General features: G+C 46.4%; 1 protein-coding gene across 1 annotated transcript; it reads right to left on the bottom strand.

The window, feature by feature from the left end:
• Positions 1–23,379: 23,379 nt before the first annotated feature.
• Positions 23,380–59,477, bottom strand: TMEM64 (transmembrane protein 64). The gene is made up of 3 exons (XM_083187087.1): positions 58,604–59,477; positions 26,963–27,118; positions 23,380–24,939 (listed from the first exon to the last, which is right to left on the bottom strand). The coding sequence occupies exons 1-3, from the start codon at positions 59,237–59,239 to the stop codon at positions 24,754–24,756; spliced, it is 978 nt and encodes a 325-aa protein (XP_083043213.1). The 5' UTR covers positions 59,240–59,477; the 3' UTR covers positions 23,380–24,753.
• Between the last annotated feature and the right edge of the window lie 12,612 nt (positions 59,478–72,089).

Genomic DNA, 72,089 nt, shown 5'->3' with positions numbered 1-72,089 from the left:
TGATGTAAATGTTCAAGTATTCTCTGTAAAGCACTGTGAAATACACTTGAGCTATATAAATATCATGTCATAAATAATAAAATCCAAAAATTAATCACAGATCGAGTGTTTATTATTTATTTATTTATTAACAGTTTCTTATATAGCGCAGCATATTCCGTTGCGCTTTACAATAGCAGACAACAAAACAGGGTATTTACAGACAGTCAAAATGTAGGAGGGCCCTGCTCGCAAGCTTACAATCTATAGGGAAATAGGTATTGATACATAAGGATAGATACTGTATTCTTTATTGCATCGATTCCACCAGAATGCAAGGTTCTATGACTGGTTCTGGAATTTGATAAGCTTGCCTGAAGAGATGAGTCTTCAGGGAACGCTTATAGGTTTGGAGACTGGAGGAGAGTCTTATTGTGCTTGGGAGGGCATTCCACAGAGTGTTATGGGTGTTATGGGTTCAGGGATGGATAAGGGAGGGGGAAGGGGATCAGGTCCCCTGTGGTTGGCATGTATGCGTGTATATATATATATATATATATATATATATATATATATATATTTTTTTTTTTGCCAAAGGTTTTGTGCATGGGAGTGGGGTAGTGCTGCAGCTTCACCTATCTGCCAATGTGACAATGATTAATGGTGCTGAGCATCAGGAGCCAAGGCACACTGACTGCACGAGTGTGCAGTGCATTACTGGGAGTTGACTAAGTCCCATTAAACTTTGCACAAGAGGGCAGAGGCTGAGAGGTTTGTGCTGAGCTCTGATTGGTGGAGATCATCACATGCTTCTCAGGCCCATGGAGGACAGCAGCAGCAGCGGCTTCTCATTGGAGGGCTTTTAATCAGAGGCATCGCTGAGCCTGTGAGGTCTCCTACAGAGTAAGGTACAGAGGGAAACACAGGATATTCATGTGGTATATACTGTATGCAGTTACCCATTGACCAAGTTTATACTGCATTTACTTTGTGTTTTGTCAGTGTAATATTCTCCTGTGCAGTTTGCGGCCAGTAATGAATAGCGGGAGGGTGCCCCCCTGTCTAAAGTACCCCGGGCCCCCCGAAGGCTTAATCCAGCACTGTATGGTTAGGGCAACGGAATGACTGCATAGGCATGCAGTGTATTAAACATGCTGAGGCAGGGGTGGACTTAGGAAAGCATGTGACTCGGAGGTAGCCAATGGGGCCTTAGGGATTGGCAGGCTAGCTGGGTCATTAGGAGTTGAAAGGGGAGGAGTCGGCCTCTCTTCCCAGGAAAATTGAGGTGAGTGGATGTGCGTTTGCTGTTCGCTTACCTGTTTGAATCCTGTGTGATTTGTGTGAGGCTTTTCTGAGGTAAAGTTGGTAGGAGTGTGTGTTGTTTTTTCTGCTGCCATGCCCAGGCCCGCTCCCCAGCGTCCCAGGCGTGCTGCAAGGCGGCCAGCCCGCTTTGTAAGTGAGGAAACTGTGGGCCCTGCTGTCGGTGAAGCTCCGGTAGGGCAGGGGCTGGTGGGCTCTGCTGATACCGCCTCTGGTCCTTTTCGTGGCCGGGCGGCGGTCGCTGGTCCTGGAGGGAGGGCAGCGGTTGTTCGCTCGGCTGCGGGTGGTCAGGGGAGAGGTCGCGGCACAGCCGCGTCACGCAGCGGGCGCGCTGATAGAGGAGGCGCCCGTCGCGGTGCTCCAGCGTTTGCCTCAGCTGAGGCTGGCACAGGTTCTGCTGCAAGCGCGCGGCGGCCATTAGCTTCAGCCCAGCGGCGTGGTGCTGGACGCACGGTAATGGCGGCTAGGCCAGCGGGCGCACGGGGGCGGGGAGGCGCTGGTAGCAGGGCTGCTGTGGTAGGGAGAGAGGCTGCAAGGCAGGGACAGGAGCGGTTTGAGTCGGGTATGGCTGCTGGGCCTGCTCCTGACCCTGAAACCCCTGGTTATGGTTATAGGCCTTCCTGGGAGAGGCAAGTGCCTGATTCTGTGAGGGGGGGCAGGGCTCCTGGAGCAGCGGTTCGGGGTCAGGGCAGGGGGAGGGCATCAAACCGCGGTGGTCGCCATGGGGCTGATTCAGCTGCTGAGGTGACTGGCGGTGGTGCTCCTTCTGCTTCCTTCGACCCTGCCTTGCTGTCGGCTGCTCTGTCCTCTATGGCGGGTGCACTTGCTCCCTTACTGGAGGGCAGGCCTGAAAGGGGAAGGGGATCCGGTAGCAGCGGGCAGGGGGCGTTTGAGCCCGTACCTGGCTGCGCGGAGTTTGTGAGAGCGTTTGGGGGTGTGAATGCTCCTGTAGTTGATGAGGGTGAGTGTGGGCTTGAAGATGCCATGCCTGGTCCGTCACGCAGTCAGCCCAAGCGCAATAGGCGCTCGCGGTCCCCGAGGCCCCCTCCTTCTTCTGTGCCCACAGGTGGCGCTGCAGCTGGTCAGAGGCAAAAGAAGAGAGTGGAGACTGTCGACTTGGTGGACACAGATGTCGACGACAATGATGATGATGATGACACTTGGGAGGAGCAGCCCGGGACTTCAGGTGAAGATTCCTCTGATGTAGAACGGGGGTCACACGTGGGCTCTTCATCCGGGGGTTCCCATTCTTCGCGCTACTCCTCCTCTTCCTCTTCTTCCTCCCCGGGGGGCTCTGATGAGGGTAGTACATCAAAAGCCCGTAAGAGGGCTGCTAAATATGCAAAGAAGGAGGCTGGGAAGCGAGATAAGGGTGACAAGCGCAAGCGTCTGGCCTCAGTTTCCAGGAGGGAGAGGAAGCGTAGGAACCTACCTAGTGTGGTTCATTGTGACTATACTAAGGTTCTCCGGGGCCTTCGTGAAAGCTGCAGGAAGAAAATTCAGAAGGGCGACTTTGTGGATTTATTTAGCTTAACGGATGAAGCCAAAAAAGCCCATAAGGCTGCTAAAGCAAAAGGGGGAATAGGTTCTGACACTTTTAGATCATATGATAATTGGTTGTCTGGGTTTTGTGTATTCGCCGCATGCTATTTGGAAGATAGACCTGACGAGCATATGAATATCATTCGCTATATTCATATGGTCCATGATATGTACAGAAGGTACGGGGGGGTAGCATGGAGGAAGTACGACGAGCAGTTTAGGCGCAAGCAGGACTGCTTACACATAATAGATTTTGGCTGCAAGGATGTCGAGGTCTGGATGGAGGTGACCAGGGTCCAAACAGAGGCTAAAGAGAGTGTGCGCCCTCCGGAGGCTGCGCCCCCTCCGAGCCATGCACCTCAGAGGGCTATCGCAGAGGGCCCGGCGGCTAGGCGTGTCCCACCCGGGGGTAGATCATTTGCGCCTGGGGCAGCTAGAGGGAAGTGTTTTGCTTTCAATAACTCCTTCTGCAACATGGGGCAGCGCTGCCGTTACAAGCATATCTGTATAACTTGCTCTGGTAATCACCCTTCATCCAGCTGCTTTCGAGGGGGCCGCCCCGCCAGAGGGGCGGGCACAGCAGCTACCAATAGGCCCCCCTCCACAGGGTCTACTCGGTAGGGCTTTAACACCAGTTTGTGCCGAGGCTATGGCTCCATGGCTTCGTAGTTACCCAGACAGAGAAGCCGCAATGTTTTTGTTTAAAGGTTTTTCTGAGGGTTTTAGTTTACCAGTTAAAGGTGATGTAAAAGGGGGGACTTTTAGGAACTTGCAATCTGCAAGATCCATGGCGTCAGTATTAAGAGAGAAGGTCCTTAAAGAGGTGCATCTAGGTCGCATGGCTGGCCCCTTTTTGGCCCCGCCTATAGCTGACATGATCATTTCACCTGTCGGGGTGGTGCCAAAGAAAGATCCGGGGAAGTTCAGACTGATCCAGCACTTGTCCTATCCAGTGGGGTCGTCAGTTAACGACGCCATTCCTTTTGAATGCTGTTCGGTAACTTACCAGTCCTTTGAGGATGCACTCGCTATGGTCCGTTCCTTTGGGCCGGAAGCCCTTATGGCAAAGATCGACATAGAATCGGCATTCCGCCTTTTGCCGTTGCATCCCAATGCTTTTAGGTACATGGGCTTCCGCATGGGGGACGAGTACTTCGTTGACAAATGTTTGCCGATGGGGTGCTCCGTTTCCTGTGCATTCTTTGAGAGGTTCAGTACCTTTTTGCATTGGTGCGTGGAGAGGTCCTCGGGATTGAGCGGGATCGCTCACTATCTCGACGATTTTCTCTGCATGGGGCCTGCAGGCTCTGATCAGTGCGAGTGCATCCTGTACAGCATAAGGGACATTTTTGCTAAGTGTGGGGTACCCATTGCAGAAGAAAAGACCGAAGGGCCCACGACCTGCTTGTCTTTCCTGGGGATCCAGATTGACACTAAGGCAGGTTGTTGTTGTTTACCTCGGGACAAGGTGGAGAAGCTGAGTCAGGCCATTGACCTGTGCAGGGGGGCTCGCAAGGTTACATTGCGTCAGGCACAATCCCTGCTAGGACAGCTTAACTTTGCTTGCAGAGTTATTCCGATGGGGCGGTTGTTTTGTCGCAAGCTGGAGCGTTCCACTGCTGGGGTTAAAAGAGCGCACCATTTTGTGCGCCTGTCAATGGAAATCAGGCGTGACCTTGTCATTTGGTCCTCGTTTTTAGAGGATTTCAATGGCATTCGCATTTGGTTGGCTCCGGTTGTGGATAGCTCCAGATTGCAACTTTTCACTGATGCTGCGGGTTCCACTGGCTTCGGGTGCTATCTAGGTGGGAGCTGGTGCGCAGAAGCCTGGCCCGAGGATTGGAGGAGGGAGGGCCTGACCAGGGATATGCTCCTTCTTGAGCTTTTTCCGATCATGGTAGCAGTTGAGATCTGGGGTTCTCGCTTGGCGAATCGCAGTGTACTTTTCTGGTGTGACAATTTCAGCGTTGTCCACGCAATTAATAACCAGAAGGCTAAATCTATCCTGGTTTTGCGGGTGCTGGGACAGCTGTCATTGCAGTGTTTGCGGTTTAACATCTTATTTAAAGCAAAACATGTGCCCGGCACACAGAATGAGGTTGCTGATGCGCTTTCCAGATTTCAGTGGGAGCGTTTCAGGAAGATTGCTCCTGGCTCTGATGCTGTTGGTGTTTCGTGCCCTCTTTATGTTTGGCAGGTCATCAGGCCGGACTGGAGGGGCTAGCCGAGCTGTCGGTAGCGCCAGCTACGCTTGGGAAGTACCGCCAGGCTTGGTCGGAATGGGAAGCTTTCTCTGGAGGGTCTGCGCAGCCAGGTAGGCGAGGGCAGAAACTTCTGCTATCTTTTCTCTGGAAACTTTACAACTCAGGCAAATCCAGGGCGGTAGCAGTTAGTTACTTGGCAGGTATAGCGTTCTTTGCGCAGCTAAAAGGGTTCCCTGACTTCACCAAAGGATTTCTAATACGAAAAGCTATGAAAGGCTGGCTGCGTAAATCCCCAGTGGCCCCTGATAGCAGGCGTCCCATTGACGCTTCAGTCCTCCCTTCTGTTTTAGATAAGGTAGTCTGCTACGCTGAGTCCGCGTATGAGACTTTGTTGTTTCGTTTGGCGTTTTCAGTAGCATTTCACGGGGCGTTTAGAGTCCTTGAGTTGGTGGCCCCTTCTAAACATAGGGATTCTTGTTTAATGGTATCAGACGTGCGGTTAGACGAGCAGGCGCTTTGGTGCAGGATCCGTCGCTCAAAAACAGATCAGTTAGGAAAAGGAACGTGGGTGTCAATGCCTTCGGTGTTGCCAGTATCTATCTGCCCAGTGGCCTTGGCAGGGCAGTATGCGCTGGTGAGGCCAGATTCTGATGGGTCGTGGCTGTTGCACTATGATGGTCTACCTTTGACCAGGTACCAATTTTGCTGGATGATGAGGCGTTGTTTGGAAGGCCTGGGTTTGGCACCAGGGGACTTTGGCACCCACTCCTTTAGAATAGGCGCAGCGACGTCAACGGCTAGGGCTGGGTGGCCGGATAGGGATATTAAAGCCTTGGGTAGATGGCGCTCAGCAAGCTTTAGAAAGTACATTCGTCCGCATTTATTGCCCTGCTAGTCTGTGTGTGTTTGGTTTCCAGTTGTTTGGTTGTATTCCTATGTTACCCCAGCCCGCCTGTTTCCTACTCGGGGATTAGCTACGCTCTGTTGTTGGGCCAGCGTCCGGAGTTTTCACGCTTTTTTGCCTGACCTGACGGACTGAATTCGGCTTATTAATTCGGCTAATCTGGCTTTTAATTAAGAGTCCCTCAGCAGGTTCAGACGTTTTTTCCTCCGGCCGAGTAATCCCTTTCTTTCCGATACCCTTCCACTACCTTTCCCTCCCTTTGTGAGTTTTCTTACCTACTGTGTCTAGGAGTGGCTTCAATTGTGATTGAAGCAGTGCTACCGCACCAAATTTGTGCACAAAAATTTTTCTTTTTGGCAGATCCTCCCGTAAAATGTACATTCCTGTCATCATTAAGAAATCATACTAATCCCTCATATTTAATTCTTCCTTAGGTGTGGGCCTCGATTGCATCAAGGTGTGGGTTGTGGGCCACTCATTTGTCTATTGGGCGGGTAGGCTGGTAGCCTCAGGTGAAGGTCCAGTTGTGGCAGGTTGCCAGCGTGTGCGTTGGCTTGGAGTGAGGGGAATGTCCTGGCGCGAGCTAAGGGCTTTTCTCATGGTGAAGGTAAAGAGCTATGGGCTGCCAGAAGTTTTAGTACTTCATTTGGGCGGCAATGATATGGGAAAAATGGCGCAACTGGAGTTACGGGCCCTGATCCTGGGTGATCTGGCCGCTATTAAGGCTGCATGGCCTGCTTGCACATTGGTATGGTCATTCATAGTTCCCCGCCTGTGTTGGAGAGGTGCCAGGGACTGTCGGGCAATTGACGAGGCCAGGAAAAAGCTGAACTCGGCTGTGGCTCGTTGGGTTCTGCAAGCTGGGGGTGCGGTGGTACCTCATGAGAGGATTAGGTTCAGGTACCACCAACTATATCGTCCTGATGGGATACATCTTGTCAGGGCTGGTTTGTGGATTTTTGTGGAGGATCTGCTGACCGTGATAGCTTCGGTGTTATAATATGGTGGCGGGGCGGGGTCTCCGGGACCGGAGCCCCGCTTTGGCGGGAAAGAACGGCAAGTTCATAGATTTTAGATTATTTCTTAAGTTTTGTTAGTTGCGGAGTTAGCTGGTTTTCGGTGCGCTCGCCTCTCATTGGCTTAGGCCTTTCGCTGGATTACCCGCCCGGGGACTGCGAACCCACCCGGATGGGTGGGTAGTCAATGTTGTGGGTTGAGTGGATACCGTTTTTCTGGGTTAGGCTGATTTCCGCTAGTTAGTTTGGGGGGTGGAGCTTAACAATTTTAGCCGTTCTTTCTGGCCACCATAAAATAACCAATAAAATTAAACAAACTTCAAATTAGCTTAAAGATTAAATAAACTCAGCTAACATTCATCTGCCAATCTATGTCTCCGAGTCTTTATTTTTAGATAAGTTTATGTAGAAGTGTAACGAATATGTACATGCTAGAGGTCACACATCTGCTGATAGCATGTTTAGGGCAACGGAATGACTGCATAGGCATGCAGTGTATTAAACATGCTGAGGCAGGGGTGGACTTAGGAAAGCATGTGACTCGGAGGTAGCCAATGGGGCCTTAGGGATTGGCAGGCTAGCTGGGTCATTAGGAGTTGAAAGGGGAGGAGTCGGCCTCTCTTCCCAGGAAAATTCCTGCCCTCCCTCCCTATTTAGCTTGGTTTCTGGGGGGTGGGTGTTGGGTGTTAATCGCGTTAGCTGAGCTGCGGGAAAGAACGGCAAGTTCATAGATTTTAGATTATTTCTTAAGTTTTGTTAGTTGCGGAGTTAGCTGGTTTTCGGTGCGCTCGCCTCTCATTGGCTTAGGCCTTTCGCTGGATTACCCGCCCGGGGACTGCGAACCCACCCGGATGGGTGGGTAGTCAATGTTGTGGGTTGAGTGGATACCGTTTTTCTGGGTTAGGCTGATTTCCGCTAGTTAGTTTGGGGGGTGGAGCTTAACAATTTTAGCCGTTCTTTCTGGCCACCATAAAATAACCAATAAAATTAAACAAACTTCAAATTAGCTTAAAGATTAAATAAACTCAGCTAACATTCATCTGCCAATCTATGTCTCCGAGTCTTTATTTATAGATAAGTTTATGTAGAAGTGTAACGAATATGTACATGCTAGAGGTCACACATCTGCTGATAGCATGTTTACTGTATTGTACTCCCCAGAGTAATTACACCCAATAGAAATATAGGCTTTAATGGTAAACAGCATGTAAATACTGCACATCATGCATAGTACAGGCTTAACAGCAAATGGCAGGAATTCAATTGTGGGCAGGTTATTTAAAAAACCTAGTGGTGCTTGGTTTTTCCCGAAGCTGGAGGCAGTGGCGGAACCCCGGGAGGCAATGGAGTCATTTGCCGCCGGGCTCCTGGCTAGAAGGGGGCGCTGACTCCATTGCCTCCCGGCTGATGGGTGGCTTAGGGAATGGACATGCCCGACACGCTCACCGCTGTAGTAGCTAGCCAGGCATCTGCTGCACTGCATGTGATGCTAGCACCGTGCACCGCTCCTCCTCTCCTCTCTCTGCTACAGATGCCTGGCGGGTCCAGCGCTGCGTGCTCAGAGAGGGAATGACGTCACACACATTGACATGCGAACATCCAGCCAGGCAGGAGCCTGGTGGCTGCGCTGTGGCTGGCTACTGTAGGTAGCTGCAGCAGGCGGACTGGGTTAGGAGCAGTGTTCCCTCTAAGCTGCACACAACTCGGCGAGCGTGCGCACAGACATTACAACAGAGCGCACAAAGCAGCAGTGGTCCTTTTTTGCAGTTGTGGACTCAATTAATGTGTGTTTCACCCATTAACTACATTGTTTGCTGTGTTTTGAATGTTTAAATGTTTAATATCAGTTTGAAGTAAAGTTAACACAAATGCTGAATGTCATTTTCTAGTTATATATAAGTGACGCACAAAAATTTGGACAGCCAAAATCTTTTGCTGCACACAGACTGGTTAGGAGATCATGCTCCTTTTGGTCAGACCCACTTCACATGGACAGAAGATGGGGGGCTCTGAAGCTAAGCACTCCAGAGAAAATAGTTTTAAACTGATCCAGCATGAAGGAACTGAGGCACAACACTAGCAGCCTTCCCCTGATTGGAGACTCAGCTCACAGCCAAGCTAGGGTGCACTGGACCGGGGGACACAACAGCAGTGTGAGTATGTTATATAGTAAAGTGTGGGGGGGGGGGGGGGGGGGGCAAAACATTCATCTTGCCTCCGGGCACCTTGGGCAATCTTTCTCTCTCTCTTCTCTCCTCCCCCCCCCCCCTTCCCCCGCGGGCAGTGCAATTTTATAGAGTGCGATGCCTTTTACTTTACTATACACTTCTATGCGCTGCAATGAGATTTAGGCACCAGCCCCCCCCCCCCACTATCCACGCCACCCCGAAGCGGAACGTGTCCTCCCGAACTTTTCATACCCCCACTATCCACATCGGCGTGGAGTTCATATTATATATGTGGCGAGCGCAGTGAGCCACCGAGCCTGAAGCGTGGCGAGCGCAGCGAGCCCTGCAAGGGGACGCGGAATACATGTCACGTAATCCGCGTCCCCTCGTGGGGCTCACTGCGCTTGCCACGCTTCGGGCTCGGCGGCTCACTGCGCTCACCACACTATATATATTCAACTCCATGCCAACGTGGATAGTGGGGGTATGAAAAGGTCGGGAGGACGCGTTCCGCCGCCCTGCGCAGGCCTTGTTGTGCTCGCCAACTTCAGGGTGGCGTGGATAGAGGGTGGGGGTGCCTAGAATCTCATAGAAGTGTATAGTAAAGTAAATGGCATCGCACCCTATAAAATCGCATGCGATCGCATCGCACCACCCGCGGGCAGAGAGCAGTGAATAAATTACATTGGAAAATCACATCGCATGCAAAAAACGGACATGCGATGTGATTTCCCTACGGTGCCGTACGTATGCAAATAGGGCGCCGTGATAATACACAAGTACCAACATTTCTAATATGCATATTATAAAATTATATGGAGCAGCTGATTGGTTGCCATGGGCAACTTCTCCACTGCTTTATGAAGAGTGCACAGTGACTTTCCGAACACCCTGTATTTCTATATATTCTATTTCTATATATTCACTGCTATATTTTATTTTATGTGATGACCTTAGGGGTTTTGGCTGGACATCTGGCGTGCCCTGCGTTTCCCCACACTATATGATCGGATGCATATCACAGGTGCTAAAAAGCACATGCGATGTGCGGCTGATGGGTCTGAGCCGATAGATCATATGTGCTGCATGTATGATCTACAGGACCCAATTTGATGCGCACGGGAACGCGCATCAGATCTGACCTGCTGTCAAACACCTCCGATCTGGCCAGTTTGTATCCGAAATATCTGGCCAATCTTTCCAAATCGGATAAAAACAGGCCAAATCAGACCTGTGTATGGGTACCTTTACTCTGCATGAAAAAAAAAAAAAACATATATGTGCAGGCCTTGTATTGCAACTTCCTTTGTCCAAATGAAAACAGCAATGCGATGTCCGCAGGACGGTTTAACAGGGGCAGAATAAATTGTGTGTATTTCTGTGAAGTGGTGGTAACTTTACTGTTTGCATTTGAGTAATGATTAACTTCTTTTATCGACTAAATAAAATTCTCATTAATGGTTTGCAACAAAAAGTATAAGCCCCTGTATATACTAGAAAGTGAAAAACCTTTAAAATACAATAAGGAATAACATACAGTAAATCTAATATAAGAAACAGTAAACGTGTCAGCTGGAGGTGGATTAGGGGCAGCGAGGAATGTGAATTATGTGCGCCCTGTGGTTTGTATGTAAATACAGCACTTGGAATATTTTGAACATGAAGCCAAACTGAGAGAAGGAAGCAATTGACACACAGACGGATTACGCAGAAATTACACACGTAGACGGACTGTGCAGAAGTCACACGTAGACGGACTACGCAAAAGTCACACACATAGACGGATTACGCAGCAGTCACACATATAGACGGACTATGCAGAAGTCACACGCGTAGGCGAAGTCACAAGCGTAGACGAACTACGCAGAAGTCACACGCGTAAACGGACTATTCAGAAGTCACACGCGTAGACGGACTATTCAGAAGTCACACACATAGACGGACTACGCAGAAGTCACACACGTAGACGGACTACTCAGAAGTCACACGCGTGGACGGACTACGCAGAAGTCACACGCGTAGACGAAATACGCAAAAGTCACACGCGTAGACGGACTACGCAGAAGTCACACACGTAGACAGACTACGCATAAGTCACACGCGTAGACGGACTACGCAGAAGTCACACACGTAGACGGACTATGCAGAAGTGACACACGTAGATGGGCTACGCAGAAGTCACACACATAGACGGACTACGCAAAGTCTCACACATAGACGGACTACACAGAAGTGACACACGTAGACGGACTACGCAGAAGTGACACACGTAGACGGACTACGCAGAAGTCACACACGTAGACGGACTACTCAGAAGTCACACGCGTGGACGGACTACGCAGAAGTCACACGCGTAGACGAAATACGCAAAAGTCACACGCGTAGACGGACTACGCAGAAGTCACACACGTAGACGGACTACGCAAATGTCACACACATAGACGGATTAAGCATCAGTCACAGACATAGACGGAGTATGCAGAAGTGACACACATAGACGGACTACGCAAAAGTCACACGCGTAGACGAACTATGCAGAAGTCACACTCGTAGATGGACTACGCAGAAGTCACACGCGTAGACGGACTACGCAAAAGTCACACGCGTAGACGCACTACGCAGAAGTCACACACGTAGACGGACTACGCAGAAGTCACACACGTAGACGGACTACGCAGAAGTCACACACGTAGACGGACTACGCAGAAGTCACACACGTAGACGGACTACGCAGAAGTCACACACATAGACGGACTACGCTGAAGTCACACACGTAGACGGACTACGCAGAAGTGACACACGTAGACGGACTACGCAAAAGTCACACACGTAGACGGACTATGCAGAAGTGACACACGTAGACGGACTACGCAGCAGTCACACACATAGACGGACTACGCAAAAGTCACACACATAGACAGACTACGCAGCAGTCACACACATAGACGGACTATGCAGAAGTCACACGCCATCCCCTGCCAGCCGCCGTAAGGGGACGCACGCGCACGAGATGAATGCTAAAACTATGGCAAACCATGCTGGGATGTGTAGTTCACAACAGCAGGGCCGTCTTAACAGCAGTGCGGGCCCCTGGGAAAAGCAATACACTGGGGCCCTTACCCATTCTCCCCTCCTAGGGGTGGGGGGTGCTATCAGCAGCAGCTTTGATGTCCCACGGGTGGCGGGGGGTGCTCTATCTTCCATTCAACATGTAGGACCTGGAGCAGTAACTTCTGCTAATTACTCCTTTACTGCACAGGTGGTGGGAGGGAGAACACGAACGTGTGGAAGGGGGCACTGAGTTGAATGAAGGCTCCCTTGTAAATGACTTCCAGGGAGGTAAAGGGTGTTTTATATGCAGGGGAGGGTTGGATAATGGAGTGGACTTAATTTTTGTCATTTTCCGGTGGAAGTGAAGCTTGTTTGACTGCAGATATCACCATTATCTGGAAATAGATTTGTTAGCCTTCAATGGTATAAAAACCTAGAGTCCCAGCTTTCAGGAGGTGCTGGGAACTTGGGAATCGGAGATCAGGAGCCAGAGCAATCCATTGACAAAAATATAAAACTGTACACCAGATGTTTGGAGCTGGAGCAGGGACCAGCTGCTGGAAGGCTGATATCTCTGGTTCTGGGCATGATAGAGACAAGCCGCTAGTGTCGACAAAAAGGGGAGAGTCCCAGCTTTTGGAATATACTCAGAGAGAACCTGAGAAATATGACTGGGAATTGCAATTAACAGGTCGGATGTGGACTGCTGCTTTGAAGTTGGATATCTCCAATTCCCCAGGGCTGATTTTCTAAATTCTGGTATCCCTGGAAAAAGGGTATCCTCAGCTATCAGCATAGGGCCCTTATATACCTGGGGCCCTGGGCAAGTGCCCATTAAGCCCATATGGAAAGATGGCCCTGCACAACAGCTGGAGGGCCTCAGTTTGGACATGAATGCCCTAAGTAGCTCTTAGTTTGGATATATCAAGTAAGGTGCCATTATCATGTGGCTCCTTGCTGGTTAATCGTAGACCCAATTTAGGGTACTGGTGGTGTGGGGTGCGGTGCCCCTAGACTGGTTGGGCTGGGTGGCTTTAGTGCGGCACGCCCTTACATTCTATTAACACTTTCCCCCCCTCTATCTCTCTCTTATTTTAATTACATTTCATTTTTTCTCTCTCTTTATATATAGCTTTGTCTTCCTATCACTAATTATTAACACTATAGTATCTCACTGGCATGCCGCACTTGGCTTTCTAGCTCATGATAGTTTTTGGGGTGCCACACTCTGCACCTAGATATAGCGCTAGGGACCCCCAATATACAGATAAGCCTTGAAGTGGCTTGGGGGCATTGCATACCCCTGCGCAGGTATATGTAACCAATATCTCTGAATTCTATTATCATGTAATGTTCAAGATTGGTTACTAATACTATTCAGTGAGCTGGGGGGAAAAATGTCTTGTTTTACTTACCCAGTATTAACCCCTCCCTCATGCACCTGAATAATATTACTGAACTAATTGAGCATCTACCACGATCTGTATGTATGCCTGCCCTAAGTGTTTGTTCAAATCTGAACAGCCAACAATGCCATTGCCATGTCACACAATACTTACCATGAGCTGCGATTAGGTAGCCATATACACAGTGTGAAAGACCCACAAATTTATCAGGAGCCTTTACCTCATGACTACTGGAGATAAAGGAAGTCTGTGACGCCATTGGTTCCTCAGCAACACGTAGGCCGGATGACTGTTGAACCATATTCTTAAACTTTCCAGTTTATGGAATGGAGGTAAATGTGGGCACTGCACAAGGGAGGTATAGTTAAGCCAAAAAATCTGCTTCTGCTCTGCATAGATGCTTAGGAGATAACAATTCATTAATCAAGTAAGTTAAATGCAACATGTAAATAATAAGCACACAAGCATTTGAGGACACATGTTTATAAGCTATAACATTTTTTAATAATAGTCATACATTTTATTTATGGAAATTCCATTTTTATTTCATATATATATATATATATATATATATACTCCCGAGTAGCAGGCACTCTCTCCAAACAAGAATTCTCGTGCCGGGGTGCCTTGTCAAAAATGCAGCATACAACAGATCCACATGGGACCGGCACTCTGTGGACTTGAAATCATAAGCAGATACCCATACTTGCTTTGCAACATTTCAAACTTTTTATTAAGTTCTTCCTCAGGCAGCGTACACCAGTGTCCCAGTGGCAGGGGGGGCAGTTGGGAGTCCCCGCTGCCCAGTGGTGAATAGACGATGTGCGCATGCGCACAACGTCTATTCCCCGCAGACTGAGGGGCAACAGCGGCAAAACAGGGGCGTGGCCTCGCGTGAGAGATGTGATTTGAAAATCACGCCCCCAAATTTCCGTGGCGCACTCAAAGGACAAATAAAAAATAAAAAGAAAGCACTCTGGTTTAGGTATTAAAAAGAGGTCAGTTTTTGGAAAATTAATTTAAAAAAATGTAATTTATAGATACAGTAAAAACATGAAAGGTACTTGTTTAGTTTCACGGCGGCAGATAAATCGCATGCGATTGCATGGCATGCAATGCCACAAGTCAAGCCTCTCCCTCACTATTATTGCTCATTGGATGTACATAGAGCACGTGACCGAGCAATAAGGATTCGTTGTAATGCGAACATAAAAGAGGAAAGAGTGTCCTGTTTTGGGTGCACCAATTTGAAAGATAAAATATAACCTTTATTAATTATCTCTTAAGGGCTGCAAAAATGTTTAAAAAAAACATGAAACATACAAGGGTGGGGTAACACACTTTAAAAAAAAGGTGGCAGGCAGGTGCTGTTGAAACTTTATTTGTTATATCATGTGGTGATTGTACAGTGTGTGGCTGCCCAATTCTGTGTGGTACAATGCGTAGATTTTCCACCTGCTAACAGAACTCAGTGCTGGGTGCCAAGAGTAACTGGGTCAACTGACCTCTAGTTGCTCACATATGCTTAAGCCTCACAAACTTTGTGCTGCCACTGACATGCACTATAGGGTGCTGTGTGTATTTGCAATGCACTATAGGGTGCTCTATATTTGCAATCACCTATAAGCTGTGTCAAGGGGTGTCTACTCTGTATATTCCAGAGAGACCTCGACCACGGGAGGCCAAACAGGTAGTGGCCAAAAACAGCTATTAAACAGTCACTGGGGTACAGTATATCCCCGTCATGTGGCCCTGAAGAAGCTTTACTGCGAAGCGCGTGCCGGCTAGCGGTGCGCAGGCAGTAGTGCTGCTGATTTGTTATTTTCTTTACAATGTACTTTGATTATCTGTACCTAAGTGTGGAGTCTTGGAAGCCCTTGTAAGGGCTCGCACTCACACGTGTGCTGCAGCGAGATCACCCCACGTTTGGGGCTCTCACCCACTGACACCCCACATCGGGGCGAGCCACTGGTGGATACAGTCCCCCTGATCATCTGACGGGGATATACTGTACCCCAGTGACTGTTTAATAGCTGTTTTTGGCCACTACCTGTTTGGCCTCCCGGGGTCGAGGTCTCTCTGGAATATACAGAGTAGACATCCCTTGACACAGCTTATAGGTGATTGCAAATATAGATAGCACCCTATAGTGCATTGCAAATACACACAGCACCCTATAGTGCATGTCAGTGGCAGCACAAAGTTTGTGAGGCTTAAGCATATGTGAGCAACTAGAGGTCAGCTGACCCAGTTACTCTTGGCACCTAGCACTGAGTTCTGTTAGCAGGTGGAAAATCTACGCATTGTACTGCACAGAATTGGGCAGCCACACACTGTACAATCACCACATGATATAACAAATAAAGTTTCAGCAGCACCTGCCTGCCACCTTTGTTTTAAAGTGTGTTACCCCACCCTTGTATGTTTCATGTTTTTTTTAAACATTTTCGCAGCCTTTTAGAGATAATTAATAAAGGTTATATTTTATCTTTCAAATTGGTGCACCCAAAACAGGACACTCTTTCTTCTCTTATGTTCTCAAATTACAGTGTCCAGTGGTAGCACACCCCTGTCTATAGAGTTTTGTTAACATATTAGTAGTACCTCAGGGGTCCACCCAAATACAAGTCTTGTGCGACTGACAAAAACCCCCTCGTTGTAATGCGTCAAGCCTCTTCTCCCCTCCGTAATTCTCATTGGATGAGGGGCAGATATACGACAAAAAAATATATATTTATATGTCATATATTGCCGTCTCACGGATTTGTACCGGACTGTTGCATATTGTAAGTTTAACATGCTAAGCCTTATTACGAGTGGTGTCTCAAATGCTATATTCTATATTTAGAATATAGCATTAAAATACAAATGGTGGTAACAGGTGCTGTCTCCCCAAGATGTAAAGATAAATTAACTGTTTGAAGTCCAAAATATTGGAGGTCAAGGTTCAACTGATGTTTATTCCTTGGTCCGCCTTTATATATCACAATACTGGTAACTGACCTGAAGTGTAACCCCTATGTACACATAAAGGTATCTTTATCTCTTATTCACTTAGTCCAGGTCACAATCAGTAAGATATATAACAGTGTCCTCATGCCATATAATTACTAGCTTACTGACCTGAATCAGAAGCCCTATATTCACATCAGGGTTTCTTTATTGCTGTTAAACCATGTGTTCACCAAAGTCTCAACGTAATCACGCTTAGAATAATAGACTCCTCACAAGGTGCCCCTTATTATCAACACTCACCTAGGGTATGAACCCTATGTGCATCAAAAGGTTTCTTTTATCCCGTTGCCTTCCGTTTGATGAACCAGGGAAATAGTCGAATCCACTTCACCATAAGAAAGGATTTTATTCAGTCCAACACACAGATACCATTAAAAATATAAGGATATAAAACATCAAGGATAACAATAAAACAAAAGTAAAAAAGTCAAAAACCAAGGACCTGATGTCTGGAGACTTTTGGGGTGCCCTTCGTTCCGGATAGGAAGGATCCCCGAAGATGGTTCATCAAACATCAAACGGAAGGCAACGAGATAAAAGAAACCTTTCGATGCACATAGGGTTCATACCCTAGGTGAGTGTTGATAATAAGGGGTGCCTTGTGAGGAGTCTATTATTCTAAGCGTGATTACGTTGAGACTTTGGTGAACACATGGTTTAACAGCGATAAAGAAACCCTGATGTGAATATAGGGCTTCTGATTCAGGTCAGTAAGCTCGTAATTATATGGCATGAGGACACCGTTATATATCCTACTGATTGTGACCTGGACTAAGGGCCTTATTTTGGTTCATTCTTTCTGACAAAATCCTTCTTAGATGGACAAAACCATGTGCACTGCAGGGGGGGCAGATGTAACATGTGCAGAGAGAATTAGATTTGGGTGAGTAATTTTGTTTCTGTGCAGGGAAAATACTGACTGCTTTATTTTTACACTGCAATATAGATCTCACTTTGAAGTAAAACCCCACCCAAATCTAATTCTCTCTGCACATGTTACATCTGCCCCACCTGCAGTGCACATGGTTTTGTCCATCTAAGAAGGATTTTGTCAGAAAGAATGAACCAAAATAAGGCCCAAAGTGAATAAAAGATAAAGATACCTTTATGTGTACATAGGGGTTACACTCCAGGTCAGTTACCAGTATTGTGATATATAAAGGCGGACCAAGGAATAAACATCATTTGAAGCTGACCTCCAATATTTTGGATTTCAAACAGGTAATTTATCTTTACATCTTGGGGAGACAGCGCCTATTACCATCATTTGTATTGTAGTGTTCATGTGGAGATGTGGTAGTCTTCTGGTTGGTCATAGGCAGCAGTTTCTTGAGGCGCAGTCAGTATTCAACACTCTTTTTCTCTTAGAATATAGCATGTTAATCCAATATATGGACATAAGTAGTGCTTTTCTTATTCGTTCAATCCTCAGTTCTTAAAATAAGAATGTCAATTAGCACTCATTAAGAGGTGACTAATAATATATAGACAATACACGGCTGCCTGATAGACATTATAAAAAATAGAAACAAGAAGACATAACGCACTCAAAGGTCCCGCTTCTTCAGCATTTAAAGTTGGCAGGTGTGCAATTTAGATTTCAGTGTAAACACACCCCAGCCAAACTGAACTCTCTCTGCACATGTTACATCTGCCCCACCTGTAGTGCTGCTTGGTTTTGTCCATTTGAGAAAAAAATAAATGTGCTTTGCAATCAAATCTTATGAAAGGGAAAGCAGTTTAGCTAAACAGGATCTTGCATGTGCTCTTTCCTCATGTGTAGTTTCACACCACTATATGCTCATTATTGTCATGCTAATGCTGGATCGGTCACTGCAAATAAATTACATGTATGTGACAGGTCTGTATTTTTAGGACTCAAACCATTTTCCACACTGAATTCCCCTGGCTAATCCAATATAAAAAAGGCTAAAACTGCTCCGCACCAGCAGTCACTAGCTGGTGGCCAAAGAGCAATTCAAGTGTTGGTCCATTTGGCGCGCAGTCACTGTCAGTATTGTTATGCTGTTCCATCAATTTTGACGGACTGGTAACGAATAAGCTAATAAAAGTTAAATTAAATACTACAGGGACTAGTAATTGATGTCCACAGTGTATTTACATATCTATTACAGGTGGATAGTAGCCAGTATGTTGTACCGTGATTTTACCATTGTGCCCATGCTACCTACTATACAAAGCTGGCATTCCCAGGTGAACACGTAGCACTGGCCCATGGAAGACTGAAGGCCTGCATACGCTAGTGCAACTTTTCACTCTCTTCCGCCGCAGCGGACTAAGAAATTGGGTGAAAAGTGTGTTTTATCTCTGATTCTGATGTGCTGTGGCATAGAGTTCCAAGGGATATAACATGCAACTTTTACTTCCAAGAAGTCCCACTAGTTTACAGGGGCCTCTAATTAACTTACCAGCTGTTTGGGATAGCTATATGAGATTGTGGAGTCTCCATGACATTTCAGAAGATAAGGAAGGTGTACAGGTATGTCCAGAAAAAAAATCAAGCTTTGTGGATCAAATCTCAGACATGTAGATTCAAGGATTGAACCAATCAGCTTGCCTGCTGGTCTTCTAGTGGTTAGTTTCCTAGATACTGTAGAATAAGAATCATCATAGGCCAAACATTGTTCAAATATCCATCTAATTGTTTTTCATGCTGTGTTTTCTAACAGTACTCACATACCTCCCATTCTCCATACCTCCCAACATCCATTCTTTACGCTCTTCACTGGCTGCCTATAAAATTGCGAATCATCTTCAAGATTAACTTACTGAGTTTCAAAGCCCTACATGCCCAAGGCCCAAGGCACCTGAAGCAGCTTCTGATTCTATACCGTCCTTCCCGATTACTGCGACCTGTAGATGAAGGACTTTTAGCACTACCTAGGATCTCCCATAATTCATCTGGGGGTAGAGCTTTTAACCATGCAGCTCCAACTTTATGGAACTCACTTCCCCGCACAGTTTGAGAGGCCCCCACTCTAGATGCTCTAGAACACTCAAGACTTTCCTGTTTACACAAGCATTTCCTTAAGTATTGTTTATGAAAAGCTTTTCTGTACTTCACCATTTCTGCGTTGTATTTTATCCATTCTATCTGTTAAGCGCCTTGAGTCCTTTCGGAGAAAGAGCACTATATAAATAAAATGAATATTATTAGATCAGGATCAAAAATTCACTTATGGAATGCAATTTAAGTCATGGAGAACGCACCGGGGTGCACAAAATATTCTACATGTATATAGACAATCAGCAGCCATGTTACAGCCTGTGTTTGAAAATGTCAGTCTGTAGGGGATTACTCACTCTTCCGGGCCTTGTTGTTTTACAACAGCAGGTTGGCAAGGCCCGCTCTAGGGAGTACCACAGACTTAACCGCTACTGATTGGCTGTTTGCATGTATGTAATTCAGCTGCTACTTAACTTAAATTCATAGCGCCACTTCAGTATGTTCTGCCATGGCAGTATTTAAATTCCACATTTGTCATTTTCATTTAAACTACTGTAGAAAATAATATGGTAAAACACAGGTTCTCAAAGTCGGTCAGACACATGAGTACACCTGTTAGGTGACCTGGAAAAAGTGAACTGTGTGGAGTCATAAAGGACAGAGTTTGAGAACCACTGGAGTAAAGTAACAGATTTGGGGGGGTGTTTATGTAGTGATACACAATCTGCCTCTGCTGTGGTGATGGGGCAACTACACCTGAAGCTATTGAAATATCTGCATACTATCTTATAGAAACAAGGTCACATGGTACCCCGGTCATTGAACACACACAGCCAGAGTCTTACATGGGGAGAAGCTGTATCAACCTACATAACATGCACGGATACATCTACTCCAGTATTCTATTATGTATGTTAGTTCATTGCACTACTGTATTGTGTAAACATGGTGTAAAATGACATTAGCAATTACAGATGGAACCCTCCCCAGCCAGCCTTCTCTGGATAGCCATGGTGAGCGAAGGCCTATTGTTATCAACTGCAATACAATATATAGAATAATACAGTTGGTATTCTATTACTCACTTAATCCTATTAAAGGGCTACATGAAGATGGCTCCATCTGCACTACTAGCATTGATAAACAGAATCATTATACTAGGCATATATAAACAGTTAGATGTCTGACCGACACCTGGGCCTTAAGGCCCCCATACATTATGTGATTTGGGCCCGATGAATCGGGCTGAGAAATAGTCCTAAATCGCATGTTTTGACACCCTATCAGACCCGATGCGCAGTCCCGTGCGCATCGGATCGGAGTCGGGCAGTCGCACCGGCTGCACATAAGATTTCCTAAATCTTATGTGCAGTCTCCGGGCAGGGGACGCCGGGGAAGGTGAGCTGACAAATAGTCAGCAGGCGGGGGACGCCAGGCATGGGGAGAGGCTGGCAGGGGCAGCTGACACTATATAGACAGCGGGCGGGGGGACGCCGGTGAACCGGCGAGGGGAACATCTCACTGCTGGGCAGGAGGACCAGGCAGACGCAGCTTCAATACAAACAAATGGGGAGGCAGTGATTGGCTGAGAGAGCTCTCTCAGCCAATCAGCAATTGGCTGAGAGAGCTCTCAGCCAATCACTGGCTCCCCATTCTTTGTATTGTTTTTTTTTTATTCCTTGAAGCTGCATCTGCCTGGTCCTGCCCAGCACGTGAGCTGTTCCTCTCGCCGGTACACCGGCGTCCCCCCGCCCCCGCTGCCTATGTGTACACTGCCCCTGCCAGCCTCTCCCCATGCCCGGATCAACAGTGTCCCCGGCCAGCTGACTATTTGTCAGCTCACCCTGCCCAGCTGTTCCCTGCTGCTCCCCAGCGTCCCCCACTCGGCTCTCCCCCTGCAGCTCTCCGGGGACTGCATATGATAAATCCATGAGATTTATCATATGCAAAATTTGGCACATCAAGTGCCTAATCGTGTATCCCCCTCCCGGGGAGCTGCAGGGGAAATCAAGTCCGACTAATGTATGGGGGCCTTTAGACTACTAGATTCAGCTGGAGACATCTGCACTATGATCAGTGGTGGATCCAGAGGTGGGGCTGCAGCATAGTTAAAAATTTAAATCGGGCAGCCACACCCATTGAGTCAGTTGGAATGGCAGTTGATGCAGCACACCTATTTGAATTTTGAACGGTGCTGCAGCCCCACCCCCAGAGCCTCCTCTGGCTATGTCCAACAATACATACATGCTTTATCTATGTATATTTGTTGGGCTAATATGTCTAAATGTGATGGAGGCCCTATAATTCCATTTTTTCACATGCAATAGATTTGTGGCCTGTTTTATAGTGATGACCATGGAAACAAAGCAAATCTTAAGGTGCGTACACACGTACAGATTTTTCTGTTTGAATATCTGGTGGGAACAAAAACCTGGAAATGTATAGAAGCAATTGACAATCAAAAAATTGCTCCCAAACGCTTGGAAACAGACAGTGATAAGTCAGACAAATTGTTTAAATCATTCTGATATAACAAATTTATCAAATAATATATATATATATATATATATATATATATATATATATATATATATATATATATATATATATATATATATATATATATATATATATATATATATATATATATATATATATATATATATATATTTTTATGTTTTCCTGCATTTGGGTGGTACTTTTTGATTGTCATATGCTCCCATACATTTCCAGGTTTTTGTTCCCACCAGATAAATCAGACCGAAAAGATCTGTACATGTGTACACACCTTAACTCTGAAGCAAATGACCACAAACCATACAGGCACAATCATCAAGACCTATTCACTATTTAAGGTGTATTTAAAGTGATCATCCTGGTTCCTTGATTGTCTAATACTAGTCGTTTATAATTAAACTAGCTAAAAGGAATGCAATTATATAGGATCCAGGTTATATTTTTGATCACACTATAGCTAGCCAAAAACACATGCAAATCAACACAAACAAGGTATCTATAGACTAAATGCAATACATAGTATTCCATTCAATGATAAATATGAGAAAAAAAAACCAAAAAACAATGACACCATTTGACCACTCTTGCTGTAATTGTATAAACTCAACAGCTGACTGTTCTATTTTGTGAACCATGCTATACAGAAAAAGATATAGAAAGCATTATTCCATTTATTTGAGTTGTATAATTATAGCTTAGAACAGATGAGAAAGGTGGTTTGTTCCAATGACCAATTTGTTCATGGTTTTAATTGAATACATAATGAGTTACATTATAGTTTAACATTCTAGTACCAAACTGCAATAACTCAGATAAAAATTCACATTTTTAAAAGTCCTGAGTAAAAAAAGGGGCGCGTTTTGCCATCGCTGCATACAAATTCAGCACACTTTTCTTAAAAACTGAAAAAATGTGCAAAGCAAAACAGACAGCAATGTACAAGTCTACAGAACTTCTGTTCCCTACATAGAGTCTCTGGAGGAAACCATTTTGTGGGCTAGACCAATGGTCACCTAAAGTAAAGGACCGCTTATCAATTCCCTAGGAATCAGTGAGTCACTTCCTTCACGGACATCACCGGTTGTCATGGATACTTATCCTGCTCCCCCAAAATGGCAGCCTGCGCTGTGTGTGGGTATCAGGTGCGCTTTAAATACAAAATTCAAGCAATGCCGGCATTCATGTTGTTTTAAAGCTTATTTTACAGGTGGAAATAAAAATAAATAGAACATAAAAAGTTAAAGGCCACTCAATAGGACGAGCTGCAGATAGCACTTGAAACGCGGCGATTCAAAAATATCGATATTTATATACATGTATTGAAGATGTACCTTTTCAATAAGTAATTATTACACAATTACAAACTACAAAAAAAGAACAATAACCGCAATACACACATACTGCTATGTACTATATTAAAAAGTAATAAGTATGTTGTGTACTGTCTAAATGTACCAGCAAGACACACACATAGATTGGATGTCAATTTAATTGCACCCTAGTAATAGGCGATCCAATTAAATTCACCACTAACTGTGGATCCAGCCGTCCGTCTTTTTTTACTGGCCAACGTCAACCCCAGCTGCTGCCTCCCATTTGTGTAGTTAACATCTCCGAGTGTACATGTGGCCCTAACAGAGGCCAATGGTCTATAAAGCTGGCCCTCGAAATAAACATGGCTTTTACCAGCAGCAAACAAAAAACTCCAGCTATTCAATTCTGGAGACCATCATTTCAAGACAACGCAGCCGGTATAAGAGCACTTTATAGGGGTTAAGCTTGAATTGTTTCCAAACAATATCTAGGAAGTTGTTAAAGACCATTAAACCTAAAACAATATATTTCATATAAAATAAAAATATATTCTATATAGACAAAAACCTTGACAGAACATTGTATTTACAGAAAATGTGGCCAGTTTTTGTCCAAATCAACTGCACATAATAAACCGCAAAGGGATTCCTGGCAGGAAGTTCGCTGTGCATAGGAAAAGTTACTCCCCCAAGAGTAAAAAAAAAACAAAAAAAAAAACTTTAACCGTTAGTTACAGTTGATTTTTTAATTTTCTATTTGTGAATTTTTCTTGGTAGCGCTCTTCTGGTATTTTAGGTTTAGTGGTCTTTCAGCAAGAAATTTAAAAGAAAAAAAATATATTTTAAAAATAAAAATGTAAAAAATGTTTTATACAAGTTACTTGTCTTCATTTGCATATGAAATATTTGCAGTAATAAATAAATACGCCACAACATAATGGGGGGAATTTACTAAGATGGGCGTTCTGCTTCACATGGGATGTTGATACGGGCACCAATCATATACTATCTATTATCTTCTAGAAGATGCTAAAAACAAACAAACAAAAAAGTTGATTCTGATTGGTTGCCCATAGCATCATCCCCTGTGAAGTAGAACTTCCATCCAATTTTCCCCCCTTTGTTCTTAAGAGCTGTGCAGGAAAAGTGCATTGTATAAGCCATGGCACACGCAGAATGCTAAATCTGACGAATGCTTCCAATGTGGAGATTCCGGTAGGTGTCCTCGCAAAAGGAAAAATCATTTAAGGTTCATTTGGAAAGTTCTGCAGGAATTGGTGGTTCCTTCAATGAAGGAATAGTGATCCCAGTCTTGGCAATAAACAAAGGCTGCATGGCCGTGAGAAGGAATCATACAATGTTAATTCCATCCAAGGAGAACAAGGTCCTTTTGCTGCAGTAAGCCGGGCTGCTGCTGCTGCCACCACCGCCGAGTTGGCCGCCTTTCAGTTCTATCTCACAAGCCATGATGGCTGCATTCAGCTCCACTTGAGCTCGGTGGACAACATAGAACATGAGCGCTATGCTGATCATAATCTGCAGGGAACAAAACCAAGGTAATATCAGCTTGGAAACAGAACAAGCACTTTTTTGCTGCATACAGGTGCACAAGTCTTACAGCCATCAATACAAGGCTGCTTTTCTTAACTTAACCCTGGGTGACTCACCCAAGGTTAAGAACCAATTGGGTGCACATGTGCAGCCTTTGTATACCCAACATACAGAAGAGAAGTGTGCACTATTGTGTACGTAAAGTGTACAGTTGTGTCCTTGTGCTCCTAGCAGTAATACGCCATGCGGAGTTTAGAGCTTGGTGCAACTGAGTCGCCAACTCTGCTTGCACAGAGTGTCTTTCACCCAAGTTTGCATCTTATTTGCAGTGTGATGTATCTGACCAGATCACTTAAAAAAATGAAGCATCGATCACGGTGTGTATAGCCCCAGGCGATGGCGATGCGTGGTCCCGCACGTCGCCAACGCTTGCAGGGAAAGACGTCCTTCCTTCTAGATGGCTGGGCTTTGCCTATAAACAATAGGCAAAGCCCGCTCAGTACACATCATGGTGTGCATCGCGTGCTGAGCGGTCGTGCTTTAGCCGTTACCCAGCACATTCTCCCCCGTCGCTCGGTGTGTACAGGGCTTCAGATGCACATATACTGTACAAGTGTTGCATATAAAATTAAACAGTGCAGACTTGTGAAGTGCAAAATAGGTTGAAATAAAATCTGGGCACATGCCAAGCCTCACTGGACCTGGAACCAAAAAAGGTTGTTTGGTGCGACTGTGGCAAACGTCTACCAGGACACATCTGTAATAATGTAAGTCACCAGGTCTTCCTATATTAGTAAAAACATTAGTGTTCTCTCTCCTAAGTTTAATAACTGCAGACATACTTAACTTTGGGACAAGCAGGCCTAATGTCGGCCCCGACATCCCCTGAGCACCCCCGGCAGCTCCTGATAAGATTTGGCACTTGATGTGCCGTTTTTTACATGTGATAAATTGGATCGATTTATTACATGTAATTCCGGGGGAGCTGCAGGAGAGCAGGGTCTGGGGGGAGCTTGCAGGTGGGGTGGCGGCAGGGTCTGGGTCCGTGGCGGGGCAGGGTCTGGGGTCGTGGCGGGGCAGGATCTGGGGTCATGGCAGGGGTCCAGCTGCAGGAGGAGTAGTGAGCTAGCAGCAGAAGAGGGAGCGGGGACCGCAGAGTCCGGTCCCCACAGCGAGCGGTGGAGAATAATAAAAAAAATCCTATTCAAAAGAATGAGCTCTCAGCCAACCAGCGGCCGCCAAGTCTTTTGTATCGGAGGTTTCCTATTCTCCCGCTCATCGCTACCCCGGACTCTGCTCTCAGTTTCCCGTGGTGAGCGGGAGAATAGGAAACATTCTATTCAAAAGACTGGGCAGCCGCTGATTGGCTCAGAGCTTAGTCTTTTGAATAGGATTTTTTTTTCTATTCTCCCGCCGCTCGCCGGGGGGGACCGGACTCTGCGGCCCACGCTCCCTCTTCTGTCGCTAGCTCCCTACCCCTCCTGCAGCTGGACCAGACCCTGTTCTGCGGTCTCTGGTCCCCACTCCCTTCCAAGGACCAAGACCTTGGCCCCGCCATGGACCCTGCCTGCAAGCTCCCCCCAGACCCTGCTCTCCTGCAACTCCCCTGGAATTACATGTGATAGCCTCCACAACAGGCAGCCTCCACAACACAAGTAAGCCAGCGTTCTGCTAACCGTGGCAGCCTCCACAACACAAGTAAGCCAGCGTTCTGCTAACCGTGGCAGCCTCCACAACACAAGTAAGCCAGCGTTCTGCTAACCGTGGCAGCCTCCACAACACAAGTCAGCCAGCGTTCTGCTAGCCTTTGCAGCCTCCACAAGACAGCCAGCCTCACGCAACCTGTGGCCGCCTCCTCAACCCAAGTCTACGGCATTAACTTTATTTCAATTTTTTTATTTCAATTTTTTTTAGATCTATTAAATGTTGTAGCAGAAGCCGTATATGTAATTTAGTACTTCACAGCCTTATAGATGAACAATTATATTAACTATATTGTGAGCATTACCTGCAAGCTGAATATAAAGTATCCACTAACACTTTGTTCGGCAATGACGTCCTCCATAGTCCGCAGGGTTGTTCCCAAGTAGGAATTCAATAGCTGGGTTGGAAATAGCCCAACAGAGGAAGCCGCAAGATAGTTGGGTAGCGATAGGTCTGTAATCTAAAGAGGATATAAGGTCAGGGACAGGTTAACATTATATGAATGGAGAGTTTAAAATACAATTAATGCAACATACAATCGCTACACGTGTCCTCGTACATGTAACCTCAATGCGCCATGCAGCTTGATGCCTGGTGTGAGTGAGCTCCAACAGTTCAACTCTGTCAACATCAGGCCAAACATACATCTTACCTGCAGCCGCACCAGGTCACGTGAGAATGTTCTAACGCTGGACTGTTTTTTTGTTTTTTTATTGGTCTTCGTGACAACACAATGCAACTATGATGCACATGGAGACTGTGTTTATTACTTGATTTATGACACTTGTATACAAATATGTAACAGAACTTGTATAGTAAACAAATCTGCAGCTGCTACATTCTAGCAGTTTGTGTACAGAGACTCCCTCTTGAACCGCCTGTAAAACCTCCCGGGCGGCAGGACTGCATACAATACATCGTATACAGTCCTTTTGCATACAATTTAATTGGATGCAATCCCAGCCAGGCCTGCTGAAAGGCTTGGCGATGCAATATATCCATCATGCAGCCCCTGCAATTTTCAGGCTCTGGTGCAATGCTCACGTTACCGTGCTTCGGACCGGATGTCAAACACGTGCAACACTTTTCATCCAATGGAACGCCTGAAAAGTGACCAAAACGCTCCAGGGTGTAAGTGTCATAACAAATGAATCAGAACAGTCTTCTCATGCGTAATAGTCACATTGCATTACTATGCATATATATCCCCCCCAAAAAAAAAATGAAAAAAAAAAAAGTCTCCTGCAGCTAAAGATTCTCATGTGACCTGGTGTGCTAAGAAGGGCTCTTTGACGAGACAGATCTGTAGTATACTATTTTCACGGCATTTCCCAATTTCATGTTATTTTTATACAGTTGTCCATAATATATGTGAGAGAGAGAGAGAGAGAGAAAGAGAGAGAGAGAGAAAGAGAGAGAGAGAGAGAGAGAAAGAGAGAGAGAGAGAGAGAGAGAAAGAGAGAGAGAAAGAGAGAGAGAGAGAGAAAGAGAGAGAGAAAGAGAGAGAGAAAGAGAAAGAGAGAGAGAAAGAGAGAGAGAAAGAGAGAGAGAGAGAAAGAGAGAGAGAAAGAGAGAGAGAAAGAGAAAGAGAGAGAGAAAGAGAGAGAGAGAAAGAGAGAGAGAGAGAAAGAGAGAGAGAAAGAGAGAGAGAGAGAAAGAGAGAGAGAGAGAGAGAGAGAGAGAGAGAGAGAGAGAGAGAGAGAGAGAGAGAGAGAGAAAGAAAGAGAGAAAGAGAGAAAGAGAGAAAGAGAGAGAGAAAGAGAGAGAGAGAAAGAGAGAGAAAGAGATTGATTCACCATCAGCAGCATGTTGGACTAAGCTGGGATTGATGCCAAGAAAACCCTTACTGATTGAATGTGTACAGACAACGGCTTTCCAAGGTTTGGACCTTAGATCCAGTCAAAAGTAATCTCAACACTACAGCATACAATGTGTGCTTCCAACGTTGTGTCAGCACACTGAGGAAGGCCCGATCCCGTTTCAGCAGGACAATGCCCCACGTACACAAAGAACGGCCTATAACAAATGATGTGCAGAGTTTGTTGTGTTAGCGCTAGACTGCCCTGTATGGTGCCCTGTCCCCCCAACACCTTACACATGAGATGAAATCCTAATCAGGCCATCAGTGCCCAACTCCACTACAAGTAACTCTTCCACATGACAAATCCATACAGCCAATTTCCAATGGCCAGCAGAAATCCTTCCCACAAGGGTAAAGACTGTTCTAGCAGCAGAATATGGAGGATGTTTCGCAGTAACACGTGGATGTGCTCATTGGGTAACAGTGATGTGTGTGGTGTATAAAAATCTCAAGTGGCTCTCCAACGACAAACAATACAGAGAGGAGAATAGCAAAGCTCAGAGGGGTGTTTCAAAGCCACTCTGCTCACTAAATCATATGCCATGTGACTTGTTCCCATGGTAGTTACACAACAGTATTGAAAATTATAAACAAACCAAAAAATCCAGAGTGATTTATGTAGGAATAATAATAATAATAATAATAATAATAATAATAATGATGCCCATGTTGAGCATTTTCTCCAAGTAGCCTTCTCCAGAAGACAAAGTGAAATGTAATTACAGTTAATCAGACATGCTGCCAAGACTCTACGTAACATAGCTGGTACAAAAAGAAAAAAAGGATTTGAAATTACTTCAAATGAAATGAAGAGATAAACAAGTTTTATTGTATTTCATTTTACCCGTATCCAATTATTTTGAAGAAAAATGCTGGACAATATCGATATGGTTAACGATATATAGTGCAAATTGCTCAGTGTGTACACTCAATGTCTGTTAACAATGTGTGCTCCCGCGCATTAATGTCCCCCCCCCAACGGTGCCACAAACAGCCCAGTGTGTACTCAGTACAACATAGAACTTGTAGATATCAAACTAAAAATTTTATTTTGCGTCTATAAGTATATATAAATGAACATATATTTAAAACACTGGCTACAATCTATATTAACTAGCATCTTTCTTTGTATTTACACCAGAGTAACAAACACATGTTACTATTGTCTTTTTTTTTTTTTTTTTTTTATTTAAATCTGTGTTATATTATTGGATATTTAACATCATTGCAGCTAGGTTTCAAAATACGCCACTTCTACAGTATGCAGGATACATCCGGTTTTAAAAAACTGTGGGTCCTGACTTTCTTAGCATATGGTCGTGACTCCATGTTTCTGACCATCAGACCACAAATGCTGGGTCGGTGATGTCACAAGCAGCGGCGCGTCGCCGGGGGCTTGGGAGGAGGCAGCACTTGGAGCCAACAGTGCTGCCTCCACCATACTGTGAACGTGACCAGGGTCACTCGACCCAGGAACCCGTTTACACTGCACTTGACACGGTCAGAGCCGTGTTCAATCCTGGTCATTACCAGGCTTGAACTCCCATGTTGCTCATCCCGAGGTGGCCCTTTCAGACCGCACATCGACCAGTGTTGGGGCCGCAAGAACACGGCAATAACCCGGGTCTAGAGTGCTGTCTGAAAGCAGTATCAGGGATTTAAAGACCTTTATAGCCCGTCAACCTATTGTGTGTTGACCTTTGAACCCCGTCTACCTTTAGACCCTGTCAACCATTAGTGGTTGACCATATGACTGTATCATGAGTCAGTCCATGATCAGTCTGGATACCGTTGTTGTTATGTTAGACTCCTCCCATCACTCTGTGCCTCCACAATGCTGCCATGTATGTGCTGTCTGCTGACCACACATGATTACCTTCTGCAGTAACTTGCTGGGGTCCTGTATTTATTTTTATTGTCTGATGGTGTCCCAGAGCAAGTTAGTTTGAGGACCCCTGCTGTACCTGGGTGAATAATGGTGCAGTTTAGAACCAACAGGTAAAAAGATGATCAGCAGATGGTAACTATACTTTAGGAAGCAGAATTTGTACCAGAAAAGTTCTAAAATGAGTACAGTATTAATAAAAACTGAAACAACTAATCATGGTATTATTGTCAATTCATTTTGTGCTGAACAGAGGTTTCTTTCTGCATAGAATTTAAAAAAAATTAATTTTATAATAAGACTTTGCTGATCACAAAAAAAAAGTGCTACTGGAAGTATTTTTTTAGATATTTGCTTAGTTACTTCATAGCCTCATCCAACTGGTTAGACATAAGAGATTGTAAATAGGAATCCCAATTAAGGGCTTTAGTTGGTGCCAAGAGCATAGAGTCTAATTTGCAGCCAAGGAGATAGCGCCTCAAGGTAATTAGAGAGAGAAAAAAGAAGTTCTAAGATGTTGAATACGTAAAACCATACTATAATCCAGGTTCTATTTGGACCCCATACACTATGTGATTTGAGCCCAACTTCACCCTGTAGATTCCTGTGGACTGGGCGGAGAAATCGGGTGAAATCCACCCCAATCGCATGTGTATGATATCTGATCGATGCGTGGTCACGTGCACGTTGGACTGGAGTTGGACAGGCTACACGCAAGATAATTTGTACGTGTAGCCGTCTGCGGCACATCGTGAGTGCCTTTTAGTACCCACGATGCATTGCATCCCATATGGTCCATAGTAGGTGTGTGACATCGGTGCCACACATCTAGCTATAGGAGCTGGAGAGGCGCTCCCCCAGCAGGTGGCGTCTGGCAGGAAATATATAAAAAAAGAATTACCCATACTAATGAATGGGCTGAGAAGCAGTAGCTGCCCATTCATTGGAATGTTTTTTTTTTTTTTTTTTCTCCTGTCCCCCACCTGCAGCTTCCCGGGAGTTAAATGCAATTTGTCACATTGTAATAATGGCACATCAAGTCCCAAATACTCAGCGAGTCCTCCGAGGAGCTCAGGGGGGAATTGGGTCGGGAAAGTCTGACTAGTGTATGGGGGCCTTGAAAGCAGTGGTGAAATTGGAAGTAACCCATGCCTGCCCACATGGTTGGAAAGTGTCACAGAAGCTACCCATGTAGACCCCCCAATAACGCAAAGATAACCACTGGATCTATGAGCGGCAGGGGGAGGAATCTATTATGCAATACATCCAAGGACTGGGCACAGAAAACAAAAGTTGCATTCGAAAATATCAAATCTAGCATAAGGCTATGGCATTAGAAAACGCGCATTCAATATGTCCATATGAGAACCGTTCCCTTATTTACGGCCTACTCTCAAAGATCCAAAACCTCAATGGCATTCCTGGCTGCCTGGAAGAGGATTCAAGTCTCCCAGTTAGGGATGCCAATCCCGGGGCATTTTTACAATCCCGGAATTCGGGATTGGAAAAAATGCTTAATCCCGGGATTCCTGGAATCCAAGGATTGGCTTAGCTAACAAAAAAGAATGCCCAACCACCCCACAATAACCTGCATGAATACCTGGTTCGGCAAGGAGCCAGGCAGGCAGTGCTTAGCTGGGCAGCCGGACGGCTGAGACAGTGATACCGGCGGTTTGCCTGTGGTCGGGTTGAAACAGCTGACATCAGTGCCGTGACAGGCATCTGGGGGGGGAGGGGGTATAGGGTTCCGACAGTCATTAGCTCGACTGGCTGGACTTAGACAGCATGGCGAGCGCAACAAAGCCCCTTGCGGCTCGCTGCTCTCGCCACACTATGGGCACGGTGGCTCGCTACGCTCACCACCTGTTCTATTCTCACTCTATGGGGGTCGTGGACCCCACAAGGGAGAATAGCCGGTGTCGGTCGGGAACCCGATTGTGTTTTAACAGTTGGGATCCCGACGTCAGATAAATGACTGTCGGGACCCTGTCCAGCACCCGCTGGGGGCAGGCAGAACTGCTGAGCGGCTGTGTGGCCTGTGCAGCATGACCTGTGACTAAAGCTGCCCAGAGCTGGATAGCCGAGGAAGGGAGAAACTGGGCAGTGTCTGAGCTAGTGCTCAGACGCTGCCCGGCATCAAACTGCGCAGTCTAATCCAGAGATCCTGGGATTGGAAACTCCAATGCCGGGATAGAAATTCCGGCCATTTTGGGGCCAAATCCCAGGATCCCAATCCCGAGATTGGCCACCCTACTCCCAGTACTGCTCCACATCTACCAGAACTGCCCAATACCCAAGTATAGCAGGTAGTCCGGGAGGCCTATGATGCGGTCAATGCTAGATCATATTATCGTAGCCATGCCATTGTGTCGCAGGGCCATGATGATGCAATTACACCCTCGCACCGCCCACACACTGTCCCCTCATGGCAAGTATGGTTTAGACTTAAACAATTTTTTAATACTGTTTATTAATGTTTTATTCCCCTACCATGATAAGAGACTAGTAAACCCGCTCGAAGCAAAAGCTTTGAAAGCTAGTCTGCTACCTTCTGTGTTTGTGCATGTTTGAAAAAAAGATGTAGTTTTACGCTCTGCCAGCAGATGGCAGTGTTTCAGAGACTCACCGACACTGGATATATAGATAAGCACAATCTGATCACCATTTGTCTAATGATTACACAAGCAAGAGGGGGAATCACCTGTGTGAATCAGTCTCTTATGCATAATAATAAATCTCAGAATTGTCAGACACTGTGAAGGGCTTGCATGTGACAGGACCATAAATGCAGATTACTGCGGCACTCATCACAGAATGCCACGTACCAGGATATTGCATAAGGCACAAATGGCACTATTACATGATACAGATGTGCCATGTGTTCCATAAGTAAATAACCAGTGTCAGTGAAAGGTCACTGGGTAGGAGAATAAATCAGCAAGAATGACGTCCAAGTCACAAACACACCATCCAACTTGCTGCATCAGTAACAGTTTGAACAATTAACATCAAATTAATTGCAGCAAAAGATGAAAAAAAATGTTAAAAAAAAAAAAAAAATCCACAAAAATAAATAAAAAATAAAAGGATTCATTTAATGAATAAAGTCTGGCTTTCATAGAGGGAACCTGCTGCCAGGGACATCTAATCTGTCATTTCACACCCACATAAAGTGTGGGGTACAGTAGCTTCCAGCCGAGATCCAGGTTTAGCAAGACACAGTGTTCCAGTACTTGTGTAACGGGGGTATCGCTGCATTAAAGAGCTCCTGATTTGGTTATATAACCAAATAAGTCAAAAGTGTAACAAAGGTTTACATTTCAGGATCAAATAAAATGTTTTGTTTTTTAACCCACGCACTTTTCCATTACCATCGTGGATTGTAGTCGTGTGTTATGTTTTTGTACATGACTAATTATACAGATTGCTCTGGATCAACTTCAAGACAGATCATGCAGGGATGGAGTCACTCAGTATTTTAAAGAGCACATGTTCTGGTAAAAATAATGTACAGAACAAAGAACACAAGTGGATTTGAAGTTTGTGTTTTTAAACAAGTCATAGGGCCAGATTCTCTAAGCTTCCAAAGTGATAAATTGGAGAGGGATAAACAGCCAGCCAATCAGCTCCTGACTGACATTTTTCAAACACAGTCTGTGACATGGCTGGTAGGAGCTGATTGGCTGGCTGTTTATCACTCTCCATTTTATCACTTTTGAAGCTTAGAGAATCTAGCCCATATTCTGTTGCATGTTACAATTGCAGCAAATAGCCTTATTCCAGTCTCTCTTTCTATATCTATCATTACATATATCTATATACACACACACACACACACACACCTGAACACAGTTTAGACTAGTATTTAAAGTGGTACTTGTGTATTATCACGGCGCCCAAGATTTCCATCGTAGGGCATCGTATTGGTCGCATGGCATGCAATGCAATTTGACCTGATTTTTAATTGTACAGGCACCCTGATGGGTGATTACTATGTTAAATGCACCCCCATTGTTAACGCCACCCCCACTATCAACGCCAACCCGAAGTGTGGCGAGCGCGGCAAGCCCGCAAGGGGCGGCGGTATGCGTCCTCAGACCTTTTCATACCCCCACTATCCACGTCAGCGTGGAGTTGATTTTAGATAGTGTGCGCTCGCCACACTTCGGGTTGGCGTTGATAGTGGGGGTGGCGTTAACAATGGGGGGGGGGGGGTGCATAGTAATCACCCATCAGGGTGCTTGTACAATTAAAAATCGCATTGCATGCCCTCTTAATGGCATGCGATGCAATATATTGAACAGTGCGGGTCTTTGGACCCGAAAATCGGGTCCCATCGCATACCTTAATTAGTGGTATGCGATGCGATGGGCGCCGTGATAATACACAAGTACCTTTAAAGAGTCAGAACCCCCAACCCCCCCACAAAAAAAAAACAGTTAACTATCCCTAATTCTGCAGAATGAGGAATTTCCCTGACGCCTGCCTGATGTATGAAGCCCATTACACTGGTACTAGTTAAAAGCCTGTCAAAATGACGGCTTCTGCAATGTACTTTCAGTTTGAGCCATGACCGTTTTTTCGACCAAAAAACGCTCCACCTCACCCCCAGTCCCTACCTAAACTGCGGTAAAAACCCGTTATCTGGGTTTTTACTGCATTTTGGGTACTTATGTAATATCTGGACTCCCGTTTTTCTTATGAGACCGCGTCCGCTCGCCACGCTTCGGGCACGGTGGCTCACTGCGCCCGCCACACTATATAAAATCAACTCCATGCGTAGTTGGATAGTAGGGGTATGAAAAAATGGGGTGCATTTAACATGGGAGTCCAGATAATACATAAGTACCGCATTTTGGGATGCGCTGAGCAAAAATCTGAAGATGTCCCATAGAAGCCTATGGGCTTCTAACACGACCTCCCACATCGCCCCCCCCCCCCCCCCCCCCCTCACCTGTGTTCGGGCAGCACAGAGCTGTGCTGCCCGGACCTGTGACCTCCTCCTCCCTGCACGGATCCTCTTCCAGGTCCAGGGAGAAGGGGAGCCAGCCCGCCAGCCCCCCCCCCCCACCCCAGCCAGGTAAGGACTCACCGCATAGGACAGCTCATAACGCAAGAGCTGTCCTTTGCCATAATTATCGCATATGCAATAATTATGAATGCGAGGTGCGGCAATAGGGGGCGGAGCTGGGGTGCGGATGTTAGAACATCCCCCCTCTCTCTAGCAAGTTTGAAACATATCTGTGTCCCTGCACCCGAGTGACCTCTAGTGGTCAGTGCCAGTACTTCAACTCATAAAGGCAAGGATTAATTATATAAATAAGAAAATTAGAAAAAGTAACTAACTTTTTAATGATTAAAAAAAAAAAAGTCACCTATAAGCCAGTGTTTTGGTGGTTGCAGGGCGTAACCTATAATATATCCTAGTGTAACCCAACTCTCTCGATTGTCGATATCATCCGGGTTTATCTTATTTTTACAGATGCCCTGGGAGAATGACAGATTCCGTCAGAACACAGTTTGTCTCCACAGAATACCACAGGGGCATTATCAAAAAGGTGGCGAACCAGAACACAGAATTCGGTACTCTTTACCTAGAAGGGCGCCCACGATTTTGATCTTGGGCATCGCAAGGTAAAAAATCTCGTCGGTCGCATCGCATGCGACCAAAAAAAAAATCGCATGCAATGCGACCGACGCGATTTCCCATGGGGAACAATGTTAAATGTCCCAATTGACCCGATTTTCCATAGGGAACAATGTTAAATGGCCCACAGAGGCCAAATACGCACCCTGAAGTGTGAAATGCCCCCCCCCCCAATTGTTAACGCCACCCCACGATCAACGTGAACCCGAAGCGTGGCGAGCGGCGTCGGTACGCGTCCTACGACCTTTTCATACCCCCACTATCCACATCGGCGTGGAGTTGAGAATAGAAAGTGTGGCGAGCGCAGCGAGCCCGAAGCGTATCCACGTCTCCTCGCGGGCTTCACAGGTGTCCGCGTCCACTCGCCACACTTCGGGCTCGCCACACTTTCTATTCTCAGCTCCACGCCGACGTGGATAGTGGGGGTATGAAAAGGTCGTAGGACGCGTACCGCCTGCGCTCGCCACGCTTCAGGTTGACGTTGATCGTGGGGTGGGGTTAACAATTGGGGGGGCCATTTCACACTTCAGGGTGCCTATTTGGCCTCTGTGGGCCATTCAACATTGTTCCCTATGGAAAATCGGGTCAATTGGGACATTTAACATTGTTCCCTATGGGTAATCGCGTCGGTCGCATCGCATGCGATTTTTTGGTCGCATGTGATGCGACCCACCCGATTTACATTTTAACATGTATTTCTATGTAAAATCGCGGGCATCGCATCGCATGCCATTATAATGGCATGCGATGCCCGCGATGGGCGCCCTTCTAGGTAAAGAGTACCCAGAATTCAATTGGTGCTGGGTTATGCAGAATATACACCTAAAAGCTTAATATGTTAATGTGTATTAAAAGAATGTGTTGACTAAAACTGGTGCTCTAGAACCTGCACATTACCTTACATACATTTTACCCTTTGTTCTCAGGCCAGCTCGTTCTCACATGAAATTACTTTCTAAACAGAAATGAGTTCATGAGGCCGCCACGGAGATGATTGGATTTTGTCCTCAACGCTAGACACAGGCTCATAAAATATACAGCTGTCTCCGCCTTCCGCAGCCTTCTTATCAGCCTGCTACTTCTATTTCAGGTGTCCAACATGAAGGACAGGCTTGTAAATACATTAAATGGCCTTTTCTTATTTGGTGAATAATTGAAGCACATTCAGCAGGTGTTTATGTCAGGTAATGTCTTTACAAAGCTCATAAATATGTAGACGTCTCTTTTCCACAGGTAATTAGACCGTCCCTATGATTTGGCAAATGTAACAAGCCTCTTACCCGAGAAAGACTGTTTACAGACACAACAGGAGAAATATCAGCACTCACTTATTCAATGCTGCTGTTAATGACAGAATTGAAGGGTGTCAGATCAGACTTTTTTTTTTAAATGACGGATCTGTTCTGTCGTCGGAAAGGGACCTGGACTGTCGAATTCACAGACGTTTTTCGACAATCCAATGCCGTTTTCGGTGATCCGTGGACTTTTCAACACTCGGAACATTGTATTTTGACCGTCAAGTTACTGTCGGGACCAGATGAAAACGTCCCGAGATTCTGACCGTTGGGGCGTTCCGACAGTCGGAAGGAATCCCATATTGAATACCCCCTAAGTGGGTATGGTGAGCAATAGCGACTCAGTGATTAGGGACAGTCTACAGACACAGAAGTTTAGGGTTGGATTGGGGGGGGGGGGGGTGTAGAACACTTAGCAAGTGTCAGGATTCTGCTCATCGGGACACCACTGTGGTTCTTCTGACCGTTGGGGGGAGAAGCTTCTCTAAGGAAAATGTTTAATAATGCCCCTGTAGTATGTGTATTTCACTAGACAACAGTAAAGTGGGGTACACACCAGGACGACCCGAAGTGTTTCTTCAGACCCGCTCATGGTGTGCACTGTGAGCGGGTCTGATCCGATGGTGACCCGCACCCGGGAGTATGGTCATTCTTCAGATCCTACCAGTAGCCGACCTGGGGGACCACGCATCGGATCGGTATCGGTCCACACCAGGACAGAAAAGGGCCCAATCACCACACAATCTACATCCAATCGGTCGGATTTGGATCTACATTGATGGGATCGGACCCTTGTCGCGCTGGTGTGTACCCAGCATTAGATTGTATGTCCAATTTGGCTGGCTGGCATGAAAAAGAAAGCAAATGACAAATCGACAATGTACTCCCAAATGCCAGAGGACAGACACAAACAATGGTTTGGATAACAAACATTTAATCAATTGGTTTAAGATTAAGACCAATGTTGAATCAGGGTTTATATGCTTACATGGACACAAATTACAGAAAACAAATCTCACTTACTGTAGGATCCTGAGGGGGGACAGATGTATTAACCAATTATTATATTTCCAATTTCTACATAAAGAATGCCCTTTATATATTTAGAGGGTATCACAGCAGACAGAGGGGGAGATTCTCTAAAAATCTCCGCCCCCCTTAGCATTTATAATTATCGCATATGTTCTAACATATGCGATGATAGCAAAGGACAGCTCTTGCGTTAAGAGCTGTCCTTTGCGGTGAGAGTCGCCGGGTCCCAGCAGGTCCCGGCGGCTCCCCTCTCCCTCCCACACCCGGTGCTGCTGCTGCTGCGCCGGGCTCTCCTCCTCCCTGCACCCGGAAGAGGATCAGTGCAGGGAGGAGGTCAAAGGTCCGGGCAGCACTGCGCTGTGCTGCCCGGACACAGGTAAGGGAGGAGGGGGTCCGTGCGGGGCGGCGGTGGGATGCGGTAGAAGCCCATTGGCTTCTATGGGGCATCGCCAGATTTTTCTGGCAATGCCCCCCCGCCGCGTTAACCCGGCGGGGGATGCTAACAGCATCCCAAAATGCGGTAAAAACCCGATAACGGGGTTTTTACCGCATTTCTTGCATAGAGAATCTCCCCCAGAATACTAAATAGACTAAAGATGAGCAATAGGCGGCCTCATAGTGATGACATGCGTACACATCCTTTCGGTTTTGTTATATTTGTTTAAAAATACCTTATATATTTTTATTACAGATGGGACTCTCATTCATAAAATGTATTGATCCATCTCATTACTGAGATAAAGAGTAACATTGGGCCCTTTAAAAGCTGAAATGCTGTGAGGTTCCAGCATCTGCATTGATTTCTACACTGGGATCAGAGGCCACGCAAGTTATCAGGACATTGGGTGGGGCAACAAGTTCTTCCAAGGCTGACTATGAATACTGACAATGTTAATAACACAATGTTACAAAGAGATAAAAGATTTAGGGCCAGATGCACTAAGCTTCAATAGTGATAAACAGCCAGCCAATCAGCTCCTACCTGCTATGTCACAGGTTGTGTTTGAAAAAATGTCAGGCAGGAGCTGATTGGCTGGCTGCGAAAATAGGTTTTAAGCAAAAATCATCATTAGTGTGCTGATGAATGCTGTGGGTGCAATCATTCTGTCACTGTATACGCCACTAGTGCCTAACCCCCTTACCCCACCTCCTAAACCTAACCACCCTGCAGCCTAGTAACCTCCCCTTGTAGGTGCCTAACCCACCCCCAGCAGCCTGACCGTAACCTTCCCTGGCTGCACACTAGCACTACCCACATACTTCCCATTCATTATCCCATAAGTTTGAAGTCCAGCGCCAGCATCCAAATTGAGGCAGTCTCCCGGCAGTAGTTGGAATTCCGGCATCTGTATGCTGAACACCGGCATCCTGACCACCTGGATGGGGACCGCATCCCTCAGAAGGATAGGCAAGCATGCTATACAGTACACATACAATTTCAAGAACCATTCATTAGAAGTTTCCCAGTGGTGTCTATAGAAATTGATGAGGTTGAAAAAGAGTGATACATGCCCAGAGCCAATCAGCTACCAACAGTCATGGCATAGCCATAGGCCATGCTAATGACAACAAGGGGCTGAGTGGCTGGTCATTTATCACTCTATCATCCTCAGGTTTATCTCTTGTTATCTACCTCAATGTACCTTGTACAAAAACTGTGAAGAACCAAATGTTAAAGTTTCTGTGACCGCTGATAAAAATATAGATTGTCAGCTTAACATGCGTCAAACGTGAGACTTGGATTTCACAGTGTCCTTAGATTGACAAGTCCACGTTACACAGAGGTGATCCTTATACACAGGAATACACCTCAGATTTATTAGTTTACTACAGAGAATACAAAGGTTTCTCGAACACTGTCCTATATGGACTCTGATACCATTAGAAGAATCATCACTGACAACGTGGTGTGGTCCCGGCCTTCACCTTTCACCCACTGATGAGAGGAATCACCAATTAGGAATATGTACTACTGCAATAAACTAGAAAAACTTCCCTTCTATGAAGAAGCTGATGAAATTTATGTTTGCATTTAGGCTTTCAAAAAGATGGTACAGGGAAATTATGTAAATATTAGCTTTGCTCAGGAGATCATGAAAGTAAGTACTAGATATTAGAGGACGTGTAAGAGTTACTTCTATTACTAGGTGTAAAATAAATGATCTGAACTCCGGAATGTTTATAATATCATGCGAAATATGACAAAAGAACAACAAATTCCATATCAGCTTCCCAGGAGAAGCATCAGTATGGTGGCAGATCACCATTACAAACACCTTTTTCAGATTTTCTAGGAGTTAGTACAGATAGGAGGTGGACAATAGTAGGTGAAGGATTAGAATCAACTTTAATGACAGTGGTGGCCACATACATCTAAGTTCCCAACAATATGTACATCACCAAGCAGATGATATCTGGAACCGCAGGAATACGAAATCTCGGTATCTTTCCCTTCACCCGATTAGTCCTGGTGGTTACCCCCTAGTCATCTGCTCAAATGGTTTCATTTCACAAGTTCGTCAGGAGCTGATGCCCGGCATACTTTCTGGCTATAGCTATATATCTATGCATCTATATCTATATATATCTCCACCAAACAGCATCCAGATGACCTCATCTGGTGGGTTCCTGAAACTAAGGTTGAGGTCCAAAGCGAGGGATCACGCAAAGTCAGTAAAGCCAGGCCACCACAAGCCAAGGTACAACACTAGTGGTAATAATGAAGAACATAATCTTCTCTATAACATAGACCATAACCTGTTAGATTCCAAAGTGCATTATTATTACTCTGATTTGCGGTGATTGGTACCATAAAGTGTACAGTAGCATTTTTGCTTTCTGTTTGAACTACAAGTCTCAGAATGATAGCACCTCTCATTATGTTTGCAGTAAGTCCGCACACCCCAAGATCCCACGTTTAAATGTAACCTGGAAGCAAAACCTAGGACCAGTGGCACTGCTGTATGGTAGATTATGAATTTAAGTCACTACAGAATGATGCTATGAAGAGGTTGAGTACATAATCCAACAGTCAAACTGAAGGTAGTGGGATCCAAATGGTCAAAATTTGGTAAGCATTCGACGGCTATTCCTAGATGGGAAGTTGCCACTCCCATAGCCTAACCTTTAACCCCACCCCCACCCCCAAGCAGTCTTGAAAGTCTCCAGTTGTCTTGGAGACGAAACACATAACTTCCGCCTGCATCAAGGTATGGCCATCAATGGTTGCCATAGATGGCAATAATGCAACTGGCCATCGATAGTGCAAACTATGCAATGGATGACCATCGTTATTTTTACCTATCGATGGCCATCCATTGTGTTTGACTGATTGGCCTCAGAACAGTGGCGGGGCTTCACAGTTGTCGGGGGCGGAGCTATGCTCCGTGCCCCGGAACTTTTTGAAAAAAAAAAAAAAAAAACAGCAAAAGTCGTTTGGCTGTGCCATCGATGGAGGGAAACCATCTGGTTCTCCCCATCTATGGTAAAAGTATTAGACATTGGCCATAAACCATTGATGATTATGAATCATCGATGGTCATCCCTACCTTCATCACATCCGGAACGCCCGTCCTGTTACATAATGCAGTCCTCCGCCAGCCAGCTTGCTGCTTCAGTGCGTCTGAATTCTCTGCACTGACCCCACATTGCTCTCTGGCTGATGACCAGTCTCCAGCCACCAGCTCTGCAGGCAGCATCTCAGGAATTACATCCAAGTTGGCCCCTCCACCCCACAGTCAGCGACAACTTCCCAGCGGGTGAGAATGGTCGCCCCCCACATTGCCCTACAGACTCAGAGCCCATTTGTGCAGCATCTGCTCATACTGCTCTGTGCATGATGTCTTCACAATCCAGGTGTTGTAGCTGACAAATCTAACCTCATCAGCTGCCAATTAATTGCACTATGAGTGTTTTGCATCATTATTACAAGCGTGTTAACCTATGTCTCTCTGGCATGAGCCACCAACATAATTGCTGGCTTATTAAAGAGACATTCCAACAATTCTATCAAACGGCTAACTACCAACTGACTGCACCGTGTATACATAATCCGGGATGCCAGCTAACATTTTTATTAAGTTTAAAATGTGATTTCTGCTATTTTTGCTATTTTATATTTATATATTACTAATCCGTTTGTCCAGTGTCCATGTGAGTTCAAAATGTACCTAAATGTTAGCAACACTCATAAATAGTCTGTACACCCCTATCAGTAATGCCAATGGCTGCCCACAACAGTGATGCTGCTTGGCCCTGTCACCATACTGGAAGGCCATGCCCCATTTTCACACAAAAAGGCACTGCCACCACAACAACTGCACCCTGCATCTCAATTCCAGGACATAGATACCATACATGGAAAGGAGAGCCGACACATGCTGAAAGAACCACCAAACCTGACATTTTCAGGCATGAACCATGCAAGGAAAATATACTGTTCAACATTAAACTGACATTTCCCTGCAGCTCTGTCATTTCATCTGTGCATTGTAGCGTAGGGTTATACAGTAATATACAGCTATCCGCACAGTCAGGACAGGAAATTATACACTTCACAAAAATCAGCATTCAGCCCTTTTCCATGCAGAACTCAGACTCGGGTACTCTCCTAATTAGCCATCCCAAAGCAATTATACCTTTGAGAGCTCATCATAAAAAGGCCAACGAAGGTAAAATGAGAAACGAAATTGTAACTTGCACTCTGGTACAGGTTCAGCAAGCTGGGTACTGGAGTCAGCAGTTCCACAGGCAGTTCCACAGGCACCACCCAACCAAAAACATTTAGGGATAACACTAGGTGACTATAGTCACTATTGAGTATACACACTGAATGATAATCGGTAAACGATAAATGGGGCAGATGTATTACAGCAGCGCTTTTCGCGCCGCTTTAATACATCCTGCTTCGCCTCATTAGCGAGGCGAAGCAGGAGGGGAGACCGACAAGATGTATTAACATCTTGTCCGCCGAAGCGGGGGAGCGCTAACTCCCCCCTCCGGCGATGTCCCCTCCTGGAGATAGCGCATCAGTTTACACTGGGATCTCGTGGCTCACGCGAGATATCCCCAGCGCAGCCCAGACCTAACAGCAGGGACAGCGCTGTCCCCGCTGTTTAGATAGGGCTTCGCCAGACTGCTGCTGGCAGAGCCAAAAGCAGCAGCGGGCGGAACAGTCAGCGAAGCTGACCGTTCATACATTCGGCCTGCTATCATTTAGATAGCAGCGCCGATATTGTCAGGGGCGCATAATATTTTAAAAGATATAGCTCAGAAGCCCTTTTGGAGCTATATCTTTTTCAATATCCTCTAATGTGTATGGATGGGGCTTAAGTCCAAACATAGGGTGGGGGTGGGAAGAGGGGGATCCTTTTTATCCCTCTCAGGGAAATTCTGTGTAAAGAATGCCAAAAATACTAATCTATATAGGGAATACAGGAAACCCCTAAAAGCGGTAGTGCCCTTAGTACATACTACTCTTTTGCATTCTCTCACGAATATACACTCCACAGTTCCAATCAAATGTGTTTTCGCATGAATACTGGGATGCGTTTGTGCCGGTTTGGAGGCCAATTGGATATCTCGGGGCGAATGCCTTACCACGCAACAATATTGTGCATAATTGGATCCCGCCCTAAGTACTATAAAAGAATTATATATAGAAATAATAAATTTAAGAGGAAATTATCCTGCTCAGACATGATTATACATCCCAGTACCTTAAGCAGCCACAAAGATTCTTAAATAGGCTAGTAAATCCAAACATGATCAAAACGCCTTCTCTCGGAATTAGAATAGGGTCATTGCGTGACTACAATTTGTGCTGGTCATTGTAAAACACTTTGCCAATGAACCCTCACCGAGCTTTGAAAAGAAGAAATTCTGAAAAATAGCACAAAATGTTCCACATATACGGAAAGATATTATCCAACAATCAAAAGAGGAGGAGCCGAGGTTTAGCCCATAACAACTAATCCGTTTATAGAATATACAGTGCTAGATAAATCGTTATAAGTTATGAGGAACACCTTAACTTATCTCTTCTTAAAAATATCACCCCACAGTATGAAAGAATGACTGGGATTACAGACTGGGCACAAGCATTTAAATATTGCTCAGGACTTCAATAAAATAAGTTTAAACTAAATATATATATTATTTTTTACTTTTAGTGGAGCCACAGATGTGAGGGTCTTGGGGAGGGGGGGGGGGATTGAAACTATTCAAAGTTTGGAAAAAAGTTCTGTAAAGGTCCATACACACCGAGCGACTATGCCCAGTGTGTATGGACAGCGATGATGTGCGGGGAAAGCAGCTCAGTGCATACACAATGAGTGGCTTTCCCCCTGCCTGGCGCCGACAAAGGGGGGGGAGGGGGGGCCTTGCATAGCGCTGCGCTATGCAAAGCTGTCCTGAAAGCCGCTCATCTGCTGGTATAGCTCCCGATGATGTTGCGGGAGCGCGCAGCAGCGCTCACCGCTCATCGCCCGGGCATACACACTGGGCGGCTTTGAGCTGAAAGCCGCCCAGCGTGTACGGACCTTCAATGTATCTTAGGTGTGCTAAGGTCAGATAACGCATAGCCGAGTGTGGTTGCAAATAATGTCAGCTCACGGAGATGCACGGTTAAAGAATATTCTTTAACCGTTTCAAAATATATCACCATCGGCATAGTATCTACATTTGTCTCCATTTGGTGGCAAAAGTTCACAAATTCCACTTTATTAGTTACTTTAGCCTTCTGGGAATAACGAGTAATGATATTCTGTTCTATTCGGCTCGTATGATTTTTTCTCATCATTTTGTTATATTCCCTTTCCTTTAGTCTTTTGACCGTTTGGATCTTTCTTAAAAAATCTCATTATTTGGGCAACGGTGTCTCACCCTCCTGCAGTCTCCTCTGGGTATGCCTCTTAAGGTGGGTGGAAGAGGAGTGCTGAAGAAATGTAATACGCAGCCTCTTTAAGAGAGTCCTCATTAGCCTTCCATCTTCCTCGCTTGTTATTTGCGAGTCTAAAAATTTGACCTTGGTCTCCATTTATCGGATAGGTTAGGACTCAGAAGCAGCCAAGAGCTCAGAAGCAGCACAGAGGTTCAGAAGCAAGACATTTATGCTGAAATGGAAGTTTTTTTTATATCACTACAATAGACTATATATATTTTACTGCATCAGCAGCAGATTTGCTAACATATGCTTTAATAATAGAATTCTGACAAGTATAACTGTGCAACTGACTTTTACAGGGGGGGGGGGGGGGGTCCTGATCTGCAGGTACGATTAATGTACAACAATATTACACTTCCAAATATTGCTAGGAGGCCGAAAATTATATTTTTGCAAGCAGTGTCCTGCAGACAGCTGGGAGAACCAAAATCCATTATAGGAGTTAAATGAGAAGTTAGAGCAGATTAAATCAAGGCTGCCTAGCATTCACCCCTGCCCAGTAGTCCTGGTGCCTTTGTCCTTACATTATAATCATCAGCATTACAGTGGATGCCCATCCAACATGCTCAAGGAAGAGGAGAGGATTGGGAATAGAATTAGATTTGCCAACAGAGAATATAATTAATAGGACAATTACAGCAAATGTAGGTTTTATATAAAAACATACATTTCAGTAACTAGCAAAAATATAAATGCTAGTCACAGCACTATGGTCAGTACGGTTACCTCAGGATGTAGTCTGTATGCCGACACCACTCAAAATACCGACACTGGTATCTTGACTGTCAGCATCCTGAAAATAATGCTGGGTACACACTGTGCAATATCGTTCTAGAACTATGAGGAAGATGTCAGTGTCCCGCGGCGAGGGGGTGGGGCTGTTGGGAGTCCCCCTGTTGGCTGCTGAGCAGCGGGGAAAAAACACTGTGCGCATGCGCACAACGTCTATTCCCGCAGCCAGGGGGCTGGGGGCATGGCTAGAGGCTCGCAGAGCCTCTGGGTCATGCCCCCATAGCGTCAAAACGGGGGCGTGGTCTCGCGGGAGAGCAGCAAGTATAGGCCACGCCCCCGGCGCACATACCTCTGTCCCTCCTCTGTCTCCCTACAAGTTGGGAGACATGGATGTATGATGCAGTGATAGGGGAGGAGAAGTGATAAAGTGCCTGGTACTTTATCGCCAGCCAATCACTAATGGGGTACGGTCAGGGTTAGGTACTAAGGGAGTGCAGACACAATATGATCTGGGTGGAATATTACCGCATTTTCATCATAGTACATCCCGCCCCCTATGCTTCGGGCACGGTGCCTCGCTGCACTATTTTATTCTCACACCACGCTCTAGTGCAGGGCTGGGCAACACCGGCCCTCCAGATGTTGATGAATTACACATCCCAGCATGCCTTGCATCAGTTTCAGCATGGCCACATAGCAAAACTAATGCAAAGCATCCTGGGATGTGTAGTTCATCAACATCTGGAGGGCCGGTGTTGCCCAGCCCTGCTCTAGTGGATGGTAGGGCATGAAATACTGGCACATCGGCTCAAAATACAGTGAAAAACCCCATGTCGACCTTTTGACTGTCGACATAGACCATGTCAACCTAATGCTTGTGTCGATCTAATGACCTGTCGACCTTGTCGACCATCATGCTGTAAACCAAATGACCGTATCCCGGGGAAAGTCCCCGCGATTGAATACGGTTAGACAAATCTTGTTTTTTGTTTTTTTTTTCACCTGGTGAAAATCTCGGCCAACACTGTAGATGCCCCTTGATTTATTATCCTTTCACAGTACTTACGTAGGCACCTTATAAATAAGAGAAGTCTGATGGGATTTCTTTAGTAAATTGCAACAAATAAAAATATATGTGTATAGTGTTCCCCCTAGGAATTTTTTGGGGCAGGGTGCCGCTGCACGGGGGCAGCGCAATGGGGGTGGACCGGAGCCGCCGACGTCACTAAAGGAGGCGTGCCCGGGCCGCCGCGTCACTAAAAGAGGAGTGCCCGGGCTTCCTCCGTCGTACAAGGGGGCGGACCTGGCCCCGCCGAAATCAGTGAGCTGCCGGGGAGGCCTAGCGCTTCCCCAGGCACACCATTAAGTCAGGCAGCAGGCTCTTTTAGCGGGGCGCTGCTGAAGGGGCAGGTCGCATTTTTCCCTTTAGAAATCGGGCAGGGCGCAGCGCCCCGCTAAAACAGCCTAGCGGGAACGCTAGGTGTATACAAGTGAAAAGGTCTAGTGAGATTTACTAAGCAGTGCTTTTCCCAGCTAAATATATTCAATTCAAAGCCATGCACACCTTGGGTGGTATTTAATGCGCCGGCAAGGATGGCTTGCTTTTGGCAAGGATCGCCGAAAAACAGGCCATTCTCTCAGTCTAACTCTCTCGCTGTATTCAATGTTCCGGGGAAATTCCCGGAACGGCAAGGTTTGCCACAAATGCAGCGAGCCCGCTGCATTTTGTAGTTAGCCCCGCTATTTTAATGGCGTACTCGCCGTTTCCACCTTGCTAAAAAGAACCAGTGAGGTGGACACAGCGAGTGAAGGGGAGGTAGTTGAGTTCTCTGACAGCGAGTCATATAGCTCGCTGTTACCAATAAACATATCTTTGTATTGAGTACAAGAGTCCCAGTTTAGTGAATTTAGCCCTAATTTTTGTCAATACATTAGCCATCATTTTGAAAAGATAGCCCACATACATAACACCCCCTTCATCTACTGGCTTATAGGGGTACACTGCTTCATATAAACCGCTCAGCTTACGTGGAGCTTTTAACCTGAACAGCCAGGGAATTGAATAGGTGTATATTTAGATGTGCAGACGGTGCTTATAAGTTTTATATACATATACAAACAAAAATGTATTTCTACCAAATGTGTCATTTTTGAATGGTTGAAACCGTTGCATTACTAGGGAACGGACGATCTTTGTCACCTTGATACGGACCAGTGGAGATGAAAATGAAATCTCTCACTAAAACCGCTTTTTGTGCATAGAGGCCTGCCACAGCTTCTATCCAACCATGACATTAAATTATTACCCAGCCAGAGGCAGGTCACTGCAGGCAGAAACACTCAGCATAGCTAGGAATGGGTAGCAGCCAACCGCAGCAGTTATGAGAATGATCCAATGAGGGGGTCAAATTCCTACTCTACTCAAATTCCTCCCATGGAAACTGTTTGTAGACAGACAATGGGGTGTATTCAGTGCCGATGGCAAGCTATCCAGCAAGCAGTGCCGATAGCTCGCCATCAGAGTACTCAACGCCGTGCCCTTCACTCGCCGTTTCCACCTCAAAACGGTAGGGCTCGCTGCATTTGTGGGGAACCTCGCTGTTTAAGGGAATCCTCGACGTCCTCTGACAGTGAGGATTTTTGCAAAACATTGAATATGGCGAGGGGGGTTGGGCGGTGGGGATGGCATTTCCTCACCAAAAAAAAAGCCATCCTCACCGTACAAACCCTGCTTGCATTGAATACACCTCAATAAATAGCATCTGCTTAGTACGCTAATGGGTACTGCATCTAATCTGACCCACAGAAGGTATGTTTATCATGTATAGTATGGCCCTTATTCAATTATTTAGAAACTTGGAAAAGCCGATAGACGCAAGGCAGGCATGTCCAAACTATGGCCCTCCAGCTGTTGTGAAACTTCACGTCCCATCATGCCTTGCTACAGTTTTGCTATTAGGGAATGCAAAAACTATGGCAAGGCATGCTGGGATGTGTAGTTTCACAACAGCTGGAGGGCCATAGTTTAGCCATGCCTGACGTAAGGCGATTCAGTGAACCTTAAGCCAATACAGCCACTGTTTAACAAGACGAGACAAAAAAAAAAAACTCACAGATTTTTAAGTTTATCAAAAGCAGGATGGTAACTGCTAGTCAACATTGTAGAACGTTATATAAAATTGCATGGAATATTTTTTATTTTCAATTGGTTTTGAATAGGATATGGTCATTTCTTGGCATAGTCTTTGATGTGTGTAGACCTCAACCTTCAGGTGGCCCCCATTTGCTATGTAGCCTATCATGGAGCGAATAAGGATGGTTTTCAACCCAATAACTAAAATTCAGCTCGTTAAAAAAATAAATAAAGGACATCGCTTATCAGAAGAGCTGTCTGTTATAAAACGTAGTTGATTAATGCATACAGTATTAAAAGACGCCACTATGCGTGTAATAAGTGGCTGGATGTGTTGCATGCAATACCTGTACCGTATCCGGCCAACCACGTCTAGGAGCATGCCTAAAAACAGTCAGCAGCATCTAGATTGACAGTAACAAAAGTGTTAGGTCAATGAGAACGTGTACAACAGACAAGGTTGACGTGAGTGTTTCAGGTTTTATTTGGTAGCTATGTTTGCGTATCGTTACGATCAATTTAGATGCTGTCAACTATCTTCAGGCGTCTAACTAGATGCGTAACGGTTACAATTTAGAGATCACCCAGCTGGTCACCGTTACATTTTCCAGAGCACAATGGTGATGCAGTGTAAATGGTAGATGGACGTTTTGCCACAACTGAAACTAAGCAACTAATGAAAATATCATCCTGCAAATCTACAGACCTAGCCCTTTATTTTGGTATACTCTATGCCCAGACAATGGCATCACAGAAATAGGTCAACCACAAAAGTCATTGTTCTGCAATTAATATATAGATCTTCTAAATTTAAGAGACTTCCTCTACATTTTAGCAGCATTATATCTAACAGTTATTTCTTCCAATTTCTGCGGCTGGAAGACACACAACCAGCATTCCCTGCAGAAGCCAATATCGACGGCCATGGGGACCTGGCATTAGAAGCTGCACAGACACTTGCCGATGACGGGGGGGGGGGGGGGGGGGGGGGGTGCTGCATTCTGTATGGCCCTTGTTAACAAGCGGGACCCTCATCGGGCGTTGCACACTCGACGACAAAATGAGCAATATAGTTTAGAGACGTGTATTCAGTTCTGAACTTGCAGAGCTTTTCAGAAGTCACATTCAGTTTGGAACACACGCCAAAAAGCATGCATGTGGAACATTCCTACTGGCAGGAAAACAACATCTAAATGGGTCATTAGTGCAAAGGCTCGACCTTACTTAACATAAAACCTAATGCGATTTTCTCATAGACATCGAAGTTATGTCGGAGTTCACAATTTCTACATCTAACCCAAACATTAATATTGACATTTTTACTATGTCAACAAAACATCTGACATCCTGGTGTCAACATCTTTAGTACACCCCCCTTGCTTGGGCTACATGATCCATCCCAAAGCTTAAGCCTCAGATTCTAGACCAGAGGTAGCCAAATCCAGTCCTTGAGAGCTACCAACAGTTCACATTTTCCAGACAGCCTAGCTGCTGCACAGGTGCACTCATTACTCACTGACACATTTTAAAAGATCCACAGGTGGAGCCAATTACTTCACTTGTGATTGTGGGGTAGATTTATTAAGCTCAGTGAAGTGATAATATACCTCCCAACATGACCCATGCCAGGAGGGACAAACTACTCTACTTCTGGACTTTCCTCTTAATGTATGATTGCCATCACCTGTGTTGAACAGGTTTACTAATAAGAAAGGTGTTTCACCACAGGTGATGGCAATCATACATTAAGTGGAAAGTCCAGGAGCAGAGCAATGTGTCCCTCCTGGAGGGGGTCATGTTGGGAGGTATGTGATAAAGTGTCTGGTTTTTATCACCGGCCAATCAGCTCCTACCTTTTTCAAACCAAGCCTGTAACTTCACAGTTAGGAGCTGATTGGCCGGTGATAAAAACCAGACACTTTATCACTTCACCGAGCTTAATAAATCTGCCCCTCTGTGAGGAGACATGGAAAACATTAACTTGGTAGCTCTTGAGGACTGGAGTTGGCTACCCCAGTTCTATATGACCCCCTCCACCACCGATGGCCACAAGGGAAAAATACAGTGCATACACATTGAGAGAAATGGTTACAGATATCATTCAGTGACGTTACCCACGGCCGATCCTTATGCAGGTCGCTGGCTACACAGCCAAAATTAACCTGCATATACAGCTGACAGGCGGGGCAGGGGAGGTGTAGATAACGAAGGCCCTTTCTGGGCAATATCTCATCTAGGGCGGGATGTACTAAAGGGAAAATGCGGTAAAACAGGAGCTTTACCGCATTTTTCTATTTACCATCACCCGTCTTCGCCTGGTCTATGGGCTTCTATCATCGCCCGCCGTCCGCGCGCCCCCCCCCCCCCCTCCCGATCTCCTCCTCCCCCAGCAGGTGTCACAGCCGGCAGGACATCCGGCTGCAGGGGGGAAGAGGAGACGCAGGGGGACACTGGCAGCCGCCGGGATGTAACGGAGACCCCCGCACACCACATCACAGGTATCGCGGGGGTCTCCGTCACCGCAACCCGATGCTAGCCGCATATGTTAGTACATATGCGGCAGCATCGCGGAGGCTGTCAGTCGAAGGGCGGCGATGTATATTAATTCATCCCACCCCTAGTGCCAGATGCACCAAGCCTCAAAAAGTGATAAAATGGAGAGTGATAAACAACCAACCAATCAGCTCCTTACTTCCATATCACAGACTGTATTTGAAAAGTGTCAGGCAGGAGCTGATTGGTTGGTTGTTTATCACATTTGAAGCTTGGTGCATCTGGCCCCAAGTGTGTACAGGGCTTTAGCTGTAGATTTCTGAGATTTCTAAAACAAGTGGTGATGTTGCCTATACTAACCAATCAGATTCCGTCTCATTTTCTAAAGTAAAATATAGAAATAATAGGCACAATCAGGTTGCTATAGGCAACACCACCCGTTGTCTGTTTTAGAAGCTTTAGTAAATCTAAACCTAATGGGTTAATTTACAAAGATGGGAGTTCTATTGACGATGGGATGTTGCCCATAGCAACTATTCAGCGTCTACGTATTTAATTAGCGCCTTCTAGAAGAGAACAGAAAGAAGCCGATTGGTTGCTATGGGCAACATCCAATGTTAGTAATCCAATTATATTATCTCACAAGGATTATCTAAAATTTGAAGACTTCAAGCAGAGAGGTCAGAAGCAAATTAAGTATGGTGCACACTTATTGACATCACCAATATCATTCACTGTAACTGTTAATGCTTGTATTTGCACTGTCAGACTTGAAAATGCCCAGCTGTTCCTCTAAAGCATGGGTCCTCAAACTGCGGCCCTCCAGATGTGGTGAAACTACAATTCCCAGCATGCCTTGCCACAGTTTTAACACTCCCTTATAGGAAAACTGTGGCAAGGCATGCTGGGTTTTGTAGTTTCACCACATCTGGAGGGCCGCAGTTTGAGGACCCATGCTCTAAAGCCTCCACCTGTCCTGCACTTCCACTGTCTAGGATGATCCAGCGCTTTTTTAGACTTAAAATGTCTAGGACTGAACTGATCATCTTCCCACCCTCCCGCATAAAATCCAACCATCTTTCATCCTAACAGTCTATTTATGCACACTGCTACCCCTTCTGTGTCACTCCTGTTTGTCTTACCCTTCCCTCTAGAATGTAAGCTCTCACGAGCAGGGCCCTCTTCTTCCCTCCTGTTCTCACAGCACTCTATTTCAACTACAGCTCTCTAACTCACCTACAATCTGTACCTGCATCTATTCTCATTCACTTCCTTATATCTCAGCTGTATTGTGTACTAAGAATTGTGCTTTAATTGTGTTATGTCTAGTTCTGTGTACCTTGTACTGTTCTATATGTATGGTGCTGGCTGGTGCAATCACCATGTGGTGCCACTAAATGGCTGCTGCACAGCTCAGTAATTATATGTTCCCCATGTCTGTGTCCCTCAGAGTATGAATATTATTATTATTATTATAATTTTATTTATAAGGCGCCACAAGTGTTTCGCAGCGCCGTACAAAGGAACAATACAAGGAGACAAAGCTTGGCATAACGTTGAATAAATAACAAGAATACAGTACAAATAAAGAGCGCCACAGTTCAATACACATTACAGCTTGGATATAAGTAGTTAGGACTCAATCAACATACAACTAGAGGCTAGATGCCAATGTTGGAGAGGAATATGCGGACAAAGATGGTCACTGAGTGTTGGAGTATAGGAGAGCTGTGAGTGACATGTGAAGAGAAGAGGACTTTGACAACAGGAGGGAAGAGGGCCCTGCTCAGAGGAGCTTACAATCTAGTAGGAAGGGGAGACAGACAGATTACAAGAGGTGCAAGCAAGTGGGTGGTGGTTAGATAGCAGGATGTAAACAGGCAAGGGGTCAGAGAACCATCTGGTTTATGCAGTGGAAGGGTATGCTTTGATGAATAGGTGAGTTTTCAGTGCCCGTTTGAAGCTTTGCAAGGTCGGAGAGAGTCTAATGGAGCGAGGGAGTGCGTTCCACTGAAGGGGTGCAGGGTGGAACGCACTCCCTTGGGGTGAATATGAATATATATGTATATCTATCTCTGTACTGTTACTGGCTACCTAGCTGGCTGTGCCATCACCATGTGGCGCCGCTGAATGGCTGCCTGGGTACTGCACAGCTCGGTAAATATGTTCCCCATCTCCGTGTCCCTTATTTGAATGCGTCTTGTGCATATCTGTATGTGTGATGTATATCTGTACTGCCATTGTTGCCTGTTCCTTGTACTGATAACCCTTTGTATTACAGTATGTGCATTGTTATTTTTAATGTCTGTAAAGCGCCTTGAGTCCTGTTGGAGAAAGTGCGCTATAAAAATAAAGCTTATTTCACAAGCAGAATAGTTAAGGTATTACATAAATATATATCCTAAGGCTTAAAATACAACACTATATTAAACAATGTTATTTTCTTCATAAACATCAAGGACGTAGCCTTTGATAGAATGCAATAAAACTGGTGACGACTTATTACAAAAGGAGATGTGTCAGGCCTTATAAAACCGTGAAGGGTAGAAGTTGCCAATAGCAACAAGTTTAGATTAGATGGTAGAGTAATATGAACAGGTAACCACTGGCATTAGTGTAGCACTGTAGCACAATTGCATGTGGCATGATGAGGTTAAGGATACCGCTTTCACATCGCTTAACCCGGGTCAGATCCGGCTCCGACACTTTCACACCGAACCCGGTCGCCCATTATATACAAGGCGACCCGGTGTTAGGTACACACTATACAATTATCTGTCCAATCTGGCAGGTTGGAATGAAAATCTAGTGATGTATGGAAGTGACAATCCATCACATGCTCCCAAACACTGGAAAACAGACAAACTGATCAAATCTGTTTGTTAGAACTTATTTTAACAACAATTTTTCTTAATTTTCCAGCGTTAGGGAGCAATAATCGATTGTCATTATCCGGTTTTCCATTCAACTAGCCAAATTGGACAGATAATTGTATAGTGTGTGTACCCAGCACAAAGCCCTTCTTATAACCCAGATTGAATTGCCAAGTTGGGAGACCCACACACTGCACCTCAACTAGGGTCGCCCTGGCAACAACCCAGATTTTAGGAGCAGTGGGAAAGGAATACTAATGTTGTTACACGCACTCTGGGAGTTCTATGGTTATTACGCCCCTGTATACAACACTTTAAAACAGAAGAAAATGTTAAGTGGGGCTCACACTAGGCGATTAAATAGAATTATCTATCGCTCAGACACAGGTTGGGACGATATATTAGCCCCATAGCTTAAGATGTACCTGCAAACACACATTTCTGTTGGTCGTCCTGTCAGGCGAGATGCGAGCGCAAATGGACGTCCCACGGAAAAAGCATGTGTTTTAAATGCAGCAATGATACAGCGACGCCACAGTCCACTGCATTGCCGCGCAGTGGGTACGGATGTAGCGATGTATCATCCAGTTGCATGGTACACACATCATTTAGGGTGGGAATCTCAATCATCGTCCGCATGCGGCACTGTCAATAATCACATATGGACTAACATATGCGATTATTAACGCAAAGGACAGGTCTTGCGATAAGAGCTGTCCTTTGCGTTGTGGCCGGCGATGTGCAGCGGGTCCCCCCTCCCTCCCTACCCTTACCCAGCTGCCAGGGCTCCGCTTCCTCCGGGTGCAGGGAGGAGGTCACTGGTCTGGGCAGCACAGGAGGAGGCTGCCCAGACACAGGTGAGGGATGGGGGGGGGGGGGGCTGGCGCAGATGAGGCACGAAGAGAAGCCTATAGGCTTCTATTGGGTTACACCATCTAGAACTGGCGTAACCCCCCCACAGCGAAGCCCCGTAGTAGGGCTTTGCTGCGTATGAAAATGCGGTAAAAACCCAGAAAAATGTTTTTTTACTGATTTTTTTTGTTTGGAGCATCTCGCCCTTAGTGTGCACCCAGCAATAGGAAAACACATGTCAAAATGAAGTGAATGCAAGAGCAGCTATGGCAACAATGCAAGAAAAACCTGGTTACATTGCCCATGGTGTTAGAAACACTCACAGAGACATGTAGTGAAGGCAAGCAGGCAAGAGGCCTCACAGCTAGTAGATTAAAACAATAAACAAATACAGCAATAGCTTTGTACATAGTACTAGAAGGGGTGATGGGGGCATATGAGGCTCCAGGGAGTCATTGACAGCGATTCATAGAGAGCAGTGTTATGTTGTAACTCAGATGCCTTCCAAAGCGGATTACATGTGTCATCTGAACTAATGGCAGAGGAAGGAGCTGGGAATGCTTCACTACAGTGCGGCTGTCAGTACTAGGCCGTCTGTGCCCTGCCAGACTTTACAAGCGATAAATCGATAGATATCAGCCCAACATAAGTTTAGAATTAAGAAATGAAGAGAACTGCATTTAAAAATAATAAATATATATTTATTCTTGCTGCACCCAGTCTGAGAATGGGAGGTCAGGTAGCAGCTGACAGACATCTGTGTGATCTGTTAACGGCAGGAACAACCCCAGGCTGAAGGAGATGTAGTGAGCAAGTCTGCAAGGGTTGGAAGTTCCAATGTGACCTGCCATCGGGCAGTGCATACAGGGACTTGTAGTTCTACAACAGCTGGAATCCTTACCACCACCAGATAATGCATGATATGACATGAATTCCACAACAGGCACACACCATAAAATGCAGGGCACTCTGCAACATAAGCATGTACAGATAAGACAACCTGTGTACCCAGCCGACACTGCACGATCGCACAATAGGCCCGAATTCAAACCGTTTGAAGGGTTGCAAATTTGCAGTCCATCCGACCAATGATAAACCGCATATGCGCATGGTAAGCTGAGCGCATGTGCGGGGTAGCCTTGCTTATGGACCGTACAAAGGGTAACCTTCGCTGGCCACCAGGGCGGAGTAATCCAGCTCGTTGGCCTCCAAACACATGCAGGACAGCGAGCAGGTCTGAATAGGGCCCAATATATTGTTCCCCCCATTATATCCGAATGCATGGGATCATCATCCAGAGATGGAGCAGCATGTAGGGCTGACCTGAAGAGGAGATGGAAACTGCGGGTGGGCACTGGGCAATTTCAACCATTTGGCATTGCAATCTATAGGGATTGGGCCAATCGTTCAAAACATCGCCCAGTGCGTATCCAGCTTTAAGCCATGTAGAAAATAAATGATGAGTGTACCTGGTGACTGTTAGCAATGGACCCGGCATCAGCAGGTCACACTGGCCGGCAATGGCCGCAGCGAGCAACAGCAGGGGGTGGGGAGCATAGCGATATCCTCCATCATCCTGCATGTACACGATGTACACATATATGTGTAGACGTTGGAGGATGTAGCTGACTACAGGCTACTACGGCTTGTAGTTCTACCACAGCTGGAGAACCCCTTTACCACCAAGACATGCTAGCGCTTGTAGATCTACCATAGCTGGAGCTCCCGGCTACCACCAGAGCATGCTAGCGCTTGTTCTGCCACAGCTGGAGCTCCCGGCTACCACCAATGGTCTTAGCAAGAAGTATACCAAAAATATAGTTGATATGTGCAATAATTTCAGAAATATTAATATAAATGTAATTTTCTCCCATTATAGTCAATTGGCATTCCTTATCTGCAGACCACACTGTCATTCCACTGTCATTCCTTTTAGTATGTCCCCATGCTAGCGCCGGTAGTTCTACCACAGCTGGAGCTCCCTGCTAACACCAGGGTATGCTAGCGCTTCTAGTTCTAGTGCAGCTGGAGTTTCCCTCTACCACTGGGGCATGCTACGGCTTGTACGGTAGTTCTACCACAGCAGGAGATCCCCGCTACCACCAGGGCATGCTACAGCTTGTAGTTCTACCACAGCAGGATATTCCCTCTATACCAGGGCATGCTACAGCTTGTAGTTCTACCACAGCTGGAGATCCCAGCGACCACCAGGGCATGCTAGGGCTTGTAGTTCTACCACAGCTGGAGATCCCAGCGACCACCAGGGCATGCTAGGGCTTGTACGGTAGTTCTACCACAGCAGGAGATCCCCGCTACCACCAGGGCATGCTACAGCTTGTAGTTCTACCACAGCAGGATATTCCCTCTATACCAGGGCATGCTACAGCTTGTAGTTCTACCACAGCAGGAGATCCCTGCTACGGCTTGTAGTTCTACCACAGCAGGAGATCCCCCGCTACCACCAGGGCATGCTAGGGCTTGTAGTTCTACCACAGCAAGGGATCCCTGCTACCACCAGGGCATGCTAGCGCTTGTAGTTCTACCACAGCAGGAGATCCCTGCTACCACCAGGGCATGCTAGCGCTTGTAGTTCTAACACAGCAGGATATTCCCTCTACCACCAGGGCATGCTACAGCTTGTAGTTCTACCACAGCAGGAGATCCCAGCTACCACCAGGGCATGCTAGGGCTTGTAGTTCTACCACAGCAAGGGATCCCTGCTACCACCAGGGCATGCTAGCGCTTGTAGTTCTACCACAGCAAGGGATCCCTGCTACCACCAGGGCATGCTAGCGCTTGTAGTTCTACCACAGCAGGATATTCCCTCTACCACCAGGGCATGCTACAGCTTGTAGTTCTACCACAGCAGGAGATCCCAGCTACGGCTTGTAGTTCTACCACAGCAGGAGATCCACCCCTAACAACATGGCATGCTAGGGCTTGTAGTTCTACCACAGCTGGAGATCCCAGCTACCACCAGGGCTTGTAGTTCTACCACAGCATGAGATCCCTGCTACCACCAGGGCATGCTAGGGCTTGTAGTTCTACCACAGCATGAGATACCCGCTACCACCAGGGCATGCTAGGGCTTGTAGTTCTACCACAGCTGGAGATCCCAGTGACCACCAGGGCATGCTGCAGCTTGTAGTACCACAATAGCTGGACAGAAGGAAAAGATGCAAACATCAGTCACACTTACCGAGAACACAGCATTCTGCAGGCCGAATGGGATAGGGGTGAGCCTGGCCAGGGCGACCACCTTCAGCCCACCGCCCCCCTCCACCACCCGGATGACGGCTCCCAGCCTCTGGCTGCTCCCGATCTTGGCCAGCACCCAGTCGGTGAGCAGCCTCTTGCACAGCAGGTGGGCGATAAAGGTCCCGATCAGCACCCCGACGATCACCAGCCCGATGCCCAGCACCAGGCCGTACAGGTAGCCGGCGGCCACGTTCAGCACGATGTAGCCCCACACGCAGGGCAGCGACACCAGGATGAAGCCCACGATGAAGAGCAGCACCCCGACCAGGCTGTCCAGGCTCTCCACCCACAGTAGGACATCCTTCAGGTAGTGCCGGGCCAGGGCAAGGGAGGCGCAGCACACGGCACTCAGGGCACACAGCAGCACCAGGCTCCGGCACCAGCACAGACCCGGGCAGCACCAGGGCTCGGCGCCCGGCGGGGACAGCTCGGAAGGCGGCGGACCCTGCAGCAGCGGATGCTGGCTCTCCCCCAGCTCGGAGCCCAGCAGGCTGTCAGCGGGCTCCCGGCCGTGCATCCATCGGCCTAGGGTCTGGCGGCCGTGAGAGGCCAGGAGCTGCAGCGTGGAGCCCGACATCTTACCGCTCGGCCGATCTCTCTCTCTCCCGGCTCCGTCGCATCGCTCTGAGCGCAATGAATCGTCGTTGCGTCCTAGCAGCGGTTTCTACAAGCGACCTTCTTGCGACTACAACGCGTCACATCTCCGCCCCGCCCATCCCACGCGTCCGATTGGCTGTGGGCGGTACAAGGGAGAGAACGGTCCTCCCTTCCTGCTTTCTAATTAGACGCTTTTTGGTAGGCGGTGACTGTGTGTGTGTGTGTGTGTGTGTGTGTGTGTGTGTGTGTGTGTGTGTGTGTGTGTGTGTGTGTGTGTGTGTGTGTGTGTGTGTGTGTGTGTGTGTGTGTGTGTGTGTGTGTGTGTGTGTGTGTCCACGCCTTCTTGATTAACCACGCCCTCCTGATGTAGGAAAATGTCTTGCCTATGGCTAGGGATGGCGATCGATGGGTTCATCATCGATGGTTTCCATCGAAACGAACTGCGAGTGTCAATCGATGGTCACCAATTGCCAGATTGGGGTGTTATTCCCGTTGTTTCAATGAATGGTCCAAAAAGCAAATCACAGTCTGGGGCGGGGTTTCGTGGGTGTTGGCCACAGTTACACTACAGTCATTGAAAGCTTTATAAGTCAGGTATAGCCATAGGGGAGTATTATATCGCCATGTATGTCTGGCAGAAGCCTTGCGATAGCTTCCCCATGCAAAGTAACCACTGATCACTGTCTCGCTCGGCGGACAAAGTTCAGGACTAAAAAATGCTTTATTGTATTTTTTCTTTATTGAAATTATGTTTTCATTAATTAAATATATTGGATTTATTTTTTTCTCTAGAATCTTAATTTAAAATTGTATTTGAATGTACAATGAAAGCCAAAGGGCCTGATTCAGACCTGAACGCACAGCCCTGGCGATTATGGGATGACCGAACATAAGCACGGCCCGTGGTGCACATGTGCGAGCCCTGACATGTGCGAGTATTGACTTTTGCAGCGCTGCACACGGGGGGTGGGGATCCTCATGATGGTGAGTGGATTTCCCTCTCTTTGCACGGCTAATGCTGGGTACACACCAGGACGACTAGGGCCCGATCCCCACAGTCTAGATCCAATTCCGATCAATTGGATGTAGATTGTGTGCTGATTGGGCCCTTTTCTGACCTGGTGTGGACCGATACCGATCCGATGCGCGGTCCCGCGGGTCGGTCGGTCGTTATTGAGATCCTACCTGCTGCAGGTAGGATCTCAATGACGACCATACAGCCGGGTGCAGGTCGCCATCGGATCGGACCCGCTCACAGTGCACATCGTGAGCGGGTCGTGCCCCCCCGCGTCACCGTGAGCGGGTCGGACGAGACACTGACGACCCGCTCACGATGTGCATCGTGAGCGGGTCGTCCTGGTGTGTACCCTACATAACTGATCGTAGGGCTACAAAAATTTGCGGTACTTGTGTAGTTTCACAGCGGCATCTTACGCCAATGGCAGCCTAGCGCAGTCAGCGTAGCCCAACGGCAGCCTTGCGCAGTCAGCGTAGTGTCCCCGCGGCAGCCCTGCGTAGTCAGCGTAGTGTCCCCGTCAGGCAGTGTAGTCACAGTACTGTCCCCGCAAGATGCAGCTCTGTCCCTGGCAAGCCTAGTGAGCACCTCTCACACAGCGGCGGTAACTGCCAGATCCCCTGCGCCGGCAGAGAATGTGATCATGCGGGCGCCGGCAGAGAGACGCTCCATCTGCCTGAGACGCACGAGCGTCTCATACGCTTGTGCGTCTCAGTAATTCTTGCGACAGGGTACGGCAACCCTGCCCGTGTCCGCTTCAGGGAGAAGGACAGGGTTATGGGTTCGGTAGAGTGCGTCTCGTACACAAAGGGGGGGCGGTGCGGTTAGCAAGTGCATCTCATGCACAATAAAGGACGCTTTTGCCAGTGCTCCATGTTGCATACTGGCAAAAGCCTCCATTTCAAACCCCCACTATCCACGCCAGCCTGAAACGTGGCAAGGGGATGCGGAATACACATCCCCGCGCGGGGCTCATTTTTACGCGTCCGCTCGCCGCACTTCAGGCTCGATGGCTCGCTGTGCTCACCACACTTTATAAAACAACTCCACGCCGACGTGGATAGTGGGGGTATGAACAGGTCGGAAGGACGCGTACCGCGTACACTCGCCACACTTCGGGCTGCCATGGATAGTTGGGGTGTTTCAAGTACACATTCACACCTGTCATGTCATCCATCTGAAACAATAATGATGACACGTGTTAACTGTCAAATGGATTTTACTAAAATAAAGAATAAATAAGAAAAACAATGAGCAATGTTAAATAATACTGTAGAACAACAAGTCCGAGAAAGGTGTAAAGCACTTATTCCTCCGGCACAGCAGCCCCACCAGATGCAGCTGATGTCGACGCAGCTGCGTCAATCCTTGGTGTCAGCTGCTTTGTCTGCAGTTGGGATAAGAGTCAGTACATGTAATATGCGCAGAAAAGCATCCTCCGCCCCTAGGGTTTTGCACAATATGAATTCCTGCAAGTATGAGCCAGGTATTGAGTGCAGTGCCCCTCTGCCTCTTATTCCTCCACTTGCTGGAGCCCCAGAGCCTCCCGATATTCTGGGTATGGACGCCAGTGTCTGGATCCATGAAGTTGTAAAAGTGGTTGACGTGCATGTTGTGGTACCCCGCCTGCTCCAATTCTTGCATTTTGTACGCACGCCAACAGTCTGAGTAGATGGTAGTACCTGGCTCTATGTGTGCTTCGATGGCAGACGTTAGGGTCTTGGCGTCACAGCTGGCCACTGGTGAGATGAAGCATTTACTGGTGTCACGCGATATCCCACTGAAGAGCCACTGCTGTGGTAGGACGCGTCCAACGTGGCTCTTATGATGGACAAACAGACTTTCGTCCACCTCAACAATTTTGCCAGGTCCGCCAATCCGGCGTTGGGGCTAGGACATCAGATGGAGGGTACACGTCTCCCGCATCAGATTGTTATATATAACGGCGGTTCTGTTCGAAATCTTGAGGTGACGCTCACAAAACTGAATGATTGTCAGCTCCTCCGCCACGAAAATATGAACCGCAGAAGGGTCAGAAATGTCAGGTGACATTCGCAAAGGAATTGTGCAGCCCGGAGACTGACCTTCTACCCACAGCTTCTTATGTGGCAGCGCCACATACGCTCCTTTACATTGAGCCTCATAGGATGCCCGTTGACACAGGTCTGTGTCTCTGGCAGCCTGGTGGCGTTGGGAAAACTCCACCGACCTCCTCCGTCTGCGGCAGGTTGAAGATAGTTAATGGTTCGGCAGCCATAACTGACTCAATGTAATAAGTGGTGACACAATGCTGACTGACTGCGCTAAATGTGTAACACTGACTGACTTAGCCAACTACGTAAACTCCGGATAGCCGCGAACGTACTGACTACGCTGACTATGCTGGCTGCGGGAACACAACGCTGATACTGACAGGGACGCTGACTATGCTAACTATGCTGGCTGCGGGAACACAATGCTGATACTGACAAGGACGCTGACTACGCTGGCTGCGGGAACACAATGCTAATACTGACAGAGACGCTGACTACGCTAACTACGCTGGCTGCGGGAACACAACGCTGATACTGACAGGGACACTGACTATGCTAACTACGCTGGCCACGGGAACACTACACTGATTCTGACAGGGACACTACGCTGACTACGTAACTGCTGCCGTGAAACTACACAAGTACCAAATTTGCTGCCCTGCGAGTAGGTCTGCATCGGTCTCAGAGTCTGAGCTCCAGGGGCAAATGCAGGATTTTCAGAAGGGGGTTTCCAGAGGGGCGGAGCAAAGCACGGAGATGGACACTTAGGTGACCCAGTATATGCCGGGTCAGTTAAAGTATTATAGATAGACCAAATGTATATAAATAATAATAATAATTATATATATATATATATATATATATATATATATATATATATATATATACATATAGGGGCATCAACATCAGTATAGACCCCTGGGCATAGCAATGTATTGGGGCACCTGCCGATCCTCCAGCGGTAGAGGTGGGGGAAGCTTTGATGTCCCCTGGGTGGTAGGGGGTATTATATCAACCGCTCAGCAAGTAGGGCCTGGATCAGTAATTTCCACTAATTACCCCTTTACTGCACAGATGGTGGGAGATGGGGTGGGAGAAGGGGGCATTGGGCTGAATGAAGGGGTCCTGATACATAACTTCCAGGGTGGTAGAGGATGTTTAATATGCAGAGGAGGGGTGTATAGTGGAGTGGGCTTATTATCCATAATTTTCTGGTGGGAGGACAGCTTGCTTGACTGAAGATATCTCCAGTTCTCAGAAATAGATTTCTTAGATTTTAATGGAATTAAAAACTAGAGAATCCTACCTACCAAATGGTATTGGGGACTAGGGGATCAGAGTTCAGGAGGCAGAGCAATTTGCCAACGAGTATATAAAACTACATACCCGGTGTGTGGAGCTGGAGCAGTAACCAGCTACTGGAAGGCTGATATCTCTGGTTCTGGGAACAGTAGAGACAAGCTGCTAGTGTCCTTCAAAGGGGGAGAGTCCATTCTTTTGGAATATACCCTCAGAAAAACTCTACGCCAGACAGAACCTGAAATATCTGACTGGGAAAGCAATTAACAGGCTTGGATGGTGACCACTGCTTTGAAGTCAGATATCTCCGGTTCCCAAGGGCCGATTTTTAAAATTATTATACCCATGGAAAGAGGGGACCCTCAGCTTTCAGCCTAGGGCCCTTAGACTTCTGGGGGTGTTTCTGGGTACTCAGAAACCCCCCCAGCGTGCGCTACTGAGCTCCAGTGAAAAATCCGGTCATCTATAGACAGATAGGAGAGGACTGTCCAGCAAAGCCTTGAGTCCTCTATCCTCTGCCAGCAAGTTTCACTGAGGAACAATATATCATCAGGGAACCAGAGCAGTAGTTAAGTGTTTAGGGGCCCATTTATTATTTTACACTGCAGGGGGCAGGCGGGACAACTTGTGTGCTGTGGGTAGTGGTACATTCCCGGTGATTCCTTTCTCAATCCTTCTCTCTGTGGAGACCCACTCTCCCCCAGCTCTTCTTATTCTCCCTTTTTCCATTCTGCTCTCCTCTCTCCTTCTGGCTGTCCATCTAGCAAGGGTCTGGCGGTGGGATCACCAACCGCCAGCCCCCGCCAGAAGGGAAAGCGCACACATGAGACGTGCACACGTCCCCTAACAATGGAGCTCCTCGTCGCCGGTCCCCACGATCGCCCCCACCTCCCTGCTCCACCCCCCTCCTAACCCTGCCCATCTCTCTGAAGCGTCAGATGGAGCACCATTTTACCAGCAGGGGCATTCTGGCGAGCCCCGGTGCTGGCTGAAAGGCACTCCATCTGTATCAATCCACGCTCTCCTGTCTCCACCCTCTTCTCTCCCCATGAGGGCATGTTTAGTTCCATATATGGAGAGATTGTGAAAAGAGATTGTGAACGTGGCACCTAGAAGCGTGGGTGTGTACCGCTACATCTGAGAGGAATCTTTTAAAATGACTTACTGTATCCAAATGTAGATGAGCCCCAAAGTAGTTAGTAAGAACTACTATACTTGTGTATAGTAGCTGGGAAATGGTGCTGATGATTCAATGTAAATGTATCTGTCTCTCATTCCTTTTATCCCCCAAAATATAACAGTGTAATGTGGGCTAGGTGACATGAGGGAGATTGCTAGACTAATGAGAGTGAGAGGGAGATTGCTGCTATTTCAGGGAGTCTCCTGCAGAATGCAGGAGGGTAGGCAAATATGAGGTATTTGCATACCCTGCATACAGAGACTCTCTCAGGTAGTTCATGTGCTTGAGTGAGTTGTTATGTTTTGGGAACATAGGCCCTTATTCTGCTTGATTCGCTCGGCCACGAATTTGCACTGGGACAATGTTTTTGCGCAAAAAGTCTGTTCGCCGAGTGCACGCTTCCAGCCTTTCGAGCAGGGGGTGGAGAGGGGCGTGGGGTGCCGGCCTGGGCCATTAGCATATGTGAACACCCAGCGTTTCATGGGCGTTCCCATGAAAATGCTGCGCATACACATGCTAATGCGTTCATGGGGTGGATAAATGACATAACCAGATGTCAGCTGCCCGTCCAATTCCCTGAAATTCTACATGCATATGTACAAGTGGTGTGGACCACCCTTACATTTGCGTTCACCTTCACCATCATTCGATGGTCGGTGACCATCGAAAGATGTTGGAGGTTCCCACTGGCATGCGAATGGATGTTTATGTAAAACATCTATTCGTATGCTGGGCGAATTAATCCAACGTTTGAAGGGGGGAGGGCGTACCACCATTCACAGGGCAGGTTCTGGTTGACTCGCAAGTGTGCGTATTCGCATCCGAGTGAGTCAACCAGAATAAGGGCCATTATCACACACATAGCAAGATTGATAGAACTTTACATGCAAATAATACCCCTTTTACACCATCCCTGCAAACCCGGGTTTTAGCACCGGGGAACGTGCAAAATCCCGGGTTTGCAGGTGGCGTAAAAGATCAACCTGGCAACATGACCCTGCATTATGCCGGTCGGAATGACGGTCTAAAGGGGGTCACAAGCTGGGTCAATCTTAAACTTGCACAAAACAGGTAAAAGATAATTGCTTATTGTTTGCATTAGTCCTGCAGTTTTGAGCGCTAGTAACGAATAACCTTTTATTAGAACTTGTCAATATTTCCATCGCTGTTTATCATACAGCTATTTTAGTAGCTTCATGTAGCATGATCTTGGTGTGACTCTTACTATTTTATTACAGCTTCTTCTATTTCTGTAGAAAAATAATCCCATTCATGAAGTAATACAATAAGGGAGTATGTCCTGGTATCAAACACAGCCTCAACCCAACACCCATCTCACTAATAAGGTGTCATGTCTACACCTTGCTCGGGTGACCTCGTCATTGATCCAAGTGACAGGTCAACCTACAACCTCTCATTTATTCATGGCTATATCACCTGCTGGGTTAAATAATTACTTATTTCCACATTACCAAAATCGACATTTACTAAAGATTCTTAAAATGAAAAAAGGTGATGTGACCCGTAACAACCAATCAGATTATTCCTATCATCTTCGATATTAAAATGATGAATTAGTGAGTTATTCCTAAATCCATAGGGCTTTTGCAGTTTTCCTCATTTATTTGAACCTATTTATTTCAGTGGGGCTTGTGTCCCAGCACTTGGGTTTTCATGGAAACCAATAAACCAAACTATGGGCCTGCTTCTGAATGACACGCAATTCCCAATATGCATGGGTTTCAGCTTATGCCAAAGAAAGAAGTGACTACATAATCCTTAAAATGGATGTTGCTGGGCAGTAACTAGGGATGACAATCCTGTGGTATTTTTTCAATCCCGGGAATCGGGAATGAAAAATGCTTAATCCTGGCATCCAAAAATGCCCCTGACCCCTTTATTAATCAGGGTTGCTGACTTTTACAGTCCCCTCTCTGGGAGAACCCCGGAGAGGAGACTGTCAGCAGCACTTCTGGGGGTGGGGCTGATGGAGACATCATTAGTCCCTGCCCCCGGTAATGCAAATCCTGCAAGTCGCGGGTCTCTGAGTAGGGGGCGCAATTTTCTAATTTAGCCCCGCCCCCTCCGCCAGGAAGCCGCGAAATGGGAAAGCCAGTATCTGGGTTTCCCTCCTTTCTGGGGGGCCGAACCCGATTTTTGGGACCCTCCCGGCCATTCCCCATTCCGGGAGGGTAGGCAACCCTGACATAATTTTACTTGGGGGGAGCGAGGTAGGCGGCAGTGGTGCGGCGGAGCAAGGTGGAGGCTTATCGGCGGATGTAATGCTGGGTGGCAGAGGTGCTTTTGTGCTGCAGGGAATGTTTGGCGGCAGTGGCGTAACTATTAAATATGCTCCCTCCCTGCCGCTAATTTTGGCAGCACCCTCGCCCAAACTCTCCCCCCCTTACCCCTCCGCATAATGCCGCCGCTGGTACCTGCCTCATCAGCCCATCAGTCTGCGGTCCTGGCTGTCCCTGTTCCTGCTAATGAAAAGTTTTTAAGGAAGCTAGAGGAGGCAGTATGGGGGCAGCCATTTTCTAAATGTCACATTTTTTATTGACTGCAAGTCAGAGCCGGGAGAGAAAGTCCCGGGCAGATGGCAGCAGGTAACAATAGCCCCGCAGCCCCCCTGGCGCCCTCACTTACTAAGCGCCTCCCCGCCACCGCGGGGGCTGCGGAGCTATAGTTACGCCACTGGTCGGCGGAGGGTTCCGTCGGCGGAGGTGCAGTGGTGCGGCCTGCGCAGTGTCATGCAGTCTAATCCTGAAATCCTGGACATTTTGGGGCCACTCTAGCAGTGACTGTGATCATGTTTAGCTTCTTTATTTCACCATGAAGGGCCTTGGGAGTGTTGTGGGTTTGTGTTGGCGGACCTCCGCAGTCATTCACACCGTGCAGACAGAAATGAGATGATGGTTTCAGCCAGATCTGATGTATCCAGCATGGGGTTTGTGTAAGTCCAGTTATAAATGATAAAGACTGCAGCAGTTGGTGTAGTACTGTTAGAACATTGGGCAGGATAGATTTACTCTTGCACTGCAGTTGCATTGTGCAAAGGCGGATTATTGCATTACTCTAATGTAACGAGCGGACATCCGTGGCCAGATGGAAAAGATTAAAAAGTAATTGAGCTCTTCCCAGTTCACCTGAAAAACTTTCTCAGTTATGTTCAACATTTACAAGGTTCTGTAATATCTATGCCATTACTATCATTTTCATATCAAGGGATAAATGTGCTAAAATACAGAGAAATAAAGTACCATCCAAGGCCTTGTACATCTGCCCACAAGGCTTTGTACATCTGCCCCCAAGGCTTTGTACATCTGCCCCAAGTCACATATGTAGGTGCATATAAAAAATGTTTGCAATGTCTTATTCATTTTCTAATAATGTGAAGTATCATGAGACCATTTAATCAGTCTGTGTGGGAAAATATAGCATAGATTTATATCCAAATGGCATTAATTCATACTTGCCTACCTGACCCTCTCCATGCGGGAGAAAATGCTCTGTTCCTGGACTTCCCTGGTAATGTAAGATTGCCATCACCTGTGGAGCTAGGTAATTGATAAGAAAGGTGTTTCACCACAGGTGATGGCAATCCTACATTACCAGGGAAGTCCAGGAACAGAGCATGTTCTCCCTCATGGGTCAAAAAGAACAAAAACCACACATGTACTAGGGTGCGATTTACAGTAAAAGTTTTTCCGTGACAAAGTTGTTGTTTTGGGGGGGGGGTTGCTCTGTAATTGAATTTCATGTGGTCACCTAAGTTTACCACACCATATACCCCTTATACAAATCATGCAACACAATAGTAACCCCTTTATACTTGTCTCTTACACATTATGCCACATGGAATGAGCAAAATTCACACCGACTGAGCCAAAATTCACATTATGCCACACAGATTAAGGCAAAATTTGCTCATTAAAAATTGACACCACAATGCCCATTACATGTTAAGCCACACACCATAATATCCATTATGTATTATGCCAAACAACATCAGAGAACGGGGGCTGCCCAGCTGTATTCAGAGCACTGCAGGTCCCAGCTATTTGAAATAATACCCCTTTCACACCAGAAAATGCAGGAATTTCCTCAGGAATATGGTCCCAGGATCATGCAGGGACATTCCCAGGTTGGCCCCTTTTACCCCAGCCTAGTCCCTGCATTTTCTGGTGTGAAGGGGAGAGACCTTCCCTTTAACCGGCTATATTGTTTAACCGGCTTTTCTTCATTGGAAAGCCCCGGTCAGCTAAAAAATGGGCCTATTTGGAGAGTGGGCCTGGAGCTGTAGCTCCATCAGGCCCATTGTTAATCTGGCCCGGCGCCCCCCCCCCCCCCCCCAAGCCATTTTTATTTTACTTTATCACACATGTGCCGCATCTATTACATTTGGACCACTGTATTTCCGTTATTGTAATGTTTGTACTGGCGCGTGTCAGCAGAAACATGATAACATGAATAATATATTTTTTTTATCACATAGTAGCAATATCTTGCCAAGGCCCTGAGTGACATCCTTTTTGTTTTCCGTCTAGATAGCTTAAGACACAGGTTCTCAAACTCGGTCCTCAGGACCCCACACAGTGCATGTTTTCCAGGTCTCCTCGCAGAATCACAAGTAAAACCTGTGGATCTTTTAAAATGTGTCAATGAGTAATGAATGCACCTGTGCACCTGCCAGGTGACCTGGAAACCGTGAACTGTGTGGGGTTCTGAGGACCGAGTTTGAGAATTCCTGGCATGAGATACAGTATATAAAGCAGTAAAACAGGAAGGTGTTCACAATATGTTGTATCAAAACCAATTGGTATAAAAGTCCTTAGAAAATATAACCGCATTTGTTATAACCACTTGGAGTTTAACCACCAACCACCTGGTTTCCAGGGAAGCAGAATTTCAGTCTCTGCATCTCCGCCTGGAGAAAACAGAGGCTTCCCAGTAGTAGAATATCTTCCTGAAGTAGGGTTGTCCATAGAAGATGAATAGGAACCAGTTTCTATTCATCTTTGCTTCCTAGGAAATTGGATGAATCGTTTCCATTATGCTGATAGCTACAGAGATAATTTTAAGCCTGAAGCTACTTACAAAGCAGAAGATGATATCATTTAAGGTTATGTCAAACTGTGTTAAACTGGGCATAAAGGTCACTGAATGCTTTGACCTTTGGCCAATTTGGCGACACATCCATGGAACGTCTATGTAATCAGTCCAAGACAACAACGAGCCTCTGTAACCATTAGATTAATGAAAAGACCACATGAACATGTATACTGGTTCGTATCCAAACAAATTGTAGGCTTTATCAAAAAATCCTGATCCTGAACCTCACATTACATTTCAAAGACACTTCTGACCATTACTTTGTGAAATAATACATTGGTCCACTATCGAGGATAATGGGGCCTGGGAGTAGTAGTATATTAAATTAAATTACATTATATTAAATTTAGTGAGTAACCCCCCCCCCTAATCCTTGTGGGGGAGTAGACAAGTATACAAAGCAAAGGATATTTCAGATGCCTAAACTGTAAAGCCTGCAAAAACAACAACAAATCAACAAAACCAATAAACAGCTTTAAATCTAATCAAACTGGTAAAGAATACAGAATAAAAGATCATCTTTCTTGCGACTCAGAAGCAGGGCCGGCGCCACCACTAGGCAGCTCTAGGCATTTGCCTAGGGCGCCAGCACCTGGAGGGCGGCAGTTCGCCCCTCACCCCCAGCGAACTGTGTAAAAAAATTGCTGCCCCGGCGTCCCTGCAGTGCTGGGGCGGTCAGGGGTGTCCGTGCCGTAGGGGTACCTGCGGCGCCGTCATGTGTATAAAGCTGGCTGCGGCCGGCGGGGTCCCTGTAGTGAATAGCAAATAACTAGCGCTATGCGCGCGGCGGCGCGGGAAGCGCTAGTTATTTGCTATTCAGTACAGGGGCCCCGCTGGCCGCAGCCAGCTTTATACACATGACGGCACCGCAGGTACCCCTACGGCACGGACACCCCTGACCGCCCCAGCACTGCAGGGACGCCGGGGCAGCAATTTTTTTACACAGGTACCACCCCCCCCTCCCTCCCCCCGGCACCGGGGCGCCCCCACCCCGACTCGCCTGGGGCGCTCCAGTGCCTTGCACCGGCCCTGCTCAGAAGGAGTCATTTATTTATTGGAGTGCCAATGTGGTCTTCAGTACATAGGACAGACTAAACGAAAAGCCAAAATTAGATTCGCAGAACACGTGTATAATATCATAAAGGGCCTAAAAACCCATAGTGTCTCGAATAATTTTCTGGAAAAACATGACAAGAACCCAACAGGTCTCCAATGCACAGTCATACAGAAAGTAAAAGAAAACTGGCGCGGAGAAGATCTTGTAAAACAGCTAAGATGGACAGAGACCAAATAAATCTACGAAATGAAAACATTGTATCCAAGAGGTCTCAACATAGAAATTAAATGCCTTTTTATAATTATTTATACGAGTGGTACCTCTTTTAAAACATATCCATTCCATTTAATATTTAGTGAATAAAAGCTTAAAAAATGTTTTAATTTATTGCACCTAACTTTTAAGCCATTTAAAATAATTGGAATAGAATTACCAAGAAGATGGAAACATGTGCTTCCCTCTCTTTTTCACAATTTCTGGAAAATAACTTCTGTTTTGATCAATAAAGTTTTACCTATAAAAGTGCAAAGTGCTCACAGAGAAATTATCCTTGAAATAGTGTGCCCAGTCGCATGAAACGCATTGGGTACTATCACCTAACTTCCACCAACAGCGGCACGCTGTCCGTACAACCCGCCGTAACCGCTCGAATGACCCGCCGCCTGGACTTACGGGTATCAGCATAGACGGAAGATCAGCGCAGCGGCTGCCACGGACACGTGGTTCAGCCAGCTCTTACATCTCGCTAAAGGACTCTGGACTCTCTTCTTTGCCTAACCACCTTCACCATCACGGAAGATACAGTACAGAGGGGCAGATTTATTAAGCTTGGAGAAGAGATAAACTGGAGATAAAGCGGAGAAAAGGTAAAAGGAGATAAAGCACCAGCCAGTCAGCTGTGTTTGAAAAAGACAGTTGGGAGCTGAATGTCTGGTGCTTTATCTCCTTTTACCTTTTCTCCGCTTTATCCCCAGTTTATCTCTTCTCCAAGCTTAATAAATCTGCCCCTCTAGAGTTATATAGGGTTATACAGGGGCAGCCATCGCACAGAGCAAATTGTTCATAAAAAACACCTGTTCCCCAAAAGGGTGTAAACATTATTTTAATCCAATTCTTTCTTACATGCGCAGTCTA

This window comes from Crinia signifera, chromosome 5 (genome assembly GCF_055691185.1).
Source record: "Crinia signifera chromosome 5, ASM5569118v1, whole genome shotgun sequence".
Classification (NCBI taxonomy): domain Eukaryota; kingdom Metazoa; phylum Chordata; class Amphibia; order Anura; family Myobatrachidae; genus Crinia; species Crinia signifera.
This window is presented reverse-complemented; position numbering and strand designations above follow the sequence as displayed.

Bases quoted from the DNA above. Each gene is read 5' to 3' on its own strand.
- TMEM64 (XM_083187087.1), bottom strand. From the start codon at position 59,239: ATGTCGGGCTCCACGCTGCAGCTCCTGGCCTCTCACGGCCGCCAGACC. The intron at 27,119-58,603 runs GTAAGTGTGACT...TATCCTCTTTAG, and splicing joins TGCAGAATGCTGTGTTCTCG to ATTACAGACCTATCGCTACC. The intron at 24,940-26,962 runs GTAATGCTCACA...TGTTCCCTGCAG, and splicing joins ACTTTATATTCAGCTTGCAG to ATTATGATCAGCATAGCGCT.